The 72089-nt window shown below is 31.6% G+C and overlaps 5 protein-coding genes across 13 annotated transcripts; 3 read left to right on the top strand and 2 right to left on the bottom strand.

Annotated features, from left to right (window-relative positions):
* Nucleotides 1-484: 484 nt before the first annotated feature.
* Nucleotides 485-10726, bottom strand: LOC100778053 (polyadenylate-binding protein-interacting protein 3). 7 transcript variants are annotated; one of them, XM_014769024.3, is made up of 15 exons: nt 10521-10726; nt 8434-8593; nt 8197-8358; nt 7892-8028; nt 7484-7674; nt 5634-5811; nt 5301-5534; nt 3242-3381; nt 3024-3090; nt 2868-2901; nt 2338-2612; nt 2042-2188; nt 1414-1509; nt 1269-1325; nt 485-875 (listed from the first exon to the last, which is right to left on the bottom strand). In XM_014769024.3, the coding sequence occupies exons 2-15, from the start codon at nt 8564-8566 to the stop codon at nt 846-848; spliced, it is 1881 nt and encodes a 626-aa protein (XP_014624510.1). In that variant the 5' UTR covers nt 8567-8593; nt 10521-10726; the 3' UTR covers nt 485-845. The 7 variants fall into 7 exon arrangements, with proteins under 7 accessions (XP_014624510.1, XP_014624509.1, XP_014624508.1 ...); XM_014769023.3 differs by having other exon boundaries at nt 8428-8588; nt 10521-10700; XM_014769022.2 differs by having other exon boundaries at nt 8428-8593; nt 10521-10699.
* A 2284-nt stretch (nt 10727-13010) lies between these two features.
* LOC100812643 (phospholipid:diacylglycerol acyltransferase 1) lies at nt 13011-19035 on the bottom strand. The gene is made up of 6 exons (XM_003548920.5): nt 18120-19035; nt 16123-16345; nt 15662-15945; nt 14759-15071; nt 14360-14619; nt 13011-13947 (listed from the first exon to the last, which is right to left on the bottom strand). The coding sequence occupies exons 1-6, from the start codon at nt 18557-18559 to the stop codon at nt 13461-13463; spliced, it is 2007 nt and encodes a 668-aa protein (XP_003548968.1). The 5' UTR covers nt 18560-19035; the 3' UTR covers nt 13011-13460.
* A 14418-nt stretch (nt 19036-33453) lies between these two features.
* On the top strand, nt 33454-38103 carry LOC100801626 (protein Brevis radix-like 2). The gene is made up of 6 exons (XM_006598753.4): nt 33454-33711; nt 34053-34342; nt 34567-34949; nt 36279-36414; nt 36768-37159; nt 37714-38103. The coding sequence occupies exons 2-6, from the start codon at nt 34217-34219 to the stop codon at nt 37790-37792; spliced, it is 1116 nt and encodes a 371-aa protein (XP_006598816.1). The 5' UTR covers nt 33454-33711; nt 34053-34216; the 3' UTR covers nt 37793-38103.
* Nucleotides 38104-40939: 2836 nt separating this feature from the next.
* On the top strand, nt 40940-49556 carry LOC100806038 (uncharacterized). Of its 3 annotated transcripts, XM_014768951.3 has the most exons (11): nt 40940-41414; nt 42926-42969; nt 43078-43219; nt 43736-43865; nt 44588-45000; nt 45100-45168; nt 45548-45896; nt 46160-46427; nt 47090-47182; nt 47721-48164; nt 48888-49556. In XM_014768951.3, the coding sequence occupies exons 1-11, from the start codon at nt 41228-41230 to the stop codon at nt 49230-49232; spliced, it is 2484 nt and encodes an 827-aa protein (XP_014624437.1). In that variant the 5' UTR covers nt 40940-41227; the 3' UTR covers nt 49233-49556. The 3 variants fall into 3 exon arrangements, with proteins under 3 accessions (XP_014624437.1, XP_006598817.1, XP_014624436.1); XM_006598754.4 differs by having other exon boundaries at nt 44612-45168; XM_014768950.3 differs by having other exon boundaries at nt 40941-41414; nt 44588-45168.
* An 11961-nt stretch (nt 49557-61517) lies between these two features.
* On the top strand, nt 61518-63342 carry LOC100798956 (protein BIG GRAIN 1-like B). The gene has a single exon (XM_006599693.3). It carries the CDS (start codon nt 61914-61916, stop codon nt 63207-63209), a length of 1296 nt encoding a protein of 431 aa, XP_006599756.1. The 5' UTR covers nt 61518-61913; the 3' UTR covers nt 63210-63342.
* Nucleotides 63343-72089: the final 8747 nt, after the last annotated feature.

Genomic DNA, 72089 nt, shown 5'->3' on the forward strand with positions numbered 1-72089 from the left:
TTTAAATTATAGGTACCCATAAATTTGGATTATTATTTATCCATGTCTCTTTAATAAGCAAATAGAATAAAAAATAATTTATTTTATCGGCAGATGCATGTACCCATTGAAGTTAGTCGTTGTACTTTATGATCCAAATTGAAAGATGTACCAAATAAAAGTTGAAGATTCACAAATAAAATAAAATAAGATATATATATATATATATATATATATATATATATATACTTCATTTTAATCTATTTTAATATAAATAATTCATGTAATAGTAGGGTAGCCGTGGTGATTCGACACTCAAAGATGCCTAAGTTCTAAAGAGAGAAAAAAATAAAGAAAAAAAAGTATTGATTCCAAGTTCACACTTGTTTAATTCATCACACAATGACACATACAAAATATACTTGTATCTAACTCATAACCTGATGATTGTAGACATGACTAAAGGTCAAAATAGTGGTAGTAATTAAAATAGGGAAGACACAACTTTAAAGTAAATATTGCATAATAATAATAATAATAATAATAATAATAATAATAATAATAATAATAATAGTAGTAGCCGTCCTCCTCCTCCTCCTAAGGGGGGGAATGCCAATCTGAGTTAAGCTACTGCTATTACATAACCGAAAACTGAGAAATCCCAAAAGATGTATGAGTGAATATAAGATTAATTAACTTATATCCAATAATAAGCCAACTTGCCTAGAAATTATAATTTTTTTTTTTATCGAAATCCTCCCATAAGCCGAAGATATTCTTGTCATTTGAAACTCTTCAAGCCATCCACTCAGTTCATTCTTTTCAAGCAGAGAGAAGTTGTCAAGAATGCATTCAACTATAAGTGGTCAATGATCCCGTCCCTTATATGGCATCTCCTGTTAAAAAAAAATCGAATTCGAAGATTGAGTTCCCAAAATATTGACCATAGAAGTTATCATGGAAATATGGGGTGTAGCTTAGTTTGTTCAAGTCCAGATCAAATTCCTAAAATGAAGAAAAGTCCTGCCCCATGGCTCTTACAAGGAAGGATGTCTAACATCCATGATACATAAGCATACATTAAATTATTGAGATAAGTGATTTTATCATGTCTTTGTCACAATGTTAAAGACAGCAACACAATGATGCATAAAACTAAAGCATATACAAGTTAAGTCTTCTTTGAACCAGAGTAATGGAAAACGGAAATTAACTAGAAACATTTTCCGAATAAAAAACAAGCAAAAAGAATAAAAACTAAAAATTATGAGCAAAACATGAGTCCTTACAGGGAGGTAACTTGGCATGTATAAAACTTGCCTAGGATGACCAAGAAGTTGTCCATACTGCAAATAGATTGATAATAAAATTAAATAACTTTCTGAAGTATCAATATTCAGAGTCACGAATGCGATATTACAAGTGAAATCCCACCTGTGGTCCATTTGGATGAAAATATGGTTGGGATGGCATTTGTGCCGCTTGTGGATTATATACGACTGGTTGTGGCCCTGCAAAAGTAGTCCCAACCTGCAGAACATAAGCAACATAATCAATCAGAAGCATGTCAGAGGTTTCTGGGTACAACATTTAGACCTTACTAATAATTCTACATAGTGTTCTATGGAAAGCTAGGCCAATTTGGCACTTAACCATAAAGTTAAATAGTATGGTTTGCTTACCCAGCAGCAAAGTTAGTCTCAAAGCATGGTCTACAGAGATATGAAACAAGACAAGCAAGCAAGCAATTACTATCATTCAACTTTTTTCACATCCCAAAACTCATCAGAAATTCACAAATCCCAGGTTAATATAACATAAGTTGGAAGCCCAATAAAAATTGAAAAGTACATTAAAAGCCCCAATCCATTCAATATCAGTTCAATTCAGCAGACAGAAATATTGTTAGAACTAGTGGCAATCAATATAAATCTTATACAATAATGGCATAGAAGAAAGCTTTATGAAAGAACAGGGGTGAAATATGAAGAAGCAAACTACAATAGCATAATACATAATTTCCTTGTTGGAGATTGAGAATATCATTCCATTAAATACTTACTCCAATACCCATGGACATGGCTGGCATATTTGGTATGGTGGATACAGTAGCTGGGAAATAGAAGGAACCATCAGACATGGGGGAGCGGGGCCTAGCATGTGATTGAGACGGAATAAAACTCTTTGCATTAGGGTTGAGCCTGAACTCCTGACAACAACAAAGGAAAAACAAAAAAAGGGGAAGCTCTGAGAAATGCTGGTAATATAAAAAACAAAATTTGTGTCTACCTTAAAATAAAAGGCCATCATTTGTAGGTGCTATTTCCTATTTTAAAAGTCAATCTTGTACTTTCACACCTTGGCATTGGGATTCAGAGTTGATTTTTCCGAAGACAGTGAACCAACTGAAGAACTTGGTGATAGACCAGGACCAGAGGTTGCTGCCACATAATCAGAACCCAATGATCTACCTAGTCTTCCACGTGAAATTACAGACTTTGATTCCCCAACTGACCCAGTTTCTTTAGGAGTCTTTGATAAAATACGAGTAGAAGGGGCACACAAGGCCACATTAGTAGATAAACCCCCTTCATCAGAGCCATCTTTCTTCAACTTAAGTGATGACTGTAAATCTGCACTACAAATTGCAAAGATCAGATAAATATAATACATAACAAAAAAATCAATCACTGAAATGAAATTTGAACTGCAGGTGAGAGCTTCCATTCAGAACTACTATCAAGTACTGACAGTTAGCTTCAATACTTCATTTATAATAAACAGAATAATCGCTTAAATGAAATTGGTTTAGTTTCATTCACATTAATTTCAGGCACAGTGCTTTAGATGTAATCAATTCAGGGAGCTGAGAAAGAAATTCCACAAACCCTCAGATTTTAAAAGTTGAACATCCTCAGCTTGCTGCATCAATTAACAGTAAAAAAGAAAGGAAATGAGAAAAAATGAGATTTAAGATTTTATAGCAATTTCATGTGAGATATTAGAGCAGATATGAGAGTTGTAACTCTGAAATTTCAACTCACTATCCAATTTTCTTCCACAGTATTATCATTGACTCCATGTAGGTTATTAACTGAGTTCAGCTGAATCCTGTCAGTTGGATTTGAGAATGAATAATGATGTTGATATTTATGTTTTTATGTTCCAAAAGGCCACCTTTGGGCAAAGGGAATACAAACAATTACAATGAAACAAGTAATTATATACAGAAAACTGAGAAAAGAAAAAAATCAACAAATACCTGCTTTCTCCATCTGAAAATGAGCAACTCAGGGCAGGGAGTTCAGATGATAACTGCTTAGCATGATCTTTAGAACCAGAGCGACATAAATCCACACCAGAACTTGACTGAGATAACTCTGAGTGATTCTGTGCATGAAACTAAATTAAATATTAAGCTGAATTTAGGAAATAACGTAATTACTTTATCAGGAAGGAGGAAGGAGAAAGCAAAAGCATGGATAAAAAGGAACTTCTGCTTATGTTGTTTTGGACACAATTTATAAATTTTGTAATATGTTTAGATGTTAAAGCTGAACTAACTTCAAAAACAGAATGAGACTCAACATTTAGCACACTTTCAAGCAGAAATTGTTCATGAAAATATCATCAGTTCATCACTTTTGAAGTTAATCAAATGTTTCCTGCTTACTGGTAATATTTTACCAATACTATCAGCACAAGTAGTTTTATCCACTGCAGAGTTGCTACATTGAAAACATCAACCCAGGGGGCTGGAATTTAAGATACTAACACATACCCAGTTTGGGATTTGGATATACTGAGTTTATCAAAACCAAAACTCTTAGGTTTGGGGTGGGGTGGTGGGGATGAAAAATCATAAATCAATGCGATTGAAATACAAATAGTATAAAAAATATAAAAGGGTATTTGAACAAAGAAAATACAATAATATAAGCAATTAAAACATGTAATAATACCACTAAAAATCAATTAAGAATTTAGGTATTTATTTCATAGTTATTGCATTGTATTACTAAAATTTACATTCAATAGTGATTATGGAAAGGAAGAAAAAGGGGGTAGAAAGAGAAGACAAAAAGAGGTTGAATTCAGTGTTATCCATGGTGGAATCTGGTGGAAGGCCAAAATTCCACCATATAAACACGTTGTGGGCCGAGAATGCAGGCCTATAGCAGTTAGTGAAAAGTCTGCCATGGCAGTCATGGTGCCACCATTTAACAACAATGATTGAATTTCAAATGATGGCCCAGAACAAACCCGTTGTTCATGGATTTCAGAAACCAAAAAAAAAAAGAAAAAGAAAGAAACAAGATCCACACCATAGTGATCTGTGATCCAAGAGAGAGAGGGAAGTTGAGGTAAGAGACAGAGAGGTCAGGTGTTTGAGAGAGAGAAGACTAGAAGAGAAAGGTTGAGTGATTCAGAGAGGTCAAGACAAAAGAGATTTACGGATTCCAGATCTCTCAAATGGAAGTTGTGGGTCTTTCAACCCATCACAGCAAGGCTTGTTCTGGCAAATTTACCGGGTTTGTCACCCGAATCTTTCAGTTTAACAATCCTCAATACAGTCAGGATCATGTGATCCTCCAAGTAAAGACACAATATTGACAACACTAGGATACTGCTAAACGGTGTTCCCGCCTTAAAACTAGGACGGTTTCCGGGTGTATGTATAGGTTCAGTGTATCATGTAAATGTGGTGATTAAGAAAATTATATCTTTGTATTTATTATAATATTGAGACACAGTTTTCAGCATACGCATTTCTTCTCTCTCTCACTCTCAACATTCTACATGAGTTCTCTCTTGTGCTAGAAGATGGATTACAATGATAACCCTCATAAAGAGAATGAGTACTTCTAGATGGAAAACTGAACTAAAAGTACTGAGAAGCAAATGTCTTCCAGTTGTCTCACTCATAACTTGAAGACCAGGAGGGGAAAAAAATAGAGTTCAAATAACCACTATAAAAAACCATGACACAAATATATCATTGACCCAGCAACATGGTTAGCCTCCCAAACAGCTAACACATCTTCCCATTATAACACTCATACTCTAATAATAATTTCAAATTGTAGAATCACAAAATTGAACTAGAATATTGAAACAACAGTACAGAGTGGTGCCCTCATGTAGCTGAAAAATGCTGCATGCCGGCAGATCCAAAAGAAATTGTTACTAAAAACAGAATGCATAAACACAATATGGTAGTATTCAGTCACAAGAAAGGACAAGCTAGTGACATCCAAAGTGACAAATGGTATAGACTTACTAAAACACAACACTTATCAAATAATTGGTTGAGGAGGTACCACAGAGGAGAAATTTGACCACGTTTGAGCTCCATTACTGCCTTTCCGACCACTTGCTTCACCTGGGCTCTTATTGACTAAACCATAAATATTATCAAAAGTTTCAGAATTATGTGAATCCAAGAGCCTGTCCTCATTTTCATCATATCCACTATCATCAACACCTTTACCCCTATAGACTGAAGAGAATCTGGTTTCTTCATCAATATCAAAGTTATGGTAAAGGCCTCTTTCCTGTTGAGAAAAACAGAGTTTGAATGAATTCAAATAGACAATTAAATAAAATGTTAAGAAATTCACAAAGGGAGAAAAAGCCACTGAAGCCACACTGACCTCTGCTAGATGAAGATCTTGTGTTTCCTCACCCTCAATTTCTCTTGCTATTCTTAAAGCTTGCTTTTCCAACTCTCTAGTCTGGGGCCCTATTTCAAGCTTTGTTGTATAGAAATCCTCGTTGAATGTGCTTTTTACACCGAACAACATTTCATTTGTTTCAAACTGATCCCATCCCCTAGAAAAATAAAAAAATAATTGTCAACGTAAAACAAAAACAGAGGAGCTATTAAGAACTGCAATAAGAAACAAATGACAAAAACCTGGATATAAATAATGGTAGTAGCAATGTCATATATTCCATTAAGCCTCATCTTAATAAGTAAAGACCTAGCACAAAATCCCCTATTTCAGTTTTGGAATGTCAGAATAATTCATAACCAGATTTTATGCCAATATTCTTTCAATAATTCCGAGGGCGAGCCCTGGTGCAGCGGTAAAGTTGTGCCTTGGTGACTTGTTGGTCATGGGTTCGAATCCGGAAACAGCCTCTTTGCATATGCAAGGGTAAGGCTGCGTACAACATCCCTCCCCCATACCTTCGCATAGCGAAGAGCCTCTGGGCAATGGGGTACGAAGTTTTTTTTTTATTCTTTCAATAATTCCACAAGGAGCATTTCCTAGCTTCCATAACGGCTCCTAGACTTCAGCACTGAGAATATAATAGAGATCCATTTTTTACTTTTTCTTGGCAAGTAATCATAATTATAGGGAAAAACCCAAGTCCAACATTGACTAGAGATAATGCCAGGATAAAGTATATACGTGGGAGGTAATCCTCACCTTATGAGGACTAGAGATAATGCCAGGATAAAGTATATACGTGGGAGGTAATCCTCACCTTATGAGCTAGCTTTTAGGGTTGAGTTAGGCCCAAACCCACGTTCTAAGAATAATGTATTAGAAGGCTTCAAGAGGAACAGTTCAACCACATGACAGAAATGAAAGTAATGTCACCCAAGTTAAATGGAGAAAAATAGAAAACCTAGGAAACATGTATAAATAAATAAAAATAAAAATTATTATTAAGCTGCTCCAAAGAATTCTATTCATCATTACAAAGAAACAATATTTATTACTTTTTCTTCACTTGTTACAGGAACATCCCATAGGCATTTCTGATTTCACCAAAGATCTCATCCTAGCTATTATACTAGTCCAGTAATCAATAAGTCTATTATCTTCCTCTAAAGAGAGATTAGTCATGTTTTGCTGAAGTCATTACTCAAGGAAAAATTTCACTGAAAAAGAGGGTCCCAAGCAAAAAGATTTTAGAATCATAGTGAACTGAAATGTCCCTAACAAAAAACCTAGTTCCAAAAAGCCACAGAGATGAACAAGAAATATGTGATCAGAAAGTAAACGAAACAGGGAAGTAAATTTGCAGAATCATTGTCCACAGGCAATTCTACTCCATCATGACTAATGAAACACCATTATATAGGGAGTATGACTTTCTTTGTGCCTACTTTCATTTTTTCCACTATACCCAATATCCCATTTTATAATTTTAAAAAGGGGGAGAAAGATCTGTTATAAAAAATAGGGGAAAGATGTCATTGAGAAATCTATTATTTGCATCTTACATCATATTTTTTTATAAACTTCCAAATGTAAACAAGACAAGGTTCATACTATAGTTTCTCAGCCAACTTCTAAGTTTAAAGAATAACATAAGAGGCTGATAGGCATGCATCTGGGTGTCAAGGCTTCAAGAAAAGAAAAAAAAATTATTTCTAAAAAATGCAGCCTAGTGCTATAAAGCTTGTGATATGTTTGGGATCCACTAAAAACAATCCTATCATTCATGAAAGAAAAATTTAGGAATAACAAGAGAAATATAAAACCACCTATTCCAAGGGCCATCAAAGATATTTTCCAGTTCAGGGCATTGTTGATCATCTTCATCAGGTACCCATCGCTGTAATTCTCTCCCTGTCTCAACATGACAGGATTGAGATATTACTGAATCAACCATGATTTCGTGATGCATATCATAGTGAGATTCACTAGGTAGGCCATCTCTGGAAACAGCAACATCCTGCCAAAATGATGCATGAAAAATATCATCAGGAAAAAAATTGACACTGTTTTCAATGCAATTTCACCTACTCCTGAACTAAAACTTTCCCAACACCATTCATTACTATACATCATCTTTTTTTTGTTTGTTTGATTTATACAACATAGTAGAATTTAAAGTGGAATTACTATCATGATTTTCCCAGTACAATGCAAATAAATGAAAAGTAGCAAACCTTTGCTATAACTTGTGCAAGGTCGTTGGCAGGTATAATTAAAGTCTTAGAAGGAGCTTCGCTGACAAATTCTACACCAGATCCCTGTCCTTGCAAAGAGGCAGCCTTTGTCAAGCGAGCCATTTTCAAAATGATTCCTAAGAGAACAGTAATGATGACATAAGCAGTAAAAAATGTCAAATTCTGTAAGATCCATAAATATAATAATGAAAACTGGAAGCTGGAATCAATTAAGCACTACAATACAAAAAATATTATTGCCCTCAATATCATCAAATCAATTACACAAGCATAACAGAACATACCAAAATCTTTGTCAGAATTTGTTGCATGAAATATTCCAGAGTATATAGATCCATTTTTCACCTGGACTTCCACATGCTGCCCAATAAGGCATGTTGTTAAATATACTAATCGATCATGTGAAGGACTCCCATAACCACCACCTTTATTGCCAGTCACTACTCCTGTAATAATAAATATCAGCAAAGTCGTAAAGTAAAATAGAAAATATTTAAGTCAGATCTGAAGTTCACCTGTACCTGCTAATCTGCTGCTAGAATTTGACTTTACAGATGGGAGCTTATTATCAGACTTAGTTGCCCCTTCTTTTTCAGATTTCTGATGACCATATCCATTAGATGATTTAGGCTGCCCAATTTGTTGCAAATTCATCCTCACCCACAGCCCTTGCCCACTAATCTAGAACACGTAGAAAGTCAATTTACAAGATTTCATTCTATAAAAGATGGCAAAGAAAGGGTATATACATATATACTCATAAAACAATAATCTCCAAAGACTTTAGACATTACAGAGTAGAAGCATATAAAATGAAATAACCTCAAAGGATCTATGAAACCCAGATACTTTATATGACACAAGTATGATACGACACCTTCAACATTCAAGATATCATACAGCCTAAATATGTTAACATGGATTAAAAAAATAATTCTTTACACAAATGCACATTGTTGAAGAGATATGGATCATTTTTCATTGATGCATGATTATATCAGGGGATGATAGTCACAATTTGCAAAACATAAAAGAAAATATACTAGTAAGTATCACACTAATAAAACAAAAATAGTTACATATCATTCCCTTGCCCTTACCACAATATCTTCCCTCCACTATAAACATGGCATATGAATTACAGATTTTTTCCCAATATATGTTTGAATGTCACAAAAGCATCGTTAGTCTTATTCAAAATTAGTCTTTACTCTGTATTTGTCTATTTTTACTATAGCTTTAAGGATACAAAGAAAAGGATCGACTCATATGTAATTTTAGTAATATTAAAGTTTGGACTTGTATCTCGTATATTAGTCAATAATTTTTTAAAAAATATATATATAAACAAGAAAATTGGAGGATACTCCTTTGGATGCATATCTAGCAGAGAATTGTAGTCGTAGGCATGTTGGTATTGGATATGAGTACAACACTGAAACTATTTCATTTTTGGAATATGTGGGCTTCACAGCAAATGATTCTACTATTTGTCTATTCACAGTCAACATTCATGCAGTGATGAACTGGTTATAATTGGTCAAGAGCTGTAGAGTCTATAATATGAGGCATGAGAGGAGTACTAGCAACACATTCTCTAACATATTCTTTCTAACACTCTATTATTGGTTAACATTTATTGAGAACTACAATACCATGAATGGATCTCATTAAATAAGAAGTTGGACCTACAAATTTTGGTGATTTCAAATAAATTTATTAAGATGGACCTACAACACCGTGCCAAGTACTTTTACATTCAAGATTCTTAAAAAGATCTTAAACTGTATTTCACATGAATTTAATTTAGTCTTATGAAGCAAGGAGGTCAACCTTTTTCAAATTTACAACATGGGTTCTGTCAATGCAATGTGATTGGTAATTTTTATTAATGCTTAAAAAGTAAATTTTCTGTTCCCTCCAGTCTCTTGTTTACTTCCCAAGACTTGCTGTTCAGCCCTCATTCTCCTCTTCCTATCTGCAACATCAAATTCTGCTGCCCCATCTTCATAAGCAACAGAACCAACATCCCCAAAATCTTTCAAGGCAGCAAAAGAACTGTATTTGTATTTATATTAATCCAAATCATCCAAAGTCCCACTCACATTGAACACACACCATTTTATTCCTCCCATTCCAAACCCCTTTTACTTTGTTACAACTCAATCTAGTCCGAGCAAAATCAACATTCAAAACACATAAACCCATTCCCCCGTTTCTAAACCTAAAACAAAGCATGGAAATTAGAACCTCAATATATATCACCCACTACCAGCAACAAGGTCTTCAAAATTTCAAACACCACCAGCAGCAGTTGACTACAAAGCCTAAGGGAGCAGAGATACGCTAGATAAGGCTTCAACTATAAAATTTTATTGTCATCATTTCTTCTTCGTGATGAAGCTATGTTTTCACGTTTCCTCTAGCTTGATCAATTTCTCTCATCAATTAAAAACTAAGTAATCAATTAAATTTTTACCCCGTGCATTGAGGAACAACAAATGCACGATGCTACCGTGGCTTGATTTTGAAATTGAATTCATAGACGAAATAAACGAAGTCGTGTTCGTAGGTTTAATGGAATTATAAAAAAAGAGAAAAAGGATACCTGCGATCATATCATAATAGGGCGTCGAAGGTGTGGGGTTAGGGATGAAAACGACGGAGGCACCAGTTGCAACGACGGAGAGAGAATCAGAATCACAGTGCTTCTTCTTCTTCGGTTTTCAAAGGCCAACAAAAATTGAAAAGAACGAACGCTTGAAAGAACTTAACAATTCACACACTGATTTTTTTTATTTTTTTCTGAAAAAATGAACGATTGGAGATAATTGTAAATTCCGATCATTAATTGTTTCTTAAAATTGATAATTTATTAGAAATCAAGTTAAATTCTAGCATTTTTTTTTCTAGAATAATTTTTTATTTTAAATTCGCTCCTAACTTTCATCTTATTATTTAGTTCATAAGTTAGTATTTTCAAAAAAATGATAATTTTTTTTTATTTTTTAACAAAAAAAATTGAATATTTCTATGAAGGATTTAAGACATTAAACTTATTTTGTTAGATTCATTTATGTATAAGTTTAGGAATCAATTAATGTTCGAAATAAACAAGGTCATAAATATAATAAAAATTACCTGATATTACATTTTTATATTTTCATATATAGTTGAATTCGAGATATTTAATTATGCCAGATAATACATGTTGCTAAATTCTAGCATTCTACTCCCTCGTGTTTCTCAATGCTAATTTTTAAAAGAATAAATCTATATTCTTCTACAATTTTTTTATTATATTTTATAAAAAAGAATATTAAATAAAAAAAGTAGATTCGTTATATACTTATGATATAAAAGAGGTAGGAAGATTGATAAGAAAATGTTATGAAAAAAATAAAACTATTCAATAGTTTATTAGTTTTCGGGAAATTTTGGATTTTGATTTATGTCTCTGTTTTTTAAAAAAATTATGCATTATCGTTTTGACATAAAAAAAATGTTTACAAATTAGTCTTTAATCGTTTTTCAATGTTAAAATATTATTAGTGTACCTTTTTATAAAGACTTAAAGGTAGAGATCTAGAGGATCATAATATAAGAACAACTTTATCTAGTACAGAGATTAAAACGAAAAATGTTATTAAAAATCAATTTAACACAATTAAATCATCAAGAGTATTTTTAAAGTTAATTGCTTGACATATTACCTATTTTTAGATATTATTGTTTAATTTTTTTTAATATTATTGGTGATTTATGGTATATTGAATTGTTTAAGATTAAATTTTGATTACTTATATAAGCAATGATTATTTATGAGTAAAAATTAATTTTTTTATTATTTCAGAATTATTTAAAGAGATAATTTAAAAGTTGTTTAAAATTATACCATTAGAGTAAATATAGAATTGTTTAAATATGATGTGACATTGTAAAGATGAATTAACCTATATTAAAAAAAACTTGAAATAGATTATTAAAATTACACCAATATGCTCAAAAAATATAAAGATTGTCTAACGAGAAATATAAAATAACCAATTTAAAAAATGATAAATAAAACACTAAATAACGTTAAATATAATAACCATTTTTTTTTAATTTAACCATAGTTTCTTCAAATGTAACGGAAATTTATCTCGATCCCTGACTTTATTTTTTTAAAAAAAAAGGAACGATCACTGACTTTAAGTTACGCAAGTACTGTTAATTAAATTTATTTGAAATTATAATTCATATGCTTAAGTTACGCAAATAATTAGAGCGTTAAATTATAATTTTAAGTTAAATCCCTTTTTTTATATCTTTATAATTCTAATTGAGAATAGTCATAGATAAAATTACATCAAATTATGTAAAATGAAAATTTAATTCACACAATAACAACAATGGCATAAAGTTGCTAGTGAAGGCCATGTCATGAGTTACGGGTCATGGGTGGGTAGCATGCATGATGATTGATGAGGTGGCGACAACAAGATAAAGACAATAATGCATCATTGCAGATAACTTAAGAAAGTGATTACATCAAGTTTTTTTTTTCTTTGGTAATCATAATTTAGAGGGTGGGATGGTACTTCAATTCAAGTTATGGCTGAGCATTAACTATTTCTCTAAAAAAACAACTTTAATTAATATTTACTATATAATGACAGATAAATCATTAATCACTTTATAAATAAAATTTTTTATCTTTAGACAACGATTTACAAAAAAATATTAAATGTTTGAGTTAAACTATTTTATAATAAAAAGCATTCGGTGAAAGCTAATCTCTTTAAATATTAGAAAAAATATAAATCTTATGTTAACTAAATATAATATCAAAAGATAGGATATATAACTGAGTGACATCTTATTTTACAAGTGAGTTTTATAAGATTAAGTTGAACTAAATCCTATACTTTTAAGATGAGATGATAAGTTTTATTTTGTAAATACAAAATGTTATGGGACTATTTTTAGACAAACTTCTTTATAAACATTTATAGCAAAAATAAAAATATTTTTTTATAAGCTAAAATTAACTTTTATAGATAAGATATTTTATGTATACTCTCATTTAATTTCTTTGAAAGTTGATTTCAATATATGCATAAGATAATTTTAATTTATAAAAAAAAGATTATGTCACTTTTTGATAAGTGTTTATTGAAAAAAATTATCTAAACATAGCCCCATAATGGCAAAAAATGAAAGGACCACCTACCTACACATGCTTTAAGTTGTACACCTCAGCCATATCATAACTAAACCAGCTGAACTTATTAAGAATAATGCCCCCGGTCAGGTTTCTTAGAGATGACAAATAAAATCCTTACTTTAATAACAAAAATGTTCAATGCAAGCTCTTCCAATATAACCAATTCGCGTAGTTCACCCCTCCATGGAACTGGACTTTGATCAGCAGAACCAGCAACTCATAGAACTCTGGTGGCAGTGAAAATATACTGCAAAAAATTATATATAGTCTGATCTGATCCTTAAAGGGGTTCAAGAGAAGTGTGTCTGAGTGGAACTGCGGAATTACATTGTGCTTCATTCATAGGGGTAACTTGATTTTCTCAGACCACTTGAAGATATCAGAATACACTTTATCACCTCCTAGATCTTCTCCTTTGGCTCCAGCAGCCACTCTTATAACATCCTCAATCAATGCAAAGTTTCCCATGATGTCAACATGAGCACCACTTTGTGTGCCCCTTCCCTCTAGAAGGTTGGCTGGAGGAGAATGATCATATTCTCTAACGTAGGTGCGCATACCAGACGGGTTGAATCTTGTTTTTCCGCGCCAGCCTTTAGCACACATGAAGCCTGAACTTAGAACTGGCACAGTCTCATCCCCATCAACAGTGTAGACTCCACCTTGCAGACAACTATCTTCATCACTTCCACCATCTTGCGTGGTGTCAATTTCAAAAGGAATGTAACACTCGGCAAAGGGAGTTAACTTGTAAATATAAGATCTTTCAGTTGGTAAGCCAACTCCATACATAGAGAAGATTTCCATATCAGGAGCATTTGGTAGTCTGCAGTTATTTTAGAGTAGCAAAAGTAAGGAACCAAATAGAGTACACAAAATACAACATATGAGAAGTGATCAATAGTCCAATACATTGACAGCCAATATACCAGCTCTAGAATTCCACATTGTAGGAGCTAAACTATTTTGGAGCACTTCCACCAAAGCATCACATTCAGAAATGTGTAACAAGATTCAAAGGACTAAACTTCGATGCAGTTCCATAAGTGTTTTCGGTGTTATTTTCCAATCAGAATGGGAGTTTCACCTCGGTAATCCACATAGACATTCACTAAGATTACTAAGGTAAAAGTTCAATTTTGATTGGAGAACAACACAAATGGCCCATATGGAACTGCTTCAAATTTTTACCCTTTTTCAAATTAACTTACATAAGTAAGGAACCGAAAATTGCTTACTTTGTTTCCAAAGGGTTTGACCAATACTTGTAGTGATTATATTTAGGGTCATCCAAATTGTCAGCAATTTCATAAGAGAAATGAGCACTACCACGAGCCATCATCTTTGGAGCAACAAATTGAAGGAGTTCTACGATAGAGCCAGCTGTGTAAACTTTATGTTCAGCAACTGCTCTCACTCCCTCAAATCCCATTTCATGGTATTCAGTCCACACATCACGACAGGTGGTATTTGCAACACTGCGACCCTTGATGGCACCCTATTAACATGAAACTCAGTATAAGCTATAGAGTATAAACATAAGGGATTCAAAAAAACTGAATAAGATATTTGGTAAAAGAAGGAACAAGCATACAATACTAGAGAAATTTCAAGATGCATGGTTAAAATAGGCTCACCCGAAAGTCAGCCATCTCAATCTTAGAGGAGTGTGCCTCGGCCACATCTCTGCCAAATGATATCATTCTTCCATAGTTGACAACATTTGTTTGATTTGTCTCTTGGTCTGTTAACTGAGTATAGTCACTGCTATGCTTCCTCTGGCTAGGGTGATAGCCTTCTTCTGGTGACCAATCAAGACCACCCCATATAGTATCTCCTCCTCTTGGTATCATTGACATTGTTGAGTCCCAAGTACGGGTCATCTTCATTACATGTTGCAAGGTTTGAATGCGAAACAGATCGTTATCTAAAAATCCTGGAGCTATCGTCCTGGATATATGACACGAAAGAACCAAATTTAGTTTGAGTCTAAGATATTGAACAGTGAGCCGAACAAAGAAAAATATTGCTATAGCATTAGTGCCAGATGCAATCTGAATTTGCTTTCTCTCATGCAAATAAATAGTTAAGTGAAGCAGAAAATGTTGAACAAGACTATTTACTTCGCAAAATCTGTAATGAAAAGAAATTTTAAGGAGAAGAAATATCTTAATAGGTATTATAATAAAACAGCTTATTTAAACAATTGGAGCAAACAGGTAGTATAGTACAGAGTGACTGACAAATTTATTTTTGAGTAAATAGTGGATGCCCTAATAGTATAAAGGATATTTATACATTATAGTCATTCACAAACTAACATATATGATAAGTTTGTTAACTTTTATGATAATTATCTTAAAAATGATCCCAACTATGATTAATAATTAGTTGACACTTGACAGTGTGATATTTTTTACACGGTCAGTGCATAAAAATTAAATTTTCTTTTTAATATAATATTGTTGAATTAGGCTAAACTCATTAAGTAATCACCAATTTGCTACTTAGCAATTAACATGACCAATAAGTAAAATTACCTGGCAACAGCAATATCCCTGGCCTCAGCTGAGAATAGCCCTGCTATAGCCTTGGGAACACCTAAAAATGGTCCACCAATGTTTACAACTGCCTTTATATATTTGGAGCACCAATCTGGTCCTCCCCCACCACCCATTGGAGCTGGTGCTTCAACCCATTTCATAAAATGTAGGAAGTACAAGACCCCCATTGAATGTGGAATAATAACTGCCTTATTTCCACCATTAGTAGCAACCATAAGTTCTATGTTGCTTTTTATCCGACTTAGTGTTTGATCCCTCACCTGATCAATTAATTTAACAATTAGGTGGAAAAAAAAAAGATTCAGCAATTGTTCAACAAATATATATGTACTACTTTGTTTGTATCTTATTATTATAGATGAATAATCAACGTACTTCTTTAGGTGAGGGACATGAGGCATAAGAACTCTAGGTAAAACCAGTTAAAGAATATATACCTCAGTGTTCTGAAATGCTATTCTCCAATCATATGCAGCCATGTACATAGTTTTTTCTTCATAACCAATGCGTGCCAAGTTAGCAATTAGGACTGCCCAAACGAAGTATCCTGCAGCAAAGTAATCAGCAGCTACAAGTCCAGAGACAGGCCTAACTCTTATGCCTGGTGGATCCAATCCTGTTTCATTGTCCAGTGACATGTGATCCACCCAGCATGAAGGTCTGCAAAACATCCATCAAGAAACAACACATAAATCCTTATCCCACCATTTCTAGGCCTTCAGGAACGTAGTTACAAGCATAAGTTAAGATTGCAAGTTAAAAATGGGATAAGTGAGAAGTGGCATCTCAAAGAATTCAGCAGTATCTATGCTCACACCAAAGCAACAAAAATGGCAGTCCAATGCATGAGGTTCCTACCTAAGGAGAGGCTGTTTGCAGGATTTGAACCCATGACCTCCAAGTTACAAGGCAACAAACTTACCATAGTGCTAAGGTTTGACATTTCCAAAAACCTAAGTAATGGTGAACAATCTTATACACTTTATCATACGGTGTTTAGGATAATCATTTTTACTTCGAAAGTTATCTTCTCTTTGATGTATAAATTCGGTACATTAAATTAACCAGGGGTAAGAAAAATTGAAATGTGTTTCATTGTGGTATGCGTGAAATAAAAGCCTCAACCAATAATTGTACTTCTGTACCAATTCAAGTCAAAAGATTACTGTTATTTTTAATAAGAATAAATTATGTAAGGAATTTCGAATGTTTCAGTGCTGCAGTTCAAGAATACTGGAAATTCCTATATCAGAAATTCAATGTTTGACCATACCGATGACAGGTTGTTGCTTCATCCATCAATCGATGAATACTTGAGAAATTATTTGTTTTGCGAAAGTAATGAATTAATGTCAATAAGAAAAGCGACTAAAATTGACACAGTATACTTTCAAGCTGAATAGTCTTTCCACAGTTCTATTCACAAAATTGAGACAGAAACGCGACTAAAATTTTTCCAATCAAGCAAGACTCACATTTAAACAAGTTCAAGATGGACCTTAAAACTCGCCAATTAAATCTTTTTCTTTCCAAATGAATGTTAATAGGGGCATAGGCACAGTGCTTGAGGACTTCTTGATCAGAGTCAAAGTTTTACAGTAAAATAATGATCAGACCACACACTATTCAAATAAAGACAATTTCTGAAAACAAACTTTCGTACAAGTTAATTCAAACAGTAACAAAAGCACAAACAAAATAACTCAAGCGCAAAACTCAACCGTCTCAAGCAATCTCATCGTGAACCAAAATAAGACCACAAAAGGGAAGTTCCCTTTTAATTAACGGCTTGCAATGACTTCAGCAACATGGAAACAAGTTGACAAATGACAAATCCATCCAACAACCCGAAACTAGAATGACGTATTCACCAAAACACCTCACCCTCCAAACATCATCAAAGTTGCCTATTTAAGACCATTCAATCTGCTACAACCAATCACTATCCTCATCATCATCAACCAAAAACAGAATCAAAGCAAACCAACACCATTAAAATACTTACCTAGTAGCATGACAAAAAAAAAGCCACATCCAAACATCAGCCATGAAATCAAATTAAGGTAATCAATAAGAGTAAATAGTCTATCCACTAACCGTGTAAAGGGTTTTTACATTGTCATCTAATCGTTAACTATCATGTATAGTAAGTTTGTTTGACTCAATAGCCACCTTAAAAGTCATATCAACTATGGTTTCTGATTGGTTGACAGTGTAAATATAAGAGAAATTAAACTCAATGAACAGTAACAAGCACAAGCTTTCATCATTATCAACCGAAAACAGAAAAAACAACATACCAGCACCATAAGCAACTTACCTACTAGCATGACAAAAACAAGCCATATGCAAACATCACCAACAAATATTCAAACTAAGGCAACAAACAAAAAACAAGCAGAAGCAAGATTGTTTGTAGTTCATAGTTTGATACCTTTTATAGACTTCTCCAAAAGTACCACCCCACAAGCGTTTCCTGAACAACCCTTCAGCACACTGGTGACCCTCCCACAGTTCAAGCCCACCAGTGACAATCCCTGGCACAAAAACCACAGGGTGCTTCACCTTGAGCCCTTCCTTCTTGAGCTTGAGGCCCGGTGGGTCCGGCATGGGCCCAGTGAAGGCCTCAGTCACATACTGGGGAATCGAAGAAGGCATCATCTGATACAGAAACAGAAGAAACCACCACAAAGTGCAAATGCACCCCACCCCCCAACAACAGCTATCGAAGCACGACCATTTGTTGTTCTTCTTCTTCTTATTTTTCTTATTCTTATCATCTTCTGTCTCCTCTTCGCTTAGAACCTTCGGTTCCGAACTATGGCTCGGACCCTTTCCCGGTTCCGACCCTTTTCTCCGTCGAAGCAAAGACATAATAATATTCTAGGACACGTTACAACTTACAAGCTTCAAACCTCAATTTTCTCGACAGTTTCTTTTTCGTTCACTTGTGCCCCATATGATTATAAACAGATGGGGTAGCGTTATTTTCCTCGAAGATTGAAGATTTATACAGAAATGAAAAGCCCGCGAATCAAAATCGCTTTGGGTAGCTCGTTGAGCTCGGAATTTTTTTTCCTTTTAGAAAAAAAAAGGTGGTTTTTTTTTCTGAAGATGATGACTATTGATTGGTTGTAGCATCTCTGAACCACTGAACGGAAACTGATCTGGTGGAAGCTGTGTCTTTTTTTTTTTCTCTGTGATTTCCTCGAGAAACAAGGAGAAGCTTATCAAGAATTTTGGAAGAAGGTGCGGGTATTGGATTGGATGTGTTTTCTGAGAATGAGTAAAATTAAAAACGAATTTGACAACGTGGCTCAATTTGATTGGTTCGATTCATGATAACTGTACTCCTACCAATATCAATTATTGTGTCTGCTGCATTAATACATTTGTCAAGGGAACGACAAAGAGCTAGTTGCGGTTTGAATTCACAAATAAACTGTTTAAGGAGTAATTTGAAAAATAATAATAATTATTAAACATATTTTATCTTAAAACATTTGTATTTTTTTGTCATTGTAAATTATGATTTTTAAAACATACAGAGTGAATATAAATAAAAAAATCATGAATATTTGTGTTTTTCTGAATAATATCACGTGTTTTGAGTGAAAAAGGACCTTATGTACATTAGCGGAAAAAATATCAATCTGTCCGTGTCTGTTTTATTTTTTGAATAAAATATTAAATTTTATATATTGTAACAGAGTTTTATTATTATATATACTCATGTATATATTAATCTTAGTTTATTAATTCAATTTAATTTAATTTGCTTAGTTTATTAAAGACAGATGAGAAAGTCAAATAAAAAAGAAAGTGAGTGGTTTTTTTAAGAGAGATATTAAAACTGTTGTTGATAATAAATTACGTTAAAATCTGGGGTATGCTTTTTTCTTAGTGGGTCTCTTTTTTTTCATAATAGACGCAAACCTTGAACGAAATAATGTGGAAAGATTCCATTTTGCTTTTAAGTTGCTTAATGAAACTATAGTTTATAGTAATATTTAATTTGGCATTCCTCAATTAATTAATGGTGTAAGTGGTGAGAATGATCTACGGCATTCAATTCCCTCTAAAATATTTATAGTACTTTCTATATTTATAACCATGGTTTCGCCCATATGTATATATGAACCTGGATCTGTTTGAACGTATTCTTTATTTGATTTATATTTATTGAAAGTTATTTTATAGGGGAAATTAAAAAAAGAAAAACATTATTTGATGAAATGATTTTGAAGGTTGTTGTTCTCATTTACTATGGCCTTTATATGGGTGACATATTAGCCGCGAAAAAGATCCTTTTGGCAGGAAATGCATGAACCACATTGAACACTATATGATGGCATGAGAGATTGACCTTGCAAGTTGCAATCACTAAGAGATTGACCCGTCTCGTCATTACGATATCATCATTTTAAACCACGATTGTTTCAAATTTTAAATAAAAACTCCGTTAATTTACTTATAAAAAAATGAAACTAATTTTTGTTTTTTCATACGTTCACCAAACAACACACAATACTTAAGTGGATACATATATATTAGTATAGTAACTCAGTACACATCATTCACATAATAGAAATTAAACTTGTCCATACATATAATTTAAATGTGATTTACATCTTTAATTCAACAAAAGAATCATGGAACCAATTATGGAGGAGTTGATTAACAAAACACAACTCTCTCCCAAAATAATTTCAACGTCATCACGTCGGTTTGGTGGCTCCTCAACAAAATCTCACTTCCTGCACCCTACTGTTGTCATTCTGCTCCCACGAACAAGATTCGCGATCATCACAGGTATCAACCACACGATACAAAATTGCAAGAGTGAGTTCATTATAAAAAAAATCAATGCTAAATCCAAATAATCACAATTAGCAAGAAAACATAGGCAAACATCATGAGCTTACAGAACATTCATTATTTAACACCCACATTCAACAATTATTCATCATCCACATTCAACAATTATTCATCGTCCATCCATGTATTCAATCAATATTGCTCAGAATGATGCATGCACCTAACCTCAACTCTCAGATGCAATGTGGTACGTACCATCAACCAAGGAAATAGCCTAAGCGTGTCCACACAACACCTCACTTAGGGAAACTATGGTTGGAATTGGACTTAGCGCACCTCTGGGCGCTCAACGCAATTTCCTCTCGATTGGAATTGCGCTTAGCGCGTCATTCACGCTTAGCGAGAGACCAAAAGTTGTTATTTTCAAAATCCCAGTGGTCAAACTGTGGAAACATGTCTTAAGAAGCTCCAGACAAAATTTGAAGATGATCCAACGATTAACAAATTCGGGATTGCAATTTTACTGGACTAGGTTTAGACAAAAATCTAAAATCTCATAATTTCAACTTTGTTCAACAAAACTCCAAATAACTCAACATCCACATCAAGAAATTCACACATGACTAATTCAAGTCATATTTCAAATCATTCAAGTCAAACATATATTCAAACAACAAGCTAAACACAATCCAACATTGATTTATAATTAATAACATTTTAGGGTGTTACAACGGACGCGATACATTTTTTTTTTACCCAAACTTACGTTAGGTGCGAAAGTAATTTCACTTTCGCATCCTAGAATTCGCCATATAACAAAGCTATTTTTAATTTTTAGAGTTTCTCCAGCAAACGACCAATACGATTGTTACCGTTTGCTTTTTATCCACACACTACTCCTATTTTTTCTTTAAACTAAAAAAGATAGGTTCATTAAAGTTTCTTTCAAAATTTTAATTTTTAAAAGTATTAAAATTCTTTCAGAAACTTAATTCTAAAGTATCAGTACATGTACTCTAAAATTGAAATTTCAGAAGTGATTTAGAAAATATTTCGAAATTAATTTTTGCAAAATGATCAACATTTTTTCAAAAATTTAATTTTAAAATTTATTAAAAGAATGCAAAATTTAATTTTAGAAAATTTTTAAATGTACATTGGAATTAAAAGGCAGAAAATAATTATAAAATATTCCAAAATTAAATTTCCAGAAAATATTTAATACATTTATAAAATTATTTTCCAGAATATTGTTTTAAACAGGTTTCGAAAATAAGATTCCAGAAGATATAAAAATACTTGAACATTTTATTATTCATAAATTATTTTTTTAATTGATTTTTAAGAGAAATATTTTTTATTTAAAGAAATAAAGAATAGTGCAATTGCAAATAGTTAAAAAGTTGCACAAGATGAAATTTTCAATTAATAATGCAACAAGGCCGTGGGCTCGAAAAGTAAAGGGCCCTTTCAGACACGGCCCACTTTATGAAAACATCTCTCACAGACTGAGTGCAAATGTTTTCAGAAAAAAAAAGTAAAAGATAAAAAGAACAATATTAACAATTCACTTTTTAACATATTTTTTTAACGCTTTCTTTATTGTTGATTAGAATTTATTAAATGTTACAAATTTTATGAGTTTTATTCTTATTTAATAAATATCTCACTTGATTTTGTAATTTTTAATAAATTTTAATAAATTCAGTAAAAAAAAAATGAATAATATATATGTTAAAAATAGTGTATTATAAAATGAGTTGCATGTTAAGACGTAAATAAAAAGACCGCTAATGATTTCAGATAGTTTTTTTTTTTTTTTTTCTGGATAGATTTCAGATAGCTTATTTATCAAGGAAACCATTATGATTTGAGTTTTGATTATATCAGCTGAAAGTTCATCATGCTTCATTTTCTTACCTTTAGTTTCTTTACGATATTTTCTACACAAATCATTAAAACATGCTTTATAAAGTACAGATAAATTAAGTTCCACCTGAAAAGAAAAACCTCTTAAAAGATATTTTCATGAAATCGATAAATAAATAAAATAGAATAAGGTCTTTATTCTACCTTTATAAAGTTGTATTCTTTATGATAAGTTACTTTACAATCATTATACACAAGATATGATTCACATTACAAGCTCAGTAGACCTTTTTGGTCAGATGAGATTTTCAAACCCACGGAACACACTTGTGAAAAAATATACAGATCATTTCATTATTTTAATGGGGGATTAATTAGTTTGGCACATGCATTTGGTAACATCATAAAATTAGACAACTTATACACGTGGATACCCGCCTGAATCCGTCCCGACTTTAACGGGTAATATCCGAGTTGATCGGGTATGGGTTCGGGTTCGGATTTTCCCCGGTAACCAAAAGTCGGGTACGGGTACGGGTATGAGATTATTAGACCCGTCCCGACCCCGAACTCGAACCCGCCCTGCCACTTAAAATCTTTAGAATTTTTGCATAATTTAATCAAAAGGCATAGAATTTTTATTACTAATTAATTTTATTTTAGAATTTTCACATAATTTAATATTATTTTCTTAACTATTTTTGTAGACATACACACTATAATAAATTTATTGATATATAAGTAGTTAAAAATAAATGTTTAACAATCAAATTTTTTTTTAAAAATCAAATTTTTAATATTTTTTTTACAAAAAAAATATTTTTCTAATTTGAATGGTGTATGAGACGGGGTCGGGGATACCGAATACCCGACAGGTATGGGGATGGGACAATAAACTTATACCCGTCAGGTATCGGGTACGGATATGAGAATATGTTGGGGAGTCGGGATAAGGAATTGGGGAGACAATACCCATACCCGCCCCCGCCCCATTGTCATGTCTACATAAAATAGAGCTGGTTTCTATAAAATAATAGTTATACATTTCTCAACGTAAAAAAATAAAATACATTTCTGAAAACAAGCTATAAAATTATAACAGGAGTAAAAATAAATGAGAAATAATAAATTATGTCTCATCAGAGTCAAAATTAATCAACCTCGCTCTAAATCTGACATATTAAACACCACCAATTTATTTGCATTTACTCAAAAGTATTTCCATCCTTTGCCCCAAACAAGGAACAAGGAAGGAAAACGGTAGGATGAAAGTTATCTTCAATTGTTTGGATCGAGTTTTATAAAACAAGAGAGAAGAAAAAAAAATAATGCAAATCTTACGTTAAAAAGTAATTTTTTAATTTTAAATATGGAAATATGGATTGAAACAAATGAAAAAAAGTATACTTATATGAATTTAAAGTCTTTAAGATATTATGTCATTTTATAACCTTTTTTTTCGTTCACTTCTTATATAACCAAATAAGAAGAAAGAAAAAGTTTTCCTTTATTTTTTTCGTTTAGCAATTATTATTATTATTATTATTGTTTCTTCCACGTCTTTACCTTTCAATTTCATCAACCCACCTAAAAAGAGTTATGAACATTATGTCTAAAACCAGTTAATGTCCAATTCACCATTCCCTTCTGCCCACATCGTTCCCTTACAGGCCAGATAGAATGATTGAAGCACCCAAAGTACCATCATTGTTTTGCTATCTCATCCAACAAGTCTTCATATGCTCTAAATTCTTGAAACATAGTACCAAAGCCAATCACGTCCTATCTTTTCATTTGCAAGCATGTGACTCATGGTACACCCACATGATTATTTTTATTCTAAAAAAATTTAGATAAATTAAATCTCAAAAGGATTATTTAAAATAAGAAAAGACTAAAAAAACTTATTAAGTACATGTAAAAATATTTATAAATTATTCACTAATAAAATTCTGAAACATTCTTTTGAAATATGAAATATGAGTGATGTTTATCAACTTTGTTTATCGGTCCACTGACATATGACATCATATCTTCTTCACTATTGATGAACATTAACTCCAATAAATTAATGCCATTGAAATCATTCATATGATAATGTCTCCTTTACGGAACTAGGTGGACCTCACTCTATTCATCAGATGGGAAGGCTCCTTGAATCCACCGTCACCTTTAACCCTTATATACGTGATTTACGTACCAAGAGATAGTGTTTGAACCACTCTGAACTATCATAGCAAATATGAACAAATATTTATTACGCTTCTATACATTAATTTTTCCATGTTGTACATTGTGTGTCATAAATTTTTATTTCAACTCTTCTGACTTTTGAAGCAGAAAAAGATTTTGGTGGAATTAAATTACATGCAAACGTAATTGCTTAACGGACATAATAAAAATGTACGTGTCTGTTTCACCATAATGTATAATGGAGTATTCTGTTAAAGTGTATTTACGGATACATCACAAATTATATTAATACGTACAGTACATACTAAGTTAAATTCTAATGATTTAAACAATATATGTTTGGTTTGCAGTTATAAAATTACATGTATTTTAGGCTAAAATAATTTTACCAACGGATACAATCTTTGTTTTAAAGTTTATTTCTTTTTTCTTCGTTAGATTTGTATTAAAATGCACATCGTAATATTTTCATCTGCAGATCATCAAACAATAAGCACTAATTAGCATAACTTAGTTCAACTTAATTACATTCCTTTGTTAATCAGGGACACGTAGCAAAATACATAGTACAGTTCCTACCCCTACTAATTAATTAATATTCTCTACCTTATTTATTTATTTATTTATCATGACTGATAAAACTTTCATATGGATGGAGCTATAGACTATAGTGGCTAATATTATATCAATTCCTAAAACAGAATAAGAGGTTTCGATCTCTTTCTTCATCAACATATGTTTAGAAAGAGCTAACAAATTAAATATATATGTACTATAACTATTGAGCGCCACATGACAAGGTTTGTTGCTTTGCTTTAGGGACAAAAGACTCGCGGGATGTTCAGCTGGGAGCTTAATTGCCTTGGTTTTATGTTACTTTACTTTGGGTCAATGGTCATTAATTGTCATAAGTGGTTAAAGATTTAAAAAGTTAATTCTTTTTTTTCTTTTTTTTTATAAATCTGAGCTCTATTTCTCCTTAAATAATTAAAATCTTATTTGGTTGGCAATCTTTATTAGAGAGATCCGAGATCTATTAATTCAGAGATTAGTTAAATGATAATTGTAATCGAGTAAAATTATTTGCGGTTTAGACATACGTATTAATTTTCTAGGTATGTTACCATATTATTAGTGTCATGTCCGATTATATTGATGGTATTTTTTCATTTTATCACTTTTATTTTTCATAAAAAATATTGTTATATATTGTGTTTTATATATGACTTTTTTTTATCACCATCACAGTGTTTACTGGTTTTATCTACGAATAACTAATCTTTGTGAAAAACTTGATTAATTATCTATTTTTATTGACAAAAATTAAATATCTTTAATATGATTTCTCTTTTTTATAAGATTTTTTTCATTCACAAAATTTGATTTGATTAAAAGTTGTATGACTTAACAAAATGTATATATTGCACTAGTGTAATCAAGTCATATTTTATATTCAAGAATCCAAACTACTTTATGAAGAAAATCAAAATTTAGTGTTTTAGAATTCCTTAAGAGGTAAGATTTCTTGCTTAAAGATTTTCAAATATGGAATCTAGAATTTCTCTCTTCCCGGCCGTATAATGTTGCTTATGGAAAGAAACAAAAAGAGTTTTCCACTGTTCAAGAAAAGTGTATATTTCACTTTACATATTCCTCCCAGCTTCTTGAAAAGAACCGAAGAAAAAATTAAACCAAATAATTTTTTGATGTAAGCTGAAGGCAAGCCTATTTTAATATGCATAGCAAGTTGGCATTGTTCTGTTAAAAGGAATGAGTAGTGACTCTCTAATTTTAGTAGAGGCAAAGGCAAACTTTGTCATACAATGTTCGTAGTAACCGTTGATGGTTCTTTTCAGCTCTTTAAAATTAAAAGAGAGAAAAAAATAAAGATAGAAAGAGAGAGAGTTAGGTTTATCTTTCGTTGCCTGTGATGTTGGGTGCAAGCAGAGTTTGATCACTCACGGCTTTTACAACTAGAGTACGTACAACACTTTATCACTTTGTTATATTTTTGAAGCATAAAATTTGAATAAACTTTTAATTAGTCTGTAGTTAATTTTTGGGACAACTTATGTTTATATATATAATCAAGGGCATTGAAATAATTTAAGTTCCATGTACATGCTAGCACAAGTACCTTCTTATCTATTCTCGTATGTCCGTTAATAAGTGTACTAAGAATTCATAGATCAAAATGTTGACAAATTCCAGAACTCAAGTCACCTTTTCTCATATTATCAGAGAAGCGATACGCAGATGCTTTTATTAGCCTTCTCTCTCGTTTTAGCCAGAGTAGTTATAACTCTGTTAGCCTTCTCTGTCATCTAACTTTTATTTTCTTAGCTTGTCAGTTAGTTTGTTATAAACTAACTTTTGTATATAATTTATTCATGATTGAATTGAGTAATGAGAACCATTTTTTTTGTCTTTATTTTTTAGCTTCTTTTTTTTTATGTTTTAAAATATGTTTATATCAGAGTTTTACATAGTATTAGAACTCTTAATATGTATTTATGATTGATTTGAGTAATCAGAAGTATTCCTTTCGTCTTTTTCTTTGAGTTTCTTTTTTCTTTATTTTAGAATATAAGCATGGGTTAATTATTAGTAGTGATTGTCATATTTTTGAATTTTTGTTTGATTTTTTTATTTGCCAATTTTGGCAAACTCGGCTGATATTTCTTTTTATAGAAGTTTCTAGTTTGGACGGTTAGCCCAGACTTTCACCAAAAAAATCGATGTACATGATGTAATAATTCTCATTTCTTTTATTATAAACCTAGAGATCGATGTATGAGATAGTTAGACTTCACAAGCACTATGATTAAGAATTTATCTACATGGTGTAAAAGTATTTCAAGATTTAACATACTCCCTCCTAACTGTTAATGATCTAAGAACTTATAATTTGAGAGAAGAAAATAGAGAGATCGCGATTAGAAAAACAAGTTAACGTATAGCTGAAAGGGTTTAACAAATACAATTTCCTTTTAAAAAAGACAAATACAATTTAAATAAATCCAAAAACTAAAAATCATTAATAAAAGCATTAATGGATAATAAAACCTCTAACACATGATAGCATAAATTTAAAATTAATTAACAAAACTAACTAATTAATGAGATTTAAACTTTTAAAATATCTAACAAATTAATACTACAAATTAATTACATATACAGGTATTCAGGGATTAACGGACGAACACAAACAGATATTTGAACACATGAAACGGATAACAGTTAGGCACTATGGGTGGCTGTTGCAGTTCCTATTCATATTTGATAGCCTAGCATCTTTCAATTCTCCATGTTGCCTCAGATTTAGGATACAAAGCTCTTTTGTATTCTTATGGGGCATAGATTTGCCTGGTCTCTCAAATTTTGCAATGTTATTGTAGAGTTTGATTTGCAACATTGTTTTACGATTATTCACTTTTTCAACAAGTACAACATTTATAGTATCTTGCCCTCACCGTTGCAAATATGTGTGGTACAAATATTGCCAAAAAAATATATTTATACATGCATAAAAAAATTCCTACACCACTTTTATACTTCATAAACTACAAGAATGAACGAACTTCTTACTAATTTGTATTCCTTAATCCTTACTTTTATGGTCATTGAATGGCCTAACAGAGTTACCAAATTTATGCAAACTGGAATTGAGTCAAAACTGTGTCATGAAACGAAATAGGAGAAAAAATAATCAGAAAAGGAAGTTTTTGGTATCTTTGAAAATTTGATGTTTCGACTGTGGAAGAAATGGACAAAAGTGTGGCAGACACACAAGCAGGTATTCTGGATTGACTGAATCCTGGGTCAATCTATGCGGTATATTGCATTAAAAAAATGATATTGATATAATAAAAAACATAAAAATAGAAAAAAGATAGATAAAAAGAAGTATCACACAAATGTATTATAAATATTATTGTTATAGAACAAATTGCCTGACTTCAATTATTCTACCCGTGACTCTGGACATTTTTATTTTTTAAGTTCAACGGCTACAAGGCTAATAAGACAATTATCTAGCATCTAACTAAAGGTCCAATTCAAACAATTTTGCTAGGGCTGTCATCATCAATTAGATCTTGAATATGATATTATGTTACTCGTACTTATTATACAAACACTGCAATCACATAAATTCACAATTAGAGCAGTTCCTTATAATCTGTGTCTTCTTCCCGTCAACATATAAATTATGTTCTTTCTTCTCAAATCTTTTTTTCCCATTAAAATTTAAAGTCTTATAATCACTTAAAAGAATTACGTGACTTGTTTTTTATTTTAAAAAAACTCACATAATTCAATTATATATGTATTTTAATATTCTTAATCATTCATAATATCCAATAATCAATATCTATATTTCTTATTCTATCACACACTATTTTGAGAATTTATAGAAAAAAATGTTAATTTTATTATTTTTTTACAAATATTTACAATAATAAGATTATTTTTATAATTATTAATAATGAAATAATTAATGTTTCCTGAAACTAAACAAACGTCTTGTTTATCATCTCTACCTTAACCTAACCTCTTTTTTTTTTTTTTTTACAGCAACCAAACCTCTTTCTTGTTCCCCTGGAATTATGCGATAGATAATGTTTTCTTCATTTTTTTTTAAAAAAATAAAGCTTGCCTTTCGGTTATATTATATAGTTTATTGAAATGAAGTGTAATTGAAACTCAACGCAGGCAATATATGAGTAAAAAGTGAACCAAACAATTTCTGGTAAAAAGTTATGAATTAATGAAAATAGAAATCAGCTGAAAAGTAATTAAATATTATAGCTTTAGAATTCAGATCTAAGAGGAAAAGGAGAGATGGAACAGGTGCACGAGTGGCCATGGTTGCCGGGTGCCAGCACGTGGAGAAACTCTACCTATTGCCACTGTACTTTGGCACACATTATAAAGTAAGATCACTATGAATTTTTAATAACGTTGAAATCATTCAATTTTATAAATTTAATTAATGAGGTATTAGTTAAAGTGTACTTTTTGGCTTAACAAATAGACCGTAAAAAAATATTGCAAAATACTTGAATGTTATAATTAAGTTGAGATAATCAGATTTAGAGGGGAAAGAATCGATGTTTTGATACTATTATACAATCTTGACGTTGCATTTGACTAGAAGACTAAATTGTTATATATATAATTGTTTTAAATACCAAAAAAATAATTTTATCATAATAATACTATCTAATTTAAATATAATTACCTTCACCGAAAAATATCGATGGACTATATACCAAAAAAGAGAAAAATCAAGCTGTCTCAAGAAACTTAAATGAAATTTTCTAAAGAAGGAATTTGTAATTTTGAGAAAATGGATAATCATTTTAATTGTCATAATAGCTAGCTTGGATATTAATCTTCTGCTAGATTACTAAAGTGAAAATAAATAATGCTCACAAGTTCACAGTTTAGAAGAAATTGTACGTGGTTAGTGTCATTATAAATATGTTGAAAATAAAGTTAAAAATGATTCAATAACTTTATACAACAAATCACGTGAAAGAAAGTAATTGTACGTAGCAGCTACAACTCTTTACAATTTTTTTTGTTGCAGTTCGCGAACATGACATCAAAAAGACAATATACATTCGTATTTTCCTAATCATGGCTATAATGTTATAATATTGATCGGACGATACACTTATAAAGGTATTTCTAAAAAGGAAAAAAAAATAGTTCCTATATACATTATAAAATTCTTAATTTTAATATTTCTAGCTATTTCACAATCCAATATTTTGATCGCTGAAAATTAAAAAATAAGCACTGGTCTCTTGAGAATCATTATTTATTGAAATTCAAAGAGTAAAAACATATTTAAAAGTTCTGAAATCAAAATATTGAATGATGAAGTACATATACTAAAACCAAGAATTTTATAAAAGTATAAAGATTAAAAACATTTTTTTCCTTCTAAAAATTAATATTATGATCCAAATTAAAAATTTTAGCTATGTTTAAAGTGATGGTCGTGGAATTGATATAGTTCATCTGTCTCTAATTATAAAATTATTTTAATTAAATTACACTTTTTAAGAAAATTTATTTTCATATTAAAATTTTCAATTATTTATATTATTTTAAAATTACCTTTTTATTCTTTCTATTTATTTATTTATTTTTATTAATGTTTGGAGAAAGAATTATAAAATAAAAATATATAAAAAAAATAATTAATACGTCTAAAAATTAGAAGATAATCTTAAAAAAAATAAATAAATTTTTGAAAAAAAATCTTATAATTAAGGATAAAGGAGTATATGTTTGACATTGTGATCCTATAGTGTGGTGGAAACTGCAGAGTATAGGAGTAGGAGTAGTGTTGCGTATTCCAGTGCCAATTAATTATGTTCCCTTCATAACACAAACATCCAAACCTGGGAGTACTTGTTGCTCAACAATGTTGGTTTTACCCTATCTCATCATTTCATTATTTCAAGGCAAAGGAAATTAATGATGTACTAAGATGTTCGTGTCTTTGTTAATAATTAAGCTAATTCCAATCTGTCATGTTCATGTGCCACTCAGTGTATAGTCAAAGTAATATCGTATTCCCTCCAGTCTGTCATATGCCACTCATGTGTACAGTCAACGTAATCTCATATTCAAGTAACACTATTATTCGAATGACACTAGCTTAGGCTACTTTACATACGCTTTGTTTAATCTAGACAATTAAGAAACGCGTAAGAATGAAATAAATAGGGAAAAGAGCTAGAAATAATGAGAGGATATTTAAAAGTGAATTATAAGTGGTGATTGGTGAATATGATAAAATTATGAAAGTGTTGAGTTCATTTAGAATTTCTATTAGTGTTGGAAACATCATTTTGAAATTGCATGGTTAAATTTTGATTTCTCGAAAAGTCCTGCCTTGAAGTCTTGAGTTATGTATACTGAAAAAATATTACTCAAGATTTAAAGATTGAATCATTTTGAGACTGAAATGATGATGAATATGAGTTAAGTATATGAAAGAAGTCAATTAACAATGACTTGTGTTGAGAAAGAAACAAAATTCTAGACAAGAATCCGAGTACTTCAAGATAGGTAATTATCGACAATTATCAAGAGTTACACGAGTTGAGACTTGAGACAAATATTAAGATTCTAGTTTCTCGATCCTAAACAAATCAACATCATGCGTTCATATCATATTTCTTGACCGTTGAGAGCCAAAACATATAAATAAGATCCTTATAAATCATTTTTTGTTGTTGACATGCATTATATATATAAACACTTTGTAACACTTAACACACTTCATACATCAATGACTACTAGTTCAAAGAGTCAATTGATTTTAAAAAAATAATGTGCCCCAATTTTTGCACTCATTGGTGCAAAAGCACCAGGGGATTTTGATATGTAGTATGTCAGGTTAATTTCTCATAGATAACCTGCACCGTAAATTCAAGGATATACCAATGGATGAAGGATTTTAATGTTTCAATAGACCTAATATATATATGCTTATATAAACATAAATGCATCATCAAACAAAATTCAGCATGCGTAACACTTTTGCATAATTTTCAATCATTCCAAAAATGTAAAATTGCTGTCATATATGCTTCCTAAAACAAAATTCCTTAATAAAGTTCCTTTCTATATATTCTAGAAATATAATTTTGGAACATAAAAGAAACTCCATTATGAATTTTTGTTTTAGAAAAGGGTAAAAGTAATTCCAAAAATTTGTTTCTAGATTATATAAAAAATGCATCGATATATATATATATATATATATATATATATATATATATATATATATATATATATATATATATATATATATATATATTATAAACCCTTTGATAACTGGAAAAAAAAAAGAGGTAGTGGCATTAGAGGGGACGAAGGACAAAGACTGAAAATGAGAGGAAATTAAAGGAGAGGCAAGGACTTTCCAGAAATAAGGGAGAACTGATGTGAGTAGGGAGGGAAGTATTTGGAAGGGTGAAGTGATAGTAAAACGTAGTATAAGAAAATGCAATTAAAATAAATTGTTAAAATAGGAGGTGCAAATAGCATCAGCCTTGGGGGCATGGTAAACTAAGTCCTAATTATTAATTACCTGATTTAAATCAGTACAAAGAATTTAGTTTTATATTATAAATTTGAGCACTCATTCTAAAGAGTGAGATTCTCATTCTTCCCATCCCTTTGCCAATTAACTCACTCTTTATCTTATTTTCTAAATTTAAATTAAACTATATTAAGTGTTGTTTATTATAAGTATGCTATTATTTTTAAATTCAAATCAACTGTATTTTATTTTAAGACCTAACGAAGTCTATTATCTTTAAAATATTTTTGTTATAATTATAATATTACCTTCAATACAATCATTTTAATTTATATAATTAAATAATTAATATATAAAAAATATTTAACCTATATAATGATGGCTTTTTTGTTAGAAATTATAATGACAGATAATCATGTGGCTTGATACTGCTATTTCTTGTTATAAAACATGATATGTGTCATTATGAAAAAATAATCTACATCTACATCTTTTACAAAAGTAAAAAACAAAGGATGAAAAAAGAAGAAAAGAAACTGAGACAACTTTTGTAGAGAATAATAGCATATGTGATTTTCATTACGTGGGGCAAGTTTAAAGTAACTTTCAGACAACTCATTGTTCCGAATGATACTAAATTTAGTCTTGTAATTTTCAATTTAAGTCTTGTGACAAACAAAACATGATTAAAATAACAAATTTGATTGAAAATAATTTTCTGATAAAAATTAATTATGAGTAAAATTAATGAAAATTCTATATAATGTTATATTATTTACTAAAAGAACATCTCGCACAATGTCCCATTTTTTTTTCTGAGTCTCTACACAAAGCACACACATGACACAACAACTACGAAGAACTGGTTCCCATTTTCAACTTTTTTCTCTCATCGGAGAGAATAGGGTGGCGCATGCACACACCACTTTTTTTATGATCTCTCTCTCTCTATATATATGCACTATCACACGTTATAGAGGGACACATAAGCCACCACAGTCTCACGTTGTAGAGCTACATTCATAGTTATAGGGAGCTCAAATCTCAATGGCCCTGAAAAGGAACCAAGGGTGGTGTGGTGGGTTCTCATTCTTTTAACTTGCACTCTTTCTTTGTCTTTGATGTGTGTGTGTAGTGTGTATGTATGTGTGTCTTATGTTATGTTAGTATCTCTCCCTCCTCTGACTCAGAGACAGAGAGAGAGTATCAAAGTTCACTCCAACTTCGATATTAAAAAAATGAGAAAAAAGAAAATGAGTTTTGATCTCATAAATCGCCTTGAAACATGTCCCTTTACATCTCTATTCCAAACCTTCAATCTCTAGCTCCCCTCTATTGACTCTTGAGAGATGAAATGTTTATGATTTCGTGTCTTCATTCTCTCACTTTCTCTGTTTGACTTGGTTTGTGATTGTTCAGAGAGGAGCACATTCAATGAATGAAGCTTTTTGGTTTTTGAGTTTCTGGGAGTGGATCAAGTTGGCCCCCAGATCTTCAATTTGTTTGATTGTTGCAAAGTCTCATCCTTTCTTCTGGTAGTGTGACACTTCAACTCGGTTTATCTTTTTGTCATTGAGAAAAAAATGTTGACTTGCATAGCGTGTACCAAGCAACTCAACAATGGATCTCTTCGCCAAGAAGAAGAGGAAGAAGCTGTTTCTGTTCACACACCCAGCACCAAGCAAGCCATCAAGGCTCTAACTTCTCAGGTAAATTGACTGACCATTTGCCTTATATTCCTGATTTGTCTCATTACCAAATCTTCAAATTATGTGACTCTACATTCTTGGAAGCTAATAGCCTAATAGTAATAATGCCAAGAGTACTAAAAGGATTCAATTTATGGTTTTTGTGTTGTGTTTTAACTTTTAATGATTTGCTTTACTTAAAGAGGGAACTATGGTGAGAAAAAAGGGTGGTTTTTGTTTTTCAGATCAAGGACATGGCAGTGAAGGCTTCTGGGGCATATAAGAGCTGCAGGCCATGTTCAGGATCTTCAAATGGTAACAGGAATAGGAAGTATGCAGACTCAGATATTGGGTCAGATTCAGCAAGGTTCAACTGGGCCTACCGCAGAACTGGGAGCTCCAATTCAACCCCAAGGATGTGGGGGAAGGAAGTGGAAAATGGGGGTAGGGTGAAAGGGCTTTCAAGTGGAGAAGGAACACCAGCATCAGTGAGTGGAAGAACTGAGTCAGTGGTGTTCATGGAGGAGGATGAGCCTAAGGAGTGGATTGCACAAGTTGAGCCTGGTGTGCTTATTACTTTTGTTTCATTGACTCAGGGAGGGAATGATCTCAAGAGAATACGGTTCAGGTACTATTACTACTGCTAATAATCCTCTTGTGTGTGTTTTGAGATTTTGCACATTTGGAGGAGTGTGAGAGCACATGCCTTTGTCATGCGGTAGAGGCAACTGGCCTTTTAACAAATGTGACTTTGTCCTTTGTTGTGGTTTAAAACCCTCTCCCTTATTATTCTTTGATCTGGAAAAACTAAGTACATGTTTGTTTGGGAGTGATCAAATGCTTTTCAAAGGCTGTCCAGATTCTAGATTGACAGGATCTATCTTGTTTGTTTCTATTGTGCCTCTTTGTTCCATTGTCAGTAAAATTCATGCTTGGCTTGGCTTGGCTGGGACAAAAACAAAAAGGATTTTTATCTTCTGGCCTGATCATTCAAATGCACTCCCTCCCTCCTCTTCCTTCTCAGCCCACAAAAGAGAAAAAGGAAAAGGAAAAAAAGAAAAAAGAAAAGGAAGGAACCTATGCAAAGAAAAAGGCCAGGCTTGGTTTTGTGCCACTGCTAGAGTAATATTCATTTTATGAAACACAAGCAAGTTTGTCATCACATTCCCCCTTTCTGTTCTAAATTTAAATACAATAATTATAAAAGGAATATTAGAAGGAACCATTCAATCATTAATAGTTTATGAATAAGAAATTCTACTTTATTGATATTTGATAATAGTTTCATTACTTTAACTAAGTTAACAACAAATCCTTTTTGTTGGGAGTTAAGTGTCCTTTTGTCAGGATCATCTGTCTTTCATGAAAGTTTGGGTTTCTCCTTAGCTAGTATCAGAAGTCAGAATTGAATTGGAAACAATCAAGAAGACCATGAATCTTGAATCAGTTAAGAGATATGGAATTCTAATTTGAACAATATAGATGCTGCGGGGACAAAACTTTTTCCTCTACTAAAATCAACCTGCTTTTTTATTTTCTTAGTGTGGTAGCAACCTGAAGCAATTGCCTTATTGGACTCACTTTCGAAATATCTATCCAAATTTTATGTTGGATTTATTATTTTTTATTCTCTGTAAAATATCCACAGGTAAATGATTTCTGTACCCCCTACTGTAGCACTAGCAGCTCTTCATTTGAAGTAGGGGGTGGGGGCTCTTTGTAGACATTTTGAAAAGTTTCTACACTACTATAACCAGCAAGTTTTTTTTGTCCTCGAATATCAGTTGTCTAGTCCCAGAGTAGCAATTGGAGTTCCCTGTTATATTTTTGTGCCAGTCAATATTATACAGCTAAAAAATAATTAAATATGGGAAATATACTAGTGTGGTGTCTCATTTCTTTTGTTTTTAGCCCGTTGATGATTGTGCTAATTATTTTATTTGATATATTTGATCAGTCGTGAAATGTTTAATAAATGGCAAGCTCAGAGGTGGTGGGCAGAGAATTATGACAAGGTCATGGAGTTGTACAATGTTCAGAGGTTCAATCAGCAAGCAGTTCCTCTTCCAACCCCACCTAGATCTGAAGATGAGGTGAACATACAGTTTTTGTAATTTGTTGTTAAGAGTTACATGATTAAAACTTCTTTATCCTAGGAACTCATTCAGCTTAGATGTTATGTTTAGCAATCAATCACAAATTCCTTCTAACTCATACTTGAGGTCTGAACTTGAGATATTTGAGTTAAAAACCTAGTTCTTGAATGAGCAAGAAGTGTGTAAGGACCTGCTTCCTAATTAATGGGTAACCTATTAATTAACTACGGGAGTAGGATGTTATCTTTTGTATTTACATGATTAGTTCATTTATAATCTTCTGTTTCCGTACATTTGCTGCATGGATATATTTTATTTGGTCTTTATATAACTTTCCTTTCCTTTTTCAGAGCTCAAAGATTGAATCTGCTAGGGACAGTCCTGCCACTCCTCCACTCAGCAAAGAACGTGCACCCCGACATTTTCACCATCCAACAGGAATGGGCTACTCCTCATCAGATTCACTGGATCGCCACCAAATACAACCACACCCTTGCTATGAAACAAGTGGTCTGACATCGACACCTAATCTTTCCAACATTAGTGCACCAAAGACCGAAAGATCATCCCTTGATGCTTCTGTGAGGACTAGTTCATCTGGAGAAGATCACTCGGGCGAGTTTTCAATCAGCAATGCTAGTGATATGGAAACTGAATGGGTTGAACAGGATGAACCAGGAGTATACATCACTATCAGAGCACTGCCAGGTGGAACCAGAGAACTCAGGCGTGTCCGGTTCAGGTACAAAGAAGTCATTAATGTGGATAATAAATTACTTTTAGTTTTAATGCAACAGCTTTTTAATTCTGTTACTAATTATCTAAACAAGTTGTATTGTATGAAAACTTGCTCATGTTCCTTGATTTGACATTTTTCTAGAATAAATCATCCATACACTAACAATGTTAAGATCTTTTACATTGTTATCCAATCACACATCATCGTGTATGTTAAAAGTGATATCGGAGAAGATGATTTCTGATTTGTTGACAATGTAAATTTTTTTATAGTGGTAGTGCCTTCCTATTAAGCTCTTTTTTTTTTGGTATTTTGATTTGCATTTAGTGATTTGATTATAGGATCTACTTTTATTATGCTTTTAAGCTTTATGGAGAGAATAAAAAATGAAGCCTGTTTTGGATGTAGCTCCTTGTGAACTAAGTTTTTGAATTATCCCTTTGATACCTGACTCATGAGTCTTAACAGTTGGATTGCTAAGTCATCAAGATTGATTTTTATCTTAAATAATCACATTCATTTAATTCAAAAATTTCTCTCTTCATTCTTTTACACAGCCGAGAAAGGTTTGGAGAAATGCATGCGAGATTGTGGTGGGAAGAGAATCGTGCTAGGATACAAGAACAATACTTGTGATGACTGTGACTATAGAAGAGCCTTTACACAGATAAACTGCTTCAGCAGGCTAACACAGTACAGCTTGAAAGCTTTACAACAGTGTCGTGCATTCTAGATCCAGTTACCTTCTTTCTGGTGGATAATTTGCATGTAACTGCAACTTTCAACTTAGTAATTGTAGTTCACTTTAGACGTGGAGAAATGCAGGTGGTGTTGGGAAATACTAAAATATGATAGTGATATTTTAGTTTTAGTTAACTTGTTCCTTCCATTGTAATTCAAATGTTTTCCATCTTTGTATTAATTTTGAACTATTCCTATTGAGATAACAAGTTTGGTTCTGTCGAAATGATTAAGCTGAAAATACAATGCTGTTGCTGTAGATTGAAAAAACCCTGCACAAAACGAATCACTGGAAACTTGGTAACTAAGTGCATGTTTCTAAAGCTTAGAAAATGTAAGCTCAAAGGCTAACACAAGTTTATATAGGGGAGCATGTGCAAGGCAATTGCTATTTCCTTCTGGCATTAATCTTTGAGTGCCAAAATGCATTATCATGATGACCATTTTAAAGGAATTTAGGAAGATTGATAACGTGATAAACTAAGTATCAGTCTTAAAAAGAAAATCCTAGATGTGAGGTCCAAGTTTTTTGCTTTTGGGTGGTATATCACAGGAAGAACTTATTTTTCCTCACCCAAACTAACCATACATTTTTCCTCTCCCTTTTCTCTGGACCCTCTGGCTTTGAAATTCAAGATTTTGGAAATGTTTGGTAAATACTAAAGTGCTTATTCAAACAGAATTTAACACACGTGAGAGCTTAATTTTATAGTGAAGCAAGCGGGAAAATAAAGAAGGTAGGTTAAAATCATTTGGTTTAAGTAGTTATATGTAATGTGAATCATAAATTAGCCACCTATTTTTCGTTAATTATACCTATCTATTTTTGTAAAAGAAAATTAATTTATTAATTTCACTAAGTGAACTTTACCAAAATAAAAAAAAAAAAACACCAAGTGCAGCACAAGGTGTACGGTGTACCCACTTAGGTAACAAACAGAGGATACACATCAAATAGAATTTTATGTCTATCTAGTTAAGATTGGAAGAACTGTTTGCTCCTATTCACATTTGCACCGGTTATGTAGTATTATTAATTTATGGTTTAAATGCAATTTCGGTTTTCTTATTTTATTTAATATATAATTTTGGTTTTTTTTTTTAAATAGAGACATTGGTCCCTTTAAATCTATGATTTTAGTCTTCATCTCAAAATAAAGACATTTGATTATTCTATTTTAGAAAATTCATAATTTTGATTCCTATGTTTAAAAAAAATCTACAATTTTGGTCAATCTTTAATTTTATCTACATTTTATTTCTTACATTATAATTAATTAAATCATTTTTATAATATTGTAAATGAATATGCTCGACCCATAGTTCAACATGATCAAAATACAAAAAATAAAACATAAGCAAAACTAAAAATTTGACTAAAGTTATCAATTTTCTAAAATAAGAGAACCAAGTGTCTCTATTTTGAAATATGAGACTAAAATTGTGTAATTTTTAAAACAAAGATATCAAATATATTTATTTTAAAATAGAGAGACCAAAATTATAGATTAAGCAAAATATAATATTAAAATTGCATTTAAACTTTAATTTATTTTTGATATTTAAATAGAATGCATTATGTGGGTAAATAAGTTTTGAGGCACAAATTTTGTTTCTTTTAGCGGTCCATACACAAGGAGTGAAGTTGGATACTAGTTAGACAATATTTCTTTTTCATCCATATGAATTGAACACGGTATAATGAATTTATACCACTCATGCATCCTATTCAATCAATTAGATCCCCTTAGTAGTTAGATAATAATTTTGATAAAAATAAATCCTGCATTGACCATTTAAATCAATTTTATATTATTATTTAATCTCAAATTATCGTGTACAAAGAGAAAGTTAGGTTTAAGGTTTAAGGGAGGCAACTAAGAAAAAAATTCATATAATCATCAGTTTGATATGAAATATTCAAATGCTTCTAAAAATATATAATTATATTAGTAATCTTAATAGAAAATATATTTAAACAAAAAAACCAATCAAACATTTTTTAAGACCCCAAGATTATAGATGTTACTCATCAATTTTACATGTCACAAAGAAACTTCATGACCAATATATAATAAAAATGAAACCTTCTTCTAGACTCAAGTATAAGGAAAATTAATTAATTCCAAGTTGATTAAAAAGTTAGTTAATATCATTTAATTTTATCCTGTAGAAAAATCATTTAATTTTATCAATCTCATTAAAAAACAAGATTATTTTTTAAATATTCTTCATTGAATTTTAATATCATGAATAAAAATGAGTATTTAAAGATAAAATCACAAATAAATAAAGAATATTTTAAGAAACATATCATTAAATAGGGTAAAACTGGTCATATTTACTTATATTTATAGGAAATTTTCTATTAATTAATTATGTTATGAAAATGTATTAAATATAAATGGATTATATTACTCACCTAATAATAATTGTTAAGAAATCACTTAAGAAGAATATATGTTTTCATATTATTGGAAATTAAAAGAAGAAACAATGAAAAAAGATAAAGATAAAAGGAGAAAAAAATACATGATAAAGTGATTGAAAAAAGAATATTTATTTTAAATAATCTCAAATTATTATTTTTATTCATACACTTTATTTAATCACTTATCTCTTTCTTTCATATGAAAAAAAACACACATCTTTTTTTATTACACACAAGAATAAAAAAGAATACATCATAAAACAAACAAATTATTAATATAATATAATTTATACATGCAAAATTATTTATTATAATTTCAATCATATAAAAATAACTATTTATTATATACATTACACAAATAAGATTACTAGTTTATTTAATAGTAATTTTTTTTACTCTTACAAAATTTATAATGGCCAAATGGATATACTCTATCACCATGAATAACCACGTGTTGGTTTTCATATTATTGGTGAATCCTTTAGAAATGATTCGCAATTTTTGGTTTAAGCAAAGGGCACAACCGTAGTTTAGTCGACGACAACACAATACTAAGCTAGGGCACAACACAACACATGAAGGAAGCAATCTACTAACACAACACATGAAGGAAGCAATCTACTAGGATTTAAGTTTTTTTTTTTAAATTTCTTTTTTTCCCCTCAAAACTAAAAAGTCATTGTCAAACGTTTTCAAAACCCTCACTGTCGCTCCAAAGCCGCTTCCTTTTCTTTCTCTCTTCTCTCTCTCTCTCTCTCTCTGTTTCGATTGGGAAGAACAAAACCCTACCAAAGTACCCATCTTTTTTTCCCTGCAGTGTTGGCCTCAAGTTTTGTTTTTTCGGCGCTGTGGTTGTGTTTTGTCTTGTGGGTCGCGTTCCTTTTGGGGTTTTGGGTGCAATGGTCCCTGGTTCCAAAACGGAGGGTGGTGGCACTGGTACCACTCACTTGCTCTCTGCAAGAGTGCGCAAAACCATTCAATCCATCAAGGAAATCGTGGGGAACCATTCTGATGCCGATATCTATGTCGCCCTTAAGGAAGCCAACATGGATCCTAACGAAACCACTCAGAAATTGCTCAACCAAGGTTCGTGCCTGCCTTGGTGGGGCCATGTTTTGTTCTTTCCCCATACTCTTAAATATTGTTTTGATTTTTTGGGTTTTGAATGTTGTTGGTTTGGTTTTTGATTAATAATGGGGTTTTTTGTTTTTTGTCTCTCTCATTTGTATTGTATCCCCCTCTTGTGTGAGGTTATGGATTGGTGGAGAATGTTTCATGAGGTTGGTTGGTGTTAGTGTAATTCATGTGTGGGCTGCATTTTGGTGTTTAATTTACCTGTATGAGAATAGAGATGCTAAGAGTTTGCAATGGTTTTTGTTGACTTGATTTTTTTGTGGTGGACTAGGTTGTGCCTCTTTGTGGATCTTAGTTTGGTCTGAAAAATCAATATTTCTGTGATTGTGTATTTTTCTCTCTCTTTTCTTTGCTGTTTCTGCATGATTGCAATGTTTTAAATTGCGTTTATCCTTGATATTATGGAAAACTGCGGACAAATGTGGCCTTCAATTGTGGTTGTGGAGACTACAAAAATGTTGTGACCGAAATTGTGGTTCCGAAGCATTTTTAAACCTTGTATGATTGCATTTGTTCATATTTTTTGGTTTTGTTTTCTTTATTTAGGCTGGGAGCTGAAATTGGTGGTTTTGAGTTTGCCACTATCATAATATTTTGAGCTGATCAATACTAGCAAATTTGTGATTTCATCATCAAAGTGAAATTTTAGAGCAATCATTAAAACCCTTGCCTTTTTGTATTTTGTTTGAGAATTTAGAGGGAAAGAATAAAGCTGAATAATTTGTCTATAAAATTTTCCGTTTGTGCCACTGGCTCTACCCCTCCATTGGTGTAAGTTTAGTTTCTACCTAGTTATCATTTCATTTCCATTCCCTTCTGCATTCTGAGCAGAGAGGAGAACCAAAAATAGTTGTTAATATTCAATGAAATGGTCAGAAGGCCCGAAGCAGTTAGGCAGGGTGATGTTTGATCAGCTTCATACCAGTTTACATGGTGAATCCATAAAGTTTTGTATCTGTTGTGAGACCTAATTATATATGTGATTTTAGCAGCACTACCATGATATAGGCTTCAAAAACCTATTTTTAAAATAGTGGCCATCCTGCTAGTCCACTATAACATTTTCAGAGTTAGCTGCGATGTGCTGCTATCCAAAATTGATAACTATATGTGAGTAAAAATAATGTCAGATCGTGGGGTTGTTTGGTGTCTGAATGGTTTGGGAGCGGAATATTCAGCTTAATTTTTCCTAGAGTCCTGGAATTTACATGGTCTAATGTAATTTTTTTAATATAGTGTTTTTCATTGATGTGCATAAATAGTTATTGCATATGAATGCTCATTGATGTGCATTGCAATATTTAGGTGATCTAAATTAAGATATGTTTCTGAATCACATTGTTTTAAACCATGGTATGTGATTCTGCAATTGATGCATGCTTTTCTCTTGTCAATTTGCTTGTCCTTTGAAAGAAAATTAAGCAAAAAAATCTCCTAATGTTCATTGTTTTTTTATTATTCAGATCCATTTCACGAGGTGAAGAGAAGGAGAGACCGGAAGAAGGAGGTATCACTTCTTGTATCTTTGTGGATGACTTATTAAATGCATGATTATTATGTTACAGAGTAGTGGTTTTCTTATCAGTAATTTATTAACATGCATCTGTTATTGCAGACTCAGAATGTTGGGAACAGGGGTCAGCCTTCAGCTGACTCACGAAGGCCATCTGAGAATAATAGTGGTCAAGGAATGAAATTTCACACCCATTCTGAACGCAATGTTCGAAGAACAAACTATTCTCGCAGTACTTTTCCTGGTAATATGCTTGTTTTGATAGTTAAAAGTGTGGTGCCCTGATTAACATCTTGTTTAGAATGAGCATTCATTTTTACTCCCAATAAATTTGTCAATAGTTTTTATTCTTGTTGTGATAACCTGATAGTAAACATAGCTGTGGGGAATATCCCCGATTTAATTTAAATTATGTTGCACTTCCAATTCACTTAATACTTAATAGTTGCTTTTTCACTTTGGTGGCTGTGGTTTTTATGCTGCTTTTCTCTTTTGTTCATATGGGAGGGGGGCTTCTTCTTCTAATGTTATATGAAACCAATTGATCAGTGATACTTTAGTCATCAATCCATCTGAAAAATTTACTCCTGATGAATAATTTGTGGTTTTATGTTTCAAACCTTCATTTGTTTGTATGTGGTTTCAACTAACTAAATGGATAACTTGTTTTGTGCATGTTTTCAGAATAACTAAATGGATCACTTGTCTTGTATGGTCGTTATCATGTGTACTGATCTTTAAATTCTTTCTTACTATTCAGGCATCAGCAGAGAGTTTCGTGTTGTTAGAGACAACAGAGTAAATCATATATATAAAGAAGTAACGCCTCTTTCACAGCAGCACTCAACATCTGTCACTGAGCAGTTAAATGTAAACATATCTGATAAGGGGTATGCTCTGAATTTTAGTTTTTATGGATTTAAAAGGTTTGAATGATTGCCCTTTGCCCCTTTGCATATCCAGTGTCAGTAGTTGTGCATATATCCCTTGCTTTCTAGCCTGACAAATAAATTTGGGTTATGTTTTTTTGTTGAGAACTTCTGTGTGAGAGGTCATAAGAAAGTCTGCATACCTGAGCCCTGAAAACAATTAGTAGAAGATTGCTTAACTAATACACATGACATGAATCCCAAGGTTAGATACATGTAAACTGATGCAAGGTTTGCTGCCACATATAGAAAGTTAAGTGTTTATGTTTAACAGAATGAGATAGAAATGAATCAAATGGTGAGAAGAGTAAACCCATCTTGATAAGATAATAATAGACTAAATTTAAATTTGTTAATTGTATTTCACTATTTCTATCCAATGTAGTCCAATGTGAAAGGGGTGCCATTAAGGTACTGGTGGTTTATAACTTTGAAGTGAGAGGCACCGAAATGCACATGTCTTTCTAAAGAAATACTTTAAAGATTTTGAAAGTATTATACTACATTAAAAACAGAGTCTTGCTCTGTTTCCTCCATAAAACAGAAAATGGATTGTTTCTACTCTGTATGTGGATCAGATAGCATCATCATCATAGCATGAGGAATTTTGTCTGATAATAGATCACTGTTTTGATGTATTGATAGTTTTAGATAATTGAATATTGTAATTATCTTTGTTACAGCTCATCAATTTCCACCAATCATAGGTCATCTGGCTCTAGGAATTCGTCTCAAGCTTCAAATGGTCCTTCTGATTCACATGCTAGATACGCGCCAAAAACCATTGACAGAAAAATTGTATATGAGGATAAGGATAAGCAAGGCATGATTTCAAATGCAGCAGGACGGGTGCAACCAATTAAGCCTAACAGCGTCCATCAAAATTCTGCCTTGGTGGCATCAACCAGTTCTGCTGTTGGGGTGTATTCCTCTTCAACAGATCCAGTTCATGTGCCCTCTCCTGATTCTAGATCACCAGGTGTTGTTGGAGCCATTAGGCGTGAAGTTGGGTTTGTTGGTGTTCGGCGACAGTCTTCAGACAACAAAGCAAAGCAATCATTTGCTCCTAGTAGCCCTCATGTTGTGGGTAAAGATGGTACATCTGCAGATTCTTTTCAATCAGTTGGGGCTGTCTCAAAGACTGAACAATTTAGTCAAACTAATGTAACTGAACCTTCATTATCTGGTATGCCAGTTAGCAGACCGTCGCTGAACAACCAGCATAATAATAGGCCACATCAACAACTTGTGGGACATCAAAGAGGTATATATCTTTGAAATGGCACTACCAAATTATGATTTTAATCTAAATTTTCAAGGGTAAGGTATATCAAGCATTTTATATTTCAGTCAAAACGAAGGTTTATGTTAGTAATCCAAAACAATTGAGTGGGATAACTTGTTGTGCATTTGTTTAAGCTGTGTTTTTTTACCCGTGTCAGAGATCTTTGCTTATTGAAATGTATATAGTGACCCATTTTATGCTTTTATCTTTGTATTTTTATTTGATTGAAGAACTTATAATTGTAAAACTATTAATTTCCTTATTCACATCAATGAGATGAGATAATTTTTATGTAGATTTCTTTTTTATTGTTTGCCATTTATATCCATGCCTAGAAATTTGATGAGTTTTGATGCAGTTTCTCAGCAAAATAAAGAATGGAAGCCTAAATCAAGCCAGAAGCCAAACTGTAATAATAGTCCTGGAGTAATAGGAACCCCAAAAAAGGCTGCTGCTGCTGCTTCACCTCCAGCAGAAAATTCTGGAGATATAGAATCAAATACTGTAGAGCTTCAAGATAAACTTTCCCAAGTAAATATATATGAGAACCAAAATGTGATTATAGCACAGCATATTCGAGTTCCAGAGACTGATCGCTGTCGGCTTACATTTGGTACCATTGGGACTGAACTTGATTCTTCAAGGCCTCAATCTAAGTATCACATTATAGGAGCTTCTGAAAAATCAAATGAGGAATTGACTGCAAGGTTGGCATTCTTGTCTTGCCTGTTTATTTTATGTTGAAGAGTTAATATTTTGGCCTTGGCGGTGATAGCTATGCAATTCATACTTATTTACTGAATTTCTTTGTAAGTTTGATATTATTTTGGATGTGACATTTTCATATGGTTTAGAAAATATTTCTTCAGACATATATTATGTTCTGTTCACACACAGCTAACAAGTACATAATAGTTAGTATGCGTTTCCCATAAAACAAGATGTAATGTTATTGAACATTTGATGTCAGCTTGACAGTACCTGCTCCAGAGTTGTCCACTGATGATGTTTCTGGGAGCAAACAGGTGGACTTGCGGGATGAACACATTAGAAGTTTGGGGTCAGACTCTCCAGTATCTGGTGCTACTTCTGAGCAACAATTGCCTGACAACAAAGACTCTTCAAACACTAAGAATCTGGACAATTATGCCAATATTGGATTAGTTCGTGATAGTAGTCCATCCTATGCACCTTCAGAACAGCAGCAACAAGATTCTCATGATATGCCAGGCTTTGCGGTTAGTGAATCCTACGAAATCTGTCTTAGGTTATATGCTGTTGAACTTTTCCTTATGGTCTATGCTAAGTTAAGTTGTGCAATTCATGGTAGTATGGCCTTGGCAATGAGGGGTTGCATAACAAAACCTCTGGTCAGGTATTGTGCCTGTATGGTTCAATTGGCAAGTCCCATCGATCATTATATGTTGTGAAGAATCTGCACAATGTTGAAACCATAGATATTCACTAGTCAGTGCAGATTCTGCAAAACATATGATCAATGTCACTTACCACGCAAACCATACAGGCACATACCTGGCAGGTTTTTTAATTAAAATTCAGAAATTGTCACCTAATGATTGTGTCAGTGCAATGATTGCCAAATAGAATTATCCTATATACTTGAATCGGTTACACCATTTGTCTATTGTATAATAAGGCCATGCCAATGGCCATAGGCAATTTGTGAAGGGAGGCCTGCCATGGCGGTGCCATAAGGCACAATGGTGTGTTTATATGGTGGAATTTCAGCCATCCGCCATTGGTAACACTGATAATGTGTATGAAATTAAACATATTAGACATCTTTGTTGAAGTGTTAGTGTTACTTGATGTTATAAAAATAAAATATGTATTTGTTTTGTGCCTTGTCTTTCCATCCTCACTTTTAAATTCCAAACAGGCTTACGATTCTCCAGCTGGTTATGACATTCCTTACTTCAGACCCACAATTGATGAAACAGTACGAGGGCAGGGTTTGTCATCTCCTCAGGAGGTATAATAAATTTATATGCTAATAGCATATTTGAAATCATTTATGCATGGAAGGGTACTTTTTTCCTTGATCCAATGTTTCAATAGTGAACGTTGGAGTTTACCAGTTGAGTTTTAATGAGTATTTCTTGTTTATCCATATCAATATCTGCAGAGTGATAAAGTTTAATTACACAAGGGTTATTATTAAAATGCACAAGTCTATTAAAACAGTTTACTCAGTTGGACTTGTTTTTAATTTGATTGAGAAAACAACTTTTGACATTCTTTGAAACCTTTTCTATTGATGGTCCGTTTTGTAAAGAACATTTGGAAGAGTATTTCTTAGTGTTTCTGCTTTACTTTTTGTGGATGGATACAATACTTTGACATTATACACAGTGGGCACAGTTCTCTCTTGCATTGTATTTTTTTGACAGCACTTATTCACATTGTATTTTTTGGACAGCACTTATTCACATTGTATTTTTTTGGTCTTTTCACCTTTTTAATAAACTCATAAATTCTTACTTTCTTGACACATTATTGGGTGAATGCAGGCTTTGATCTCCCATCCAACCAACACTCCTGCTTCCACAATTGCCATGGTGCAACAACAGCAACCTCCTGTGCCACAGATGTATCCACAAGTTCATGTTTCACACTTCGCTAATCTTATGCCATATCGTCAGTTTCTGTCCCCGGTCTATGTTCCACCCATGGCCATGCCTGGATATTCAAGTAATCCTCCCTATCCTCACCCAACAAATGGCAGCAGTTACTTGTTAATGCCTGGAGGTGGTTCACATCTTAATGCCAACAATCTCAAATATGGAGTTCAACAGTTCAAGCCTGTTCCTGCTGGAAGTCCTACAGGGTTTGGAAATTTTGCTAACCCAACTGGATATGCCATGATTACTCCTGGTGTGGTTGGGGGTGCAACGGCTTTAGAAGATTCATCTCGAGTCAAGTACAAAGATAATCTTTATGTCCCAAATCCTCAGGTAATGTGCTTTTGGTAGTGTTCAAGAACATATTGTTTGATTGTCAACAAAAGAAGCATTAACCAAAAAAGCCATAGGCTACAAGCTAATTAAATTATTTAAACCTAGCAAGCACCCAACATTACTGCCCATTTCTCTCTCACTTCATTCTCATTCAAAATAGGGACTTCACCAAGGGGCGTGTGTTCCCCCCTTACCAATATCTTGATTATAACAGCATTATTCAGAAATGGGACTGTTAATATAGCTTTCCTGGTTAATTTCCTTGGCAACTATCTCATTTTGACCTAGTGCTTGAGCTAATTATGTGCTTCATTTTAGTTATCTCTGGTAGCTTATTTTGCTAGAATTGGTATTATGTGCCGAAGGTGCCAAAAGGATATAACTTGTAACCCTTTCATTTTTTAATGGTAAAAAAATCATTTATACCTGTTAGTTCACAAGAAAAAAAAAGTGTAGCTTTTAACAGTTGCAGTTGCAAGAAAGCAAGGAATGTAGTACAACTCTTGGGATTTGTGTAACGCATGAACTCTAGTAGGAAATAGAATATTAGGAAAAGATTAGTAAAGTTTACTAAGTTGATCCTCATGTCATAAATAAATCTCTGCATATTATATATCACCAATCAGATAATTTGTTTCTTCCTAATCACCTTTTTCTTCATGATCGCTTTCTATTACAAAACTAAGATCCAATTTTCTTATTTACTCCCCTAATTCACAGGCTGAGACATCAGAAATTTGGTTACAGAATCCAAGGGACCATCCTGGCATGCAATCTACTCCATACTATAACATGCCAGGGCAAACACCTCATGCGGCTTACATGCCATCACACACTGGTCATGCTTCCTTCAATGGAGCCACAGCTCAGTCTTCTCACATGCAGTTCCCCGGCATGTACCACACCCCTCCACAGCCGGCAGCCATGGCTAGTCCTCACCATTTAGGACCACCAGCCATTGGCAACAATGTTGGAGTTGGGGTGGCTGCAGCTGCTCCTGGAGCACAGGTTGGTGCATATCAGCAGCCTCAATTGGGCCACATCAACTGGACAACAAATTTCTGAAATGGGATAACAGAAAAAAGGAAAGTGAATTTAACCTGTGTACAAGGGACTGACTGAAAGTAGGTATAGAAGAAAAGTGCCAGTTTTCATTGTGAAATGAATGACTTATGCTTTTTTTGTTTTTTCGTTTTACAAATGCAATGAGGCATTAAATTTTAGTCTCCATTGTTTGCAGTAGGTGTGGGAAATAGAGTTTTTGGCTTCAAAAGTTGAAATCTCAGTCATTTTCTGAAAATTCCTTCAGATAATGCTGAAAAGCTTTAACTGATAGGATATGCTGTATTTTTTAACTGATATCAATTACTCACAAGTTACTTATAAAAACGTCTTCCTGTCCATGTCAAGTAAAATTAACAAGAATGTCACTTGAAAAAACTTAGCGGCAACTATGGATTTATGGATTTGAATCTTGAGTGAATAAGGAAAGAAAATTGAAGTTAAAGGTAGAAACACTTTTGTTGAGTGTAAACTAATGAAGATTGATAAGCTGATAGCGATGTCCAAGAAAATGAGTAGTGTTATTTACTATTTAGATTTAAGAATTTAAAGCTTTAACAGTGGTATGTAAAATAAATTTCAAGCAGTAAAACATATACATAAGTTTTTGTAAGTCCTTTAATACTATTTTGTAAGTTTCTATAATATCATATATATTACGGGAAAAAAATGTATGTACCGAAAGTAAAGGAAATAATGTATTTGTAAATTTTCTAATGTAGGATTATAATTTTCCTTTTGGCTAGTACATGAAACTGTACATGTTTGATTATATTGTAGTGGAGTTAAGCCCTCTATATTGCCGACGTTTATGTGGCGCTGGTTATTAACAGGTCTTATACTACTATTTCAAAACAGTGAGGAGATTATGTGTGCATTAGGCTCGAGTTTGAACCAGATTTATGTTGGAACACTTATCATTGATTTTGAAAAGAAACGTAAAAATAAACTACTTTTAAATTATGATATGATATTGAATTATAAGGATAATTTTGTTAGCTTTTTGTTAATACAAACAACCTTTTCTTTCAATGCAAAAGCAACAAATATTACTTGGGCATAGAAGAAATAAACTACATTTGATTTTTTTATAATTATTATAATTGGAGTCTTTGACTGGGGAGAATTTTAAGATATTTTCCCAAACTTGTTACTTGAATTGGTTATAAAATTAATTTCAGTTTAACTTAATCACATTTAAAAGTTTTTGTCTTTTTTACAAATAACTACATTTGAAACTTAAGACATACATTAATTTTATTTATTCATTGTGATTAAAAGTTTGTCGGTAACAATTATCATCTTAAAAATTTGTGAGAATTCTAAGATATCCTTACAAATTTTGTTATTTGGGTTGAATATAAAATTAATTTTAATTTAAGACTTAATTATACTTAAATTTTTGTCTCTTTATAAGGAATTACATTTGAAAGTTAATACATATATTATTAATGTTTTTTTAACTGCATACATACATTAATGTTACTTCTTCATCAGTGTGATTAAAAGTTTGCCATAAAATTGTATATATGGGATAACAAAGTTATTATCTAATGATTCATTGGATAAAGGTTGGTTGATTGCGTATTTCATTATAGTTGGATGCTTTAGAGTATCATTTTTTATTTGATATCTGTTAACTCATTTGACAAGTGTACCAAATTGTCCTAAGTAATAAAGTAAAATAGAAGTTCGAATGTCGAGTTCACAAGGACTTTGTTTGTATTTGAAATTGTATTTATCCAATTTTTAAGTAATTAATAAATTGATTTAAAGATTTGAGAGATGGAAAATTAAAAGTAAATTGACATAAAATTAAACTAGTTATCTAACATGTGCAAGAAAAGAAAAACAAACACTCAGAACGATGAAGCGATGGTTAATTCAGAATACAAATATGTTGGGGTTTAGCTTACTAAATTACTCTTGATGCAATGTCAATAATTTTTCTCTATTTAATATTAATTCAATCATCATCTACATCTACTCATATACTTTAACCATGATTTCTCATATGAAAAAGTCTAATTTATCTAATTTCTCTCTTAATTCCTTAAGAGAATAAACTAGTTAAATTGCATTATTAACGAAGATGCATACAACAGGTTAAATAAAATCATTCTATTCCTAGAGATGAATTATTTAAATGTTCTTCTCCAGTTTTTAAGAGATAAACACTTCCCAATGCCTAAACCCTAAAACACATACATGAATATGGGTGATCAAACCACAAACATGAAGAAGGTGAAGAAGAATAGAGATAGAGGGACAAAATGGCTCCTAATGGTTGATTTCCCTTCTTCCCGCACAAACCTTAGCCTTGGCTCTCTGTGGGATCTTCAATAATTTTATCCAAGACTGAATGAATGAATATTCCCCATTTCTTCTTCCTTTTAAAACACAACTTTATTCTGTTATTTTTAGTGATCTCGTGTTAAGCACGCTACTCTCACTAAGCGAGGAGTAAGTGGTCACACGCTAAGTGCAGAACTCACGTTAAGCGCGTCTTCACGTGATATCAGACTTCTCCATGTGTCTTCTTTGTGCTAAGCGAGTGTTGTCAACTGAGCAACTGCGTCGCTCTAGACGTGTATTGTGCGCTGAGTGAGAATCTCTAGATCTTCAACTTTCCTTCTAAGCTTTATTCTATGTTTCTGCATCAAATATAACATAAAATAGTATAAATTCATCCGTTTAAACACTTAATGGACAAAAACTTAGATGATGTCAAAATTTTAATCATTCACACAAAAAAAAACAATAAAAAAGATAAAATTTGATAATTTTTATTGACTTAATTACAAGATATACTTATACACATAAGTTATCAATAACTTTGAATTTCATATTTAAAGTTGTAATTAAATTGATTTAATAAATTTCTTACGTAACCATGAGTGCTTTAGAAATAATTGTAAAAAAAATGTTTTCACGGACAGTGAAAGTTGTAACGTGACAAGGGACTGAAGGGAGTGTACAACCCGTGAAATCTAAAAAGCAAGATACGGTGCTATGCCAAGCTAAATCCCTTAAAATTCCAATTAGCCTTATAATAATGAATATTATAGGGAGTTTGTTGGAGGAATCAAAGAGCAAAAAAGGCTAGCTTAGGTAAAGAATGATTTGGAAAATTTAGTGTATAAGTTAACTAGTTTGTGGAGTGTGTGTGTGAACATGCATTGGTCCTACTACCCTTGGGACGGGTCTATAAAGAAGGGTAAGTTGTCCCTATGAACACGGTTGTAGTGACCCTGAGATTTCAGACTTTGAACAAAAGTGTGTGTTGATAATACAAAAAGAAAAGCTACAGCAATCCCGAGGCACCAGCTACATACTACAAATTTAAAGTGTGATTGTGAATGTGAACCCCCCCATGCCATGACAACGGCACGGCTAAGCTAAGCTATGCTATGCTTCTATCGTCACATCTGCAAAAGAGAACAAAGCACCCACCCTTCACTCTCTTTTGTTTCATCTAACCAAAGAAAAATTTAAAATTGTTTTTTTCTTCCCTTTTCAACTTTTTTTTTTGAAAAAAGGAGAGAATGCTATTGGAAAATTCATTTATTTTTTCTACTTTCTTTCTTACTTAAAAGTATATAATACAACACTATAATGGCCAACATTCCAACAACCTCTAACAACTCCCAAGCTAGAGGAATGAATTGAACAACCATTTTCAACCTAAACTAAATCACCTTTCAACTTGCTAATGAAGCAACCTCAATCTATATTTTTTATTTTTTATCAACCAATGCTAGTGGTTAGTTTTTTATTAAAAAATATTAGTGAAAAAAATTTGAATCTATAATTTATTTCTCTTCTCTTATTTTTTTTAATCACCAAATTAATCTTATAACTTCATGAAAGTAAAAAATCTATATCTCTCTAAATTTCACCTTCTTACGTGTAAAGTTTACAAACTCCCTTGTTGAAACATTATATTTATACAAGCCTCCTCTAAAACTCATAAAACCCCTTAAACTAATGTCTAACCATATTTTTTAAAACTTTTTTTAAAATCCAGCAAAGAGAATTTTATACTCTATTTTTTTTATTTGTTAGACCCAAACTTGATCTTCTTTAAACAAAACTAAATTGCTTTTCTTTTAGATCAATAGGAGTTGATGGCTAGCGTCTGGCAGTATAAACATAACATTGTCTCCTACTTCTACAAAACTACTAGCTAGCACCATATCATTAATTATAGGATCAAGACCCTTTATATTAAGGTACCAACTAAATAGTAGTTATATGTGAAAATAAACATAAGCAACAAGTGGTACGTAAGTATATAAAAATTACTTCAACGAATATAATACTGCATGTGCCATCATTCATTCATACATAAGTACTATCAATATATGAAGTTAATTAGTAATTTACGGCTTATTTATTACCAAATAATTTAGTTATTGACCCGACCTATGTAAATTGCATTTTGAAAGGTAAAATCGTGATTTTTATCAGGTCAAAATTAAAAATATATCTCACCTTTCAATGAAACTGAGCACCCACAGAATAGGGTTTCCCTCCCTAGTGAAATCATATAACCTCATTTTTGTTAATATATTTTGCTTTTGCTTCCTAATAATCAGCAACTAATGAGCGCTTTGTCTCATAATACAACGCATTTTGTTTGAGTTAGATAAATTAGTCAAAGCTATAACATATATTAGAGCCTAAACACAAGCAAAGCATATGGATGTGAAGGTTTCTCACTCAAACTCTTGTATATACCAAAGTTTGGCGAAGATATATAGAGAAAAATATCTTTATATTTACATATTTACTTGACACATGTATATATAGATAGAACTCTTTAGTGGGATAAATAATAGATACCAAAGAAAAACGATATATGTATGAAGAAGCATGGAATATATATTCAATGATTTAGAATGATTTAATATGAAAACCGTGCAGCAATAGTTAAACGGATAGGCATGAAGCTAGGCGCAGTCTTGCTGATTTATTATTTATCATAAGTGGTTTGTATTGCGGAAACGATCAAAATGGGCCAAAGCTAAGGTTTGTGGGGGTGACCCACGGTTTCAAACCAAGTTATAATGATGGAATGGAGGCATGGCCTGCCTTTGCAAAATGGCTACCAACCAACTTTGCAAAGTGTGTGTTAATTTGTAGTGTAGAGAGGTGTCACATATGCATCTCTCTCTCTTTCTTTTTCCAAAAGGGAAAAGAACATATCATGCGAATTTTACATCTCCATCGATCTCGTGGAAACCACCATTGGTTCATTCTTGTGCATGTGTGGTAGACAAGGTGGTCTAACATCGTAGCATGATTAATATACATGGAGAATCATGTTTTCAGCAATTTTTGAAAATGGTTATCTTACAAATATCTTGCAATTAACCTATTGACAGTTGAAACAAATTAGCCTAGGGAAATGAACTTTCATATTCAATTTGACTTTGTCATATTGAAGGGTATCAATGATGCTTTACATTAATACAAGTCAATTATTCAACTAGAACATAAATTAGCGGCTCTCATATTAAAATAAAATTGTCCATTTGGATTTGACTGATTTCACTTTTTGAAAGGATGATAATCATGTTAATATGTTCCGTATTCAACTAGCCCTTGAAAAATGAGTAAAAATTAAGCATTTTCTAATACAAACGTATATATGAGAAATAAATTGTTAGTCGAGGTGTTATAGTACTAAGAGAAAACTACTGGAAGCATGAACGTATGATTATTAATTTGAACTTAATTAATTATCTTGGATTCCATGTATGTGATTAACTTCACTGAATACATACAGAAAGACCCTAATTTATAACTCATAATGATCTTGATTACTCGACCGACTTGAGCAATATGCAAAAAAAAAATAAGCACTAAAAAGTGTCGAATCAATGTGTACCCTGGCTAAATAATAATTTACGGAACCAAATATAGGAGGGAAATTGATGGAAATTATTTTTTAAAGAAATCACAAGTATATATGATCTATAGGAAACAATCTATGATCTCCGTGGTAAATTGATTGAAATAAACCCACATTATTGTTATAATGTTTTTTTTTGGTCGATTTTATTGAACATCATCTTACATTTCTGCATATTTAGTTAATTTTATTTATCTATCTATTTATATGTCTAACACGAGGAACTGAATTAGCAGCATCCTAAATGTCCTCTTGCACAGATCGAGTGTTCAAAATTACTTAGAATTAGATTTCTGTGTAGGTTATATCATTATTTATACTTAAATCTGTATTAGCAAACCTTACGAACTTTCATGTTATCTTTTTATTTCTATCTCACGGCCTTCTCTCCTTTTGCGTTTCAAAGACAAAGTGTGCTTAGCGTGGGACTAATAGTTGCTTGAAAACAAAGATTTTTAGGACAATAACTATTTCGACAATGTGCTAAAAACAAAAGTTTCGGAAAGGCAAAAAACAAACGCATTATGTGAAATGACAGCTTTCATATTGATAAACATCAATTAATGATATCGTATAGCACAGTAAAAAAAATTATACGTGGATCAAGAAATAAAAAATATAACTAACTAATGTGTGGAATAATCCTTAACTCTATACGTGAATTTTATTTGTAATACTTTTTTTTTTATATAATGCTGCAAATGCATTTTAAATTATATTTAACGAATAGTTAAGAATCTAGCTACATATATAGCATCATCCACCAGCTAGCATAATTATAACTTTTTAACGGTTTAATGCTATAGCATGCCCTAGTAGTGATATGTCTATTCGAAAGGGATTATATATTGGTGGAGACTGAAGCGTACATCCATAAGGAATAAACTTTTATACGTTCTTAGGAAGGATGATGACAATGGAAACATGGGGCACAATGCAAGTAACTTTTTCTTAATTGGGGGCTATATAGGCCACGTCAATATGTGGCATATGACTTGGCTTTGGGTCCCCATATTGTGGTCATTGGCGATGATCTAAATGGAATCTTAACCCTCACAATATTTACTTTCGTTTGCTAACCCCATGATATGAAAGCAATCCTCAACCTTTTTCATAAGATTACTATATAGATTCTCTATTAGAGTAGTTAGCAACAACATGAATACGTATTAAGATTAATATTGATTTATTTGAAAGTAAGATGAGTAATTAATCTTAGTTATTATATCACAAACATATATATAATTACAAAAATCATATTAATTATAAACTAATTTTGGTCAACTTTAGTTTTAGTGTGTATATATATATATATATATATATATATATATTGTTAGGAGTATGAAGAATATTCTAATTATTCGTATACAAAAATCTATGAGAAGTTGCAAAGCTTTACATAATTGTATATTAGTATGAAGGACAACATCTCCACACCTCTAATAGCTAAGATACATGACATATTCAATTTTATAAATAATTCTTTCGACACGTTATCATTTAACAAAGTAAATCTGATTAATGATAAGGACTAACTTTTATAAGTATCAGAATTGAAATAAACCCTTTTTTATTAACAACATATATTTTTAAGCGTTAATTTTAAAACACAATATTTTACAACGTCCTTAGATATTGTTATAAAAATTTGATAAATATGATATGCATGATATAAATTTTTAATCCTATGATGAAATTTGTAAGAAATAAAAATTTGTTTATAAATATATATATAATTACTTTTTATTAACATTTGTAGAAGTTGATATCTGAATTAATATATAATGTAACACATGTACTCCTTATTGGTGAGTAACTCATCTTTATTATTGATCGACCTTTTTGTTTTGATGGTTCATACTCATACACATATATAAATAAACAAAAACACAACTAACATATTTTGTTCAGACTGAAGAAGAACTCAAATAATTAAAATATGCGATTGTGAATTCAATTCCGATTTATATACTATTGTGAAAAGTTCTTGATGATTTAGCTTCTCACCGTAATAGAAAGATAGAAACATAGCTTTTTCTCCTTATAATTACAGGGGAATAAAACTCATCTTGCTTAAGTTTTGAGATATTACAGAAGTAATAAGTAGAGCACGTTTTGAGCTAAATTTGGTTTAGGAGGAAACGCCAAATTGAAGTGCTTAGCTATATGATGAAAGTATGAGTGAAAATAATAGGTTTTACTCAACAAGCTTATTGCACTGCAAGGTCAACGGATATTGGAGATAATAATGAACGCCATTTTACTCTCTATGTTGATCATACATTAAGAAGAGAAAAGAGGCTTAGTGTTTCTTGTCTGCTCAATTTGTATCCACTAAAAAAGTAAACACCATTTTTTTACTTGAAAATTATATTGTCTTATTTTTCATCATCAATTTAAGACATTTTTCCAAATTAATCACCGAAAAAACATTTACTAGTTTGGGATAGTTTTTGTCATATGATGACTGATTACTATTTTATTTTGTTATTTTTATAACATGCGAAACATGCCAAAAATTAAAAACACTGCAACAAGCAAAATGTATTAAATACTAAACAAGTTTTGTCCCTTACATATGTGAGAGTCATTTACATAAATGGAAACAATGGAAGAAAACACTATAACTTCTCTTTGTACGTACCACATGTTTATTAATGTTCTGCAACCTACCTTCACCACAAGCCATGTAATAGTATAGTGTTAGGTGACAATTGGGGACCTAAATGTTGGCATTTAACGTGGAAGAATATGCTTGTGGTGGATTACACTTGTTTGTAAGTCATGTATGCCATAGTTAACTTTTTTGGTTTTGCATTAATTAGACATATTACACTTTGGTTATGTCGCATGTCGAGCAAGTTCCACGTATGTGCAAGAGGCAAATTTTATTTAATAATTATTAATTAACAAATGTGTACTTATTATTACAATTTTTTTTTTGGTGTATTTTACTTGTTGCAGAGATGAAAAATAATAAAATAATAACTTTTTTTTATCATATGGAAAATTTGCCTCAAAGCAATAAATAATTTTTTGTAAGTAATTAGTTTGAAAATTCTTTATAAATTGGTGAAAAAGTCAAGTTTACCAATGAACTATTGTTTCACTCAAGCAAGATATCATTTGACTCACTCTTTCTAGAAAACCAACTCATACTTGAATTAAACTTCATTCTTAAGAATGGAATTTTGGACTGATTACTCATCAATTTCTCATAAATGGTTAATAGTAGTGTGCATACGAGTGACATGATAATGGAATCTCGAATTTGTTTTGCATGATATAAAATTGTTGTAATTTGAAAATCATTTTTCTAACTAGCCCAAGTACTTCATACGTACTAAATTATATATTAATTTCTTACACATGAAACGTGAGAGTTGAGACTCGTGTATCATCATAACACCCCATGATTGTTATATGGGTTGTGCATTAGTTGCTTTTTTATATATATAATTATGGACGACACTTGGTGGATGTGTTATTATATTATCAGCCTAGCTGGTACGTTTCATTATGAAATATTTTCTTGAGACCGAAGGGAAGGCAGAAGGAAAGAGAAAGAGTGAGGTAAGACCAAAAAAGAATAGTAGAATTAAGAACATCTCAACTCACAGGTCGTTTTTTTTTTTTTTTGGTGCCTTTGTCAATACCTTATCAACTTAATTAATCCCATTTTTCATTTTTTTTTCCTTAACATGATAACCTTATCAACTTAATTAATCTCATTTTTCATCTGTTTTTTTTTTCCTTAACACGATGTTAGTATGAAATAACTTCAAAAGTAAATATTAATTTTCATTTCACATCATAAATATACATAAAATAAATATTTTTCTTTCAATATAATAGATTTTATATTTAAAATCATGATTCAAATTTTGAATTCCTTTTAGTTAAGGAATAAGAATCAGTATTATTTGTGTCAATATGTGTTGTTGTTGATCTTTTCATCTCTTTGTATATTCTGATCCTTTTCTAGTGTTAATTAATAAAAAAAATATCTTGGGGATTTCTTAATTGTTGATTTCAAAATTGTTTCAATCTGTTTCCTTCTGACGAGAGCAATGATTGTGGAAATAAGCAGAGAATGCTCCCACTAACTATGTCTCTTGTATGTTGCACCCCTACAAACAAGTCGCAAGTGTAGACACGTAGGTGAGGAAAGTTTGACAATTGAAAGGACTGAAGGACCATTTTTTGTGTTTATATATTTCTTTTGCATTGTCAATCAAGTCAGCTTCCATAAGTGACAGGGGCAACGATAGATTGCTATTGATCCTGCTTTTATAATTCAAGCATAGCACTTATGCTTTTAATTCATGGCCTGGATTCAAAATGCATATACCTCTCTACATTACTCATGCAATATTATTATTTCTAGCCACCCCATTTCTGTGTTAGATATTTCCCCCCCTCCTAAATGAATAAATCCAACAAATATATGATAATGATATTTTTATTTGTTTACTAATATTGTAAAATTAAGCCATTTTTTCCTTTTATTTTAAATATGGTAAGAGTTGTGGATGTTTGCATTGAAGCAATTTAATTTCTGTAAAGAAATTTTAATAAGTTTGGTTAACGAGGGAAAGACGAAATAAGAAAAGGGAAAAATATATGATTATCAGCGTATATATTTTTTTTGTTTTGTTAAAAAAAAGAGTAAAATTTAAAAATATTTTTTATGCCTTATTTATTTATTATTTTCCGTTTTTTTTTTAATTTATATATCTTCTCAATACATTTGAAGCCGTATATCTCATGAGCACATGCTTGTTTTCTAAAAAAATTCTCCTGGTAACTAAGATAAAACATCGAAAATGAGGATTAAAAAAAAATATTTTTCAACCGTTTCTCTTTTTAGTTTTTTAAAGAGATAATAGGTCATACATAAGATAATTTTATATTCGATGTTTATTAATTTTTCTAATAATTATTCTAAAAATCACATTAATAGTGATTTTTGATTGGTTTAATAGTGTAAAAGCTTACACTGAAGTTGTTAAACTCTTTTTTAAAACACTTGTTTTGGTAATAATTTTAAAACTTAATAAATTTAGATGAGAAGTTGATTGCTAAATAAAAAATAAGATAATTTTTAAATGAGAAGTGAATCAATCAAGCTCTTAATTTTTCTTCCTTTAATTTTTTCTCTATTAAAAAATAAAAGGGTCAGTTCCAACTAAAATTCAAATGTTTGCTGTTATCATTTTGTAATTCAAATTCTGCTGATAAATTATGATTTTGTTAGGATAGATTAAATTCAAATCTCTTTACCTTTTACTGATTCAGTTGTAACAAACTATCTGCTGCACTGTTATAAATACTTATAACATCCCTGTGTAACCTTTGCAAATCAATAAAAAAAATTCCCTTTTCATATTTTCTATATATTTCACACCAGTAAATTCTCTTTCCAAAGCTATATATACCACACTGCAGTTCATTAAAATAGGCAAAAGGAGAACAGCTTTAATTTGAAGAAGTCACGGGCATTAATAGAATCCAGAAAAATAAATGAACACTTAAAGCCCAAAGTTTAGTTCAGTAGCCGCATTAGTTGACTGTGCAAAGAGGAGTATAATGGCAATGCCTCATAATACAGTATAATACCTTATGTTGGAAGTGCTCCACACATGTTCATAGCCCTCATTTTTCTATCTCTAATCAATGACCAAAAACACTACCCCTTTTAATCATAAAAGACACCAATTTAAAGATGGTAATAATCAAGATTTTACAACCAAGTTTAAGCTCCACTAATTCACATTTGTTTGTACATTGAAAGGAGGAAGCTGCATATCCACATCCAAATTAAGACTGATATATCAATAATTTTTTTATCAAGCAAGAGTGGAATCTTCTTTGCAGGATCAAAAACATCTAGGATCAATATCTGCTTTGCATGGTCCTACTGAACTATACATTTTCCTTTTCTTTTCTTATATAAAGAAAAAGTAAGGATCTAATGTCAATTCATGCAACGAAGGGAAAAAAATAAAAAAACAAAAAAACTTAGGGAGAAAGAACGAGAAGTTGAATTGAATAATAAAAAACATTGATTTAAAATACAGAAATAGGGTCATACATTGAAAGTATAAAGAGTTATAAACAACCACTCAATCACAACTCATATATGATCATTTTTCTCTATTTTAAATTAATGTTTTTGATTATTTATTCTTTTTCTCTTCTAAGTTATTATTTTTTTCCATCCTAATATGATTGATTTGTGATTGAATTATAATATATTATTAATGCATGAATATTAAAATTTTAAAATAAGTGAAATAAATTCCACATCATTATTGACAGGCTGGCAAGCTATACTCTTCCCGAATCCTACTTATAAGAGCATTGAAAAGAAACCACTCTCCAAAACTCTCTGTCTCGGACATCCTTTGTTCTCTCTTCTCCTCTGAGGCGTGGAATTTGGCTTTCATTACTGTCTCTCTCTAAAGCATCAAGCACTCATCAATACTCATGTCTCCTTTCTTTCTTCCTCTTTCCTCTTATGTCCTCCCACAGTGATTTCCAAACACACCACTCCTACATACAGTCTTTTGTTTTTTGGAAATATAGCCATGGTCTTGTCCTTTCTCACAATCATTTCTTTCTCCTCATAATTCTCCTTACTGGAGCTTTTCACACTTCCACTATTTGAAGCAGACAACAAAGGCCAAGTAATTGATACCATCCAAAATCCCCTGTTTCACCCCCTCTCTGTTTTTTCTCCTCTGTTCTCTATAAAGAAAAACAGAATGGACAAGTGGGACAATAAACCCTCAAGAAAACAGCACCACAGAGAAAACCCTTCATTCTCTTCCACTCTTCTTGACGTTATCTACCGTTCCATCGACGAAGATCCAACGGAGGAGAAGGAAGAAGCCCAACTCATCTTCTACAGAGAAACCATGAGGAAGCAGAAACAGGGCAATTGTTTCAGAGAAGAAAAACCCGAAGCTGAGAAGCACAACTCTCGCAGGGCCAGGAAGGTGGAGAATTGGATGGAGAAGAGAGCCAGCGAGAAGGTTCTCATGGGGAGAAACTCACTGACGGAATTTGAAAGAAGAACGCGAAGCAATTCAATTTCAAACACACTCTCCATGTATTCAAGCTCAACCTCCTCTGAGTCTAGCTCTGTTGGAGGGTTCTCTTCTTCAGAGTCAGAGTCCTTCTATTATGGAGTGCAAAGGCCAAAGCCAATTAAAACCAGTGTTTCTGATAAAACCAAAACCAAAACCAACTTCGATGCTTCACTCCACAGTCACAACTTCAGGAGCCACTCTTCCCAAAGCCAAAAGCCAAAGCATGAGAACGGTTTTGGCAAAACCAAGTCCAAAGCCTTGAAAATCCTCTATGGTGAGTTGAAGAAAGCAAAGCAACCAATTTCACCTGGTGCAAAACTTGCTAGCTTCCTCAACTCTCTCTTCACTTCAACTGGAAATGCCAAGAAAGCAAAGGTTTCAACAACAACAACATCTACTTATCGTCCCGTCCTGATCCCGATTGCGACAGATCGTGTTGCTGATACTAAATCAGTATCAGCAGCACAACAACAACCTGGTTCCACTTGTTCATCAGCATCTTCTTTTTCAAGGTCTTGTTTGAGCAAAACCCCTTCTTCAAGATCAGGTGCAAAAAGGTCTGTGAGGTTTTGTCCTGTGAGTGTGATAGTGGATGAAGATTGCAGGCCTTGTGGTCACAAGAATCTTCATGAAGGTGAAGAGAGTTTGGTGGATTCCCGTGGAAAGAACAGAAGTGAGGAACTTAGGCTGCATGTCATGCAGGAGAGTCGCAGGGTGGAGGAGTTAGCAAGAGACTTGTTGAAGAATTATCAGAAAAAGAGTGAAGTGGAGTTTGATGATGTCATGCATTATGAAGATGAAGAAGAAGAAGAAGATGATGATGATGTGGCTAGTTGTGCAAGTTCTGATCTTTTTGAGTTGGATAATCTATCAGCTATTGGGATTGAGAGGTATAGGGAAGAGTTGCCTGTGTACGAAACTACCCATTTCAATACCAATAGAGCCATTGCCAATGGTTTCATTCTGTAATTTTGAGGGGGGCAAAAGCGGGGTTACTTTTTAATTAGAATTAAATGGTGTCGGGGTTTACATCAGATAATAAGATTTCTCCTTTTTTTTTTTTTGGTTTTATTGGGACCTTAATCTAATTCTATTTTCTTAATTTCTCTATTATGTTTTTCTTCTTGTTTTTTTAGTATTTCTTCATGATTTCGTGTCTGATTTTATGGTTAAAATGTTTACTTCATGCAATATCATTGAGCACGAGAAATGTGGAAAAGGGGTGAAAAAGCAATTAAAGAAGGGGAAGAAGATGAAGATGAAGTTGAAAGCAAAGGCAGAATTTCTACACTTATTCGTGGCAAGAGAAAAGAGGGCTTTTGCTTTCTCTCATATGTGTGGGGGCCCCTTTTGCTTGAAATTAACACTATCTTCATGCATCTCATGTGTGGGAGCAATAGTCAAAAAGTGGCTATGTTAATTAATCTAATGGGAATATGGGATCCTTTATTTTATTTTCTTCTCTTTTAAAATTTTGAAATTATTTTAGTTAATCTTCTCAAACGATTTTTTTGGGGGATAAAATTACTAGGTGAAAATTTTCAATGGAAGCATTGCTAATTTTAGAGGCAACAAAAAAGAGCTCAAATGATGGGTTTAATGGAAAAAAAAAGGGTAGAGATATAAGGCATGGTCTCCAAAGATGTGGACAAAAGATCTCTTCTTGGATTCTCTAAAACCTTGATGTCAAATTAGTTGGCTTCTAAGCCAAGAGGTTGTCCTTGAATTATTTGAAAGGCTAATGCAAACCGCTGAATATTGCTATTGATATCTTACCTTCAACCCCAAATCACTCCAATATCTCAAACTCCTTTCTCTATGTTTTTCTTTTGTTTCATACGTGTTTTCATTTCTGCTTTTTCTATTTATTTTTTGTCTCATCCTCTTCAATGAAATAAGATCTCAAACCAAATTTAATCTTTTCCCCTTTAAATGTTCCTTGTTCGTCATAAACATTATGTACCTTCTATGATGTCAAAAAAGACTACGTAAAATACATACTATGAGGTGGAAAAAAGAACAAAAATGAAAAAAAAAACTTTATGGGGATTCTCACATTATCTTAAATAAGGGAAACTTGAAAAAAAAAAAAACAAGAATGTTCAAATTCGTTGTCCAAAATCTCATTTACTTTTCTTTATGTTAATTTTTCTCTAACTTGTTCTTCTGCAATCAAATGTAATGGCATTCCTTCTCTTTATCTTACTTTTTTGTCCAATATAAAAATTAATTTATCTCTTCCTTTATTCTTCAAATTAAATTAAGTTGAAAAGACCATCAAAATAGTGAGTAGTATTAGATTTGATTCATTTAAATAATGTTTTAATTTCGAGTCTTATGAAAAAAATGTGATTAAAACTAAAAAATCACACTAAAGATAATTTTTCAACGGATATTGATATTGATAAAAATAATAAATTTTTATATCAATAAAATGATAACAAAAAAAAATAGCTTAAAAAGTGTCATCTAATAAGTCAATTTAGAAAACAAAAACAATTAGGTTAATGAAAACGCAAACTTTGGAGGAACACTAAATCATAACAGTGTGATATGCTAATTAAGTTGAATGGCCTTAACTAACAAATTTTTAAGGCAAAAAAAAATCTAGACTTTCAAAGCTAGCTAGCTATCTTGGACGGTAGGAAAAGAAAATTAAGGCTATATATGCTATGCTTTAAAGCGTCATAGGCGAAGAATGGCTTTGTAGGGCGTGGCGTGGACATGTGATGCCCTAACCGCAATTGACAAAACGATAGATTGCGTTTGGATAGAGAATTTTAACTGAGAAAAGTAAATTATTACAGAATTTAAATTTTTTTAATCTAAAATTTATTATTTGAATATTTTTTATAAAAAATTTAAATTTTAGGAAATTTAAAAGAATTTTAAAAAACTAAAAATGTGAAATTTTAATTTCCTTCTAAAAGATGGGAAATTGAAATTCTCTTCTTGATTTCAAAATGTTTGTATATTTCCTTTATAACCTTCATCTTATCTTTCACCTGAGCATTCCCGAAATCCTGTTCCCGAAATCCTTCACGTCGATGATCCTCTTCTTCAAGAAACACCGTCTGAGCTCGTAGAGCGTCGATCGGGTGCATGCATAGGGGTACGTAAAATTGCAGCCGTCGCTACCACTCCCCATGCCGCATCAATATTCTTTTCTTTGGAAGCACATCAATCATATATTTTCTTCTCTTTGCATTTATTTTTTTTCACCCTCACAATTTTAATATTCACACAATTTTGAAAATAAAAGAATTTCAATTGAGGTATTTGACATTCTTAAAATTTTAAATTTCCTCATCCAAACACACTTTTAAAAAATTGATTAGAAAAGGGAATTTGGCATGCAACTGTATAATTATTGGCTTAAAAAATCACTTTGCAATCTAATAAAAATGATTTGTTTCAAATTTAAACACCATAACTGTTACTGTTTTCATATGGTTGGTGAAGTGGGGGAGTACAGCAATCATAATATATACCGGATAGTGGGTGTGAAACCACCTACTCATCCCAAGTGCTGACGATTCCTTTGGTTTCAAATAATGACAGCAATCTTCCTAATTCCCCTATAATTTAATCAACTATGCAACTCTTTTTTTTTTGTTTTTTTTTTCTTTATATGGAATTAAAACTATCTTTATGATTTGGGGAGTTTTATCATGCATCAGAAGTTAATTTTCAGTTTGAAGGAAAGTCTTACATGTGATTTTGTTGAAACTTTATAAAGTAGACGCAAGTGGGAAGGTTTTCTTTTACCTTTTTTTTTATATATAGATTATGGTATGGGTAAATTAAATGAGTTTATTTTTTTTGCATAGTGTTAGTATATATATTTTAATTATTAACTAATAAAAAATCATGATAGATATGATTCTTTGGTTAGTTATTATATAAAATTAAACAAACTTTTATATATATATATATATATATATATATATATATATATATATATATAATCAATTTGTATTTGGATGATATTTTAAAAATTCATAAACAATTTCTCAAATTAAATTAATGTTAATTATTTGTAAGAGAAGAAAACTATTAGGTTTTTTCTTTTCTTCCCTTATCCATTCAGTTATATCAATAGGAATAGGAAAAAAGATGGAGTTGGATTGTGAAATTAATTGAATTTGGCAAGATAAAAAAAAATATATAGGCAACCTATTAAACTAAATTCATATCTACTAAAGTCGGCATAAGGAAGTTAGATAGCTTACACAATATCTTAGGTTAAACTTTATTGCTACTATTAGTTATACTCTAAAAAAATAATGAGCTAAATTAAAATGGTAAAACGAACCAAAAGATAATATATTTGTCCAAGTGTGGTGGGTCGAAGCTCATAAACGCTGTATGGTAAGATTCTTTCTTTCTTTCTTTTCTACTTAAAGATTAGTGTAAAAAACAGGATCTGTCAAAATGATTAAATTTATAATATTTTATCTAAGCTTCTTTAATCTCTTATATTGTATATCTTATGTCTAGCTCTTTCATTGCATTACTTTAAGATCTTATGATCATGTTCAATATTTACGGGTTGAGGACAAGACTGTTAGATTTTGCCATAATACACATCAATCAACATGGTTATGCTGAAATTAACTCTTTCATCAAGAAAAGGAAGAAAACAAAAAGCTTGTAGGTCAGAAACCGTAGCAAAACTTAAAACAATATTATTTTGAATGTTGTTGAAACTTAATACAAAACGGTGAAGACAAAACATAAAACAGATATAAGATTTAACTAATCATTTAGTGATAGTTTGGCACGCGCAAGAGGGAAAAGCAAAGGAAATCCTCAAAACCATATCTAAAAGACAAAAGCCTAAAACAATAGGGAAACAAATTAAAAGAGGATTAGGTGATTTGGGAGGGGAGGAGAGGGAAAATAAAGATGGTAGAAAAGAAAAGGTTTTTAAAAGAACAGAATCATATCGTTATTAATTTCTATATATAGATTTCATTTTTACTTCTTTTTTTTCTTTTTTATAATCTTTGTTGAAAATTCTGTTAAAATGAATAACTTTTAACTATTACTCCCCGTGTCTTTAAATTATTTCTTCTACGAGCAATAAATTACAATACAAGATTATTACTATTAGAAGATTATTTGGAAAAATTTGTATTCCAAATAATGAATACAAAATAATTTCTTTTAGCACATACTACATATATCTTCTATGATTTGAGCTGGATAAAATTATTATAAATAATAAAACTCACACACACACACACACATATATATATATATATATATATATATATATATATATATATATATATATATATATATATATATATATATTTAAACTTGAGGTCAGAGATTGAATCAAAAGATATAATTTTATTTCAATTCATCTACGTACTTAATGATATACAACAACAATTTGATTTGAAAGTTCTTGTATAAAAATTAATGAATGCCCAAAAATCAATCATGATTAAAAAAATAAATAGTTACAAACAAAATCCATGAATAATTTTGACTTATATATGTTTATTAGTATTAAGTCAGACAATAATTAAGTCTATAAAAACCTCAAAATCATTGGTTAAATTAGAATAATTTTACATCATGGATTGATTGAGACACTTGATGGTAAAATTATTATATTTAAGTTAAAATTTATTATAAATTACAATTAATTTATACAATTACTAGTTAAGGGATTTTTTAGGGGAGTTACTAGTTAAGGGTTGAAATTGATCATCCGAGAAAGTATAATAAAATTTAGACATAAAATTGGAAATAGGTATAACATTGACTATAAAATTGTTAGTTTAACAAAATAATTATTTTTTATGAGAGAGTTAATATTAATTGTTAATTTGTTAGTAGGATGAATTTTCTCCTTCCTTTTCTCTTTAATCATAAATCAATTTTATAACTTTTAACATAACAATCATAATAAAACATGTCACGTTTAATAAATTATTATTCCAACCTATTATTTTGCTCAAAAGTAATGACAAATATTCGTCAAAAATTATAAACACATATAAAATAGATATTTTTCTCTTTAACATATTTTATTTTATATTCAATAATCAATCAAATTCAAATATTGAACTACTTACTTAAAAGATACAAGCCGTTACTATTTACCTCCACCGTCATTAGTAAATTTTGGTTTCTTTAAATGTTTTTAAATACTTTTACAGTATACCCCAATTTAATTTGAGAGTTGTGTTAAGCTATCATTTTTATTTTTATTTTTTATAAAAAAATTCTAATTTTCCATTCTTAAATTATTTAAATTTTTAATTAATTATTATAAAATTTTTATATAACAAAATTTAAACTAAATAATATTAAAAAAAGCAGGGATAAATGATTCGATTCAATACCCCGAGCTAACATTTGTCCGTCTAAGCTAAGCACATAATCCAACATCCAACACTACAGATAGATTCGTGCTGTCAACAATGGTAATGAGTACGTACTACTACTGTGGCATTCCTTTGCTGTGTTGTGTATGCCACTTACCCACCATGCACAAACCACTTATGCGTAAAATAAAGGAATGGTAAGATAAGACTTTACCAACTTATGTGGCTATTAAAGGTACATCACCAACCATGCTTACATATTCTCTATACAAGCAAGTGGTTTAATTCATCACTGTCCAAACAAAAGGGCACAAATAGGGTCAAATAAATTTGCTTCGCTTTGTTCCATTGTCTTTTAGAAGATGCTAGATTAACGGATTATTTGTCATCTCTAACTGTAAGATAATCTTCTCAATAATTAGTAGCTACTAATCAGTTGAAAAAAAATAATTTAAATAACTGGTTGTGACGAGCTTACTCATTTGTTTGGGCTGTCAACTTTGTTTTTATGCACGCTTTCCTTTTTAATTTTCTACTACCATATTCCTTCTAATCAACGGCGACATGCATTATTATATATATAGGTGTGCTACTTTTGCACGTACAAATTATTTAATCAAGTGAAGTGATTGTGATCGGACACAAATAAGTAATATATTAAAATTAAAATTGAATTATTCGAATATTATTTAAATTTGATAATTGATCGAAACAATTTTTAGTAAGACCAAAAGTAAGCACAAACTGTTTATTAAAAACAAAAAAAAATTATGTATAGTGTAAGTTAATTACATGTCGGTTTCATGATCATATATATTTAAACAAATTATTTCTCGAAGCAATAAATGCGAAAAATAGTGCTTTGTTGATCAAAATGAACAAAAAATAATAATCAAGTTCTATATAGTTTTTTATTCCGTTTGACGTCAACAAGTTAATATTTCTTGTTTATTGTTTCATTCAAATAATTAATATTGCGTCTATGCTCTGATATCCAAAGGTGCGGGTATTCAACGGTTATGGGATGACAAAAAAGTTGGATCGATCAGGATTTACAAATCAAATCTTCCTTTTTTTTTATTAATTAAAAAAAAGAAAGAAAAGTATTCCCTTTTTTTATTCCGTTCCTTCTCTACACTAAAATTATGATGAGAAGCACAAATCAGCATATCTTTACAACCTTTTTCTTTGTTGATAAGAATATATTTCATGGAACTCATAATGAGAAGCGAAGTTTCCTGGATCCGCTCATCTAAGCATGCATGCATATATGTGTAAGGTATGCATGCATGTAATATAAGAATATGTTACCAACACAAAATATGTTTGCAACCCATATATGGACATACACATGAATGCATGCGCGCAAACCATTTTTGTCCAAAACAGTTTGCCATTCATTATTCACTATTGAAATAATTAAAATTAGATATAAAATCATCTATATATATATATACTTTTTAAAAAATCTATGAGTGAAATTTGGTCACCAATTCGTTATTTTCTTTTTTTTCAAAGGGTTTTTAGTACTACCGATCTAATCAATTAATTAGTTAAGACTACCAATTAAACTGTTTCCTATAATTTTAATTTTTACACGCTGTTAATCTTTAAAAGGTAGAACAAGTTGAATTAGCTTTTTTAGTGAACGAACTCTCTCCCTTGGTCGTGTCTCTCTAATAATGTTTTCATTGTTTCTTTTTCTTGTTTTGTTCTGGAATATTGATTGTTCATTGGCTTGTGCTTGTCCAATATCAGTGTGTGGGAAATAAGTGAAGCATAGCCCGTGGAACTAGGGCGCACCCAAAGTTAAAAGATATTTAGAATATATAGGTTGAATGTCGTCATTTATTCAAAGTTTTGCGAAGCCTGCATACCAATTACCAACCATATATAATTTTTATATATTTGGAGAGGATAATTTTTTTCTTAATTCATAATTTCACATATTTAGTGTTGATTAAATTCACACTTGCACACTTAACTAGCTAGGTAGGTATACGAAAAAATGAGTCACATACAAATTGGATTCAGAAGTTGAAAGACAGCTTTAGACCACACCACATAGACATTGTACCCTTGAGCTTCTTTTTTGCTTTTCTTCCCTTTGCACCCACACGTGATGAATTGGCCCCACATGTCCCATAACTGTCGCGCATGCACACGTGTGCTCTTCCTTCACTGATCCCCTTGAGAAACTCTCTCTCTCTGCAAAGTAAAGCAAACAACACTGAAGTATCAATATAATGTGAAATATAATGAATATATTGATTATATTCATCACTCATTCTCATCCATACACGCCTACTTCTATAATTCATCATTCATTCTCATGTATGTATATCGTTTAATACATCTTTCAACATATAAGTGGTTAGGGATTATAATTTTTGTATATAATATATTAGAAATTATTTTATTATAAGCTAAATAATGAAGAATATAGTTACATATACTCACACCACCTGTATGAACCACATTAAGTTTTAGTTCATAGATTAGTATATATATATATATATATATATATGTGTGTGTTTACATTAATTGATTTAAAGTTGTGAAAGGGTAGTGTGTAGGGGACCCTTCCACTTTGATTAGGGTTGCTCCCCTTCTGCCTGGTAAGAAACACCACTCAAGTGTTGACACATGTGAGAGATTCCCACGTGTGTCACCATCACCATGTTTGGTGCCGCAAGTGCCTTATTTGACTTTGATATGGGTTGATGTGGAGAAGCTAGGAATTGAAGGGTGACATGATTTTAAATAGTTGTATGCAATAGTAATTGTGACCGTAATGTGAAGAAATTTTTACTCAGCTCTCAGCAATTGTACTGCAATCACAATTATAACCATATTTTTCTGTAATTATTGTCCACAATATAAAGATTTTTTAATTTGGTTCACTACAACACAATTATAACCGCAACTACGATCACAATTTAAAATTATGACTGGGTATATGGTTTTGGTTCTTTTGAATTTGGAATGGAATGGTATTAGTAAAGTGAAATCGGCAGGGTTTTCGAAGAGGTGATGAGAGTGAAGTGTAGCAGCTTTAGTAAATAGTAAAAGAAAGTAAAAGGGAAAAATATATACAAGGGGTATCGTGGATTTGGATGTGTGAATCACTGTGTTTATCTATACGGAAAATAGAAAAAAGAGAAAGTGAACAAATTTTTGGTGATCCCAAGAAGATTGCTTGTCTTGAAATACTTAATTGGTAGCAGCTTTAATTTTTCTCTTTGGAGAGACAGAGACTTGTGTGGGAGTGGGAGAGTGTCTATAGGAGTATGGCAGATTCCTAGCTTATAAAAAGCATCTAGCTAGATTTCAAAAATAATGATCATATGTATAAATTTATGGGGTCGATTTAAAGTATATATAGGTATACAAAATATAATTAAGTTAACATACATATATATATATATATATATATGAATAATATCATTTTTATATTATTTTCTCTTAACTATTTATTTTATACTTTTTACTTGGGTTTGCCATA

The sequence above is a fragment of the Glycine max genome, chromosome 16 (genome assembly GCF_000004515.6).
Source record: "Glycine max cultivar Williams 82 chromosome 16, Glycine_max_v4.0, whole genome shotgun sequence".
Lineage (NCBI taxonomy): Eukaryota > Viridiplantae > Streptophyta > Magnoliopsida > Fabales > Fabaceae > Glycine > Glycine max.

Bases quoted from the DNA above. Each gene is read 5' to 3' on its own strand.
- LOC100778053 (XM_014769023.3), bottom strand. From the start codon at position 8,566: ATGAATTTGCAACAAATTGGGCAGCCTAAATCATCTAATGGATATGGT. The intron at 3,382-5,300 runs GTACCTCCTCAA...TATTTAATTTAG, and splicing joins GGTCAAATTTCTCCTCTGTG to TTTCATGCACAGAATCACTC. The intron at 876-1,268 runs GTAAGGACTCAT...TTTTTTTAACAG, and splicing joins ACATGCCAAGTTACCTCCCT to GAGATGCCATATAAGGGACG.
- LOC100812643 (XM_003548920.5), bottom strand. From the start codon at position 18,559: ATGTCTTTGCTTCGACGGAGAAAAGGGTCGGAACCGGGAAAGGGTCCG. The intron at 15,072-15,661 runs GTAATTTTACTT...TCATATATCCAG, and splicing joins AGGGATATTGCTGTTGCCAG to GACGATAGCTCCAGGATTTT. The intron at 14,620-14,758 runs GTGAGCCTATTT...TCATGTTAATAG, and splicing joins TTGAGATGGCTGACTTTCGG to GGTGCCATCAAGGGTCGCAG.
- LOC100801626 (XM_006598753.4), top strand. From the start codon at position 34,217: ATGTTGACTTGCATAGCGTGTACCAAGCAACTCAACAATGGATCTCTT. The intron at 34,343-34,566 runs GTAAATTGACTG...TTTGTTTTTCAG, and splicing joins TCAAGGCTCTAACTTCTCAG to ATCAAGGACATGGCAGTGAA. The intron at 37,160-37,713 runs GTACAAAGAAGT...TCTTTTACACAG, and splicing joins CTCAGGCGTGTCCGGTTCAG to CCGAGAAAGGTTTGGAGAAA.
- LOC100806038 (XM_014768950.3), top strand. From the start codon at position 41,228: ATGGTCCCTGGTTCCAAAACGGAGGGTGGTGGCACTGGTACCACTCAC. The intron at 42,970-43,077 runs GTATCACTTCTT...CTGTTATTGCAG, and splicing joins GGAGAGACCGGAAGAAGGAG to ACTCAGAATGTTGGGAACAG. The intron at 43,866-44,587 runs GTATGCTCTGAA...TCTTTGTTACAG, and splicing joins GTAAACATATCTGATAAGGG to CTCATCAATTTCCACCAATC.
- LOC100798956 (XM_006599693.3), top strand. From the start codon at position 61,914: ATGGACAAGTGGGACAATAAACCCTCAAGAAAACAGCACCACAGAGAA.